Consider the following 72089-nt stretch of genomic DNA (forward strand, 5'->3'; position numbering starts at 1 on the left):
ATATTAATAGGCTTGTGGTCAGCATGTGAAATATCCCATAGTAATAGTGGGAGTCCCATTGGCTGAACACTAAAATCAGATATGGAGAATTTTATCAGTAAGGATATACATAAAAGTTATATTATACGTGGATACACAGCAACCAAGTTAGTATCACACTGAAAAAACACTTTTTGTGAAATATATGCACTGAACCCATGTGTTTCAAAGACCACTACAGGTTCTCTTTGTTCATTTTTAAACCTCTTGGGTAATCTTGCTGATGCCTGGGCACAATACTTTTCTCTGTAACATTGCCACAGGATTCTTACAGAAAAGCTAAATAAAGAAACACTGAATTCTAAGCATCTCAGCGTCCTCTCACATATGCGTGGAATGCATTACAGTATCAAGCAAAAAGGTATTTCAATAAACCAGTAAAAAAACAATTACGCCTGGGGTAAAAGCAGACATCCAACGAATAGAAGAAAACCAATAGTGTGAAGTCGATCGCCAGTAGTTTGTGAAAGCCTGAATGCGAGGGTCTCCTAGCAAACCTGCTGAACTCAGAAGGCATCAAAGTTACTGCAAACACAAAGAATGTTGAACTTATCCCAAGTTTAATTTTTTCACTGATTGTTGTATGTCCTGCAGTATTTATAGTTCAGGTTTTTTTGGTCAACAATACAGACAGATTCATCTGCCAAAAATGCATAGTTAACTTAGAGATGGTCGGGAAAATACAAGTTTTGGAGGACCACGTTAGTAATCTGATAGTGATCAGGCAAACCGATTGTGTTACTTTGTTTAGACAATTCAGCCATTTGTCATTTGGTTTCAGTCTCTCCAGATCCCACTATAGTCAATGGGTAGCCAAAATCAGCAGCACCAATTCAGCTACCCGGGGTATGGGTAATAGTGAGATAGAGGTGTAAGAATTCAAAACCAAATTGTTCGGCACCAAAGTCACCAATTCAGAACAGATTCTTATCATAAAGAATTTGTCCTGCTACAAGTTCTTTCATCTATCCACAAAAAATATCAAACAACTGCATCATTGCTTTTCTGCGTTTTTTCCCTATTTTTATTTGTACGTTAACACTAGAATTACCAGAGCCTACGAAAAAACTCGTAGATCCGGCCCATCTTAAATCCGTTCACACCTCTCTGTCAGTGTCTTTTGTCCTGTAAATGTGCTGATAAAGACAAGCAGCAAGCAGCCTGGTATTCCATCCCCCCACCGCTGCAGAACGTGCACAAAGTTCTCCCAGCTCATGCCTTGATTGATTATCTGGGAGTGAAGTGCTGGAGTTTTAGAGTGGAAACACATTATTTAGAACACATGCATTTCATGTGTGTTCCGTTTCTACAATAATCTGTGTAAACACATTGTTAAAACAGAAATGTTTTTCATATTTTAGTAGTAAATGACAAAATGTTGGCAGAAACTATATGATGTGTGAAGCCAGTCCAGTTCCATTTTATCAAAACACCACTCACATCTACAGTTATTCCCAGTTTCAAATAAAAACTAACAGCGTCAGATCCCTGGGGAGGTGGGGGGCAGTAGTATATATCGTGATCGTGACTGAGAGAACAAAAGTAAAAAAAAAAAGTAACTTTTACAAGTCCTATAAATATACACCGTCTGTTACAGACAAAAACCAAATGTATGTGTGTACTGTATAATATTAACAGAGCAGCTAACTAGTGAAAACGGCAAATATAGGAGGCAGTCAGGATCGAACCAGGGTCTCTTGATTAGAAGTCAGCAAATCTTACCACTACACCACGGAAGCTGTTGTATCATCCTTGAACCTTTTGTGAAAGTGATTATTTGATCTTTGGCCTTCAGGCTTCACACATTATATAGTTTTTGCCAATATTTTGTCATTTAGTACTAAAATATGAAAAATGTTTCTGTTTTAACAATGTGTTTACACAGATTACTGTAGAAACGGAACACACATGAAATGCGTGTGTTCCAAAAACGATCTATTATTTCACTCTAAAACTCCACTTCACTCCCAGATAATCAATTAAGGCATGAGCTGGGAGAAGTTTGTGCACGTTCTAAATTGGTGGGGGGATGGAATAGCCGGCTGCTTGCTGCTCTTAATCTGCACATTAACAGGACAAAATACGCTGGCGGAGAGGTGAGGACAGATTTAAGTAGCGATTTAAGGTGGGACGGATCTACAAGTTTTTTGATAGGCTCTGGTAATTCTAGTGTTAAGTAAGATACTGAAGTTGAGGTAACTGAATCGTTAGCACTGCTTAGGTTTGAAGATCAGATTCAGATGATGTTTGATTTTCATGCTTGGTTTTCACCCAGGAGTGTCCCTTCTGAGTTACAGGAAAGTCATATTTAGATCTTAAGACAGCTTTCCCCATATAATACTACTTTATGTATTCCAAAATGCCGTAATTTTACTTATACAAAAATAAAGCTAGGATACTCTGTTGTTCTCAAATAATTCAAACCTTATATTAGAATGTATTAAAAAGTGCCATTGTTAGGTTTTATAAATTGGCAGTAAAATAACTTAGCTAGACTGAGCTTTCATGAGGAGCAGGTTTAGCAGATGGACTTGTGAAAACAGTGTGATTATTATGGTGTTCTGTGTTACTGAAATGTAAAAGGTCTTTCTAATTACCACTATTGTAATCATTTCTTCTACGTTGCATTTCAGAGTATAAAGTTGCATGCCATTTTGTAAATAACTATATGAAACATTAAGTCATCTGCAATAAATACACTGTATATATATTATGAGGTTTCTGAACTCTTTTGGGACCCCCTCGGGACCCCCCCACCCAACAGGACGACATGCTGAACTGCGATTGCTGCATCTGTGGACGGCTGCTTGTCCATCGCAGAGGCAACTGCAGGTTCGCAGCTCAGCAGCATAGTGCTATTGAAGCAACTACAAGCTGATCGCGGTTGCACTGTAAGTGCCTGTCGTCGATTGGTGAAGTAAGGAACATTATAAATGCAAGGACCAGTATCACTTGGCCACTGACCTGCTGCCGACCCTGCCCATTTGCTGTGTCTATGTATAGAAGAGTGGTAGATCCTGTTGCAATAAATAGCCGTGCTGTTCCAGTTACAAGTAGAATAAAGCTGGTTTTGCTAAAGTACTGGGACTCAGCCTTGTGTTTTGGGGTTTCAGACAGTGACTCGCACGTCACAATATATATTTATTTATATAACATTCGTGTCTTTTCAATTCAAAAAGGATTTCAAATCATAAGGTATATTTTGAGATATTTAATTCTAAAGTAAAATCAATTGTGCTTGTCAGTTACCTGCAGAGAAATTCTGAAGGGAGCAGTAAGACCTTATGTCCAATTTAATTTTAGACACTTTTGGCTCTAGGTTATCTCTCAGCATGCACAGGTGGACCATTATATGAGCAGCTATAGTGAGCAAGTTATTATTGTGTGATTTCAAGTACATGGTTTTATATGAACTCTCAAATTGAGGTTCATTTGATGTAATTGGTTCAATTTTCAAACTTTTTGTTTATACTGTTAATACAGAAGCTTTTATATATATATATATATATATATATATATATATGTATATGTCACATATCAGGTTTAGAGATATAAAAATAAAACTTAGAATAGTCCTTTTAATCACACTTTATTCATGAACTTCATAGAAACAATATTGGAATTCTTTATTTGGAAAATTTCACAGATATTTGACTCATTTTCGGTGTTCCTGGAATTAAAGTAATTCAAAGGTATTGTCTTCAAAGCTGTGGGTGGAAGGACTGGGTGGGATGGTCACATGTTCTGTGAGTTGTCTGTAAGACACAAGAACTCCATCCCAGTGAAATGTATTGGATTTTATTGGATAATCGGTCACCCAAAAAAGTGTCTGTTGCTATGAGATATTAGACTTGTGCATGGCCACAGTTGATTTCTCTGACTTCTGCCCAAGTTAAAGTGTGTTTTCTCTGTAACTGAACCTGCTATAGGAAGCAAGAGCACTGTCCGGTACGTCATTATGTATTCATCTATTGTTTTATTGTGAAAGTGTCCACTAAATGCACTTTAGTCTCCAGTGTTTTTTATTTTATTGGTGAACAGGTTAATCCTAGAAATGTCTAAATAAATGTTCTTGAGCTAACAAACTTGTTTTTTATGTATACCCCTCTGGAATCCTTAATAAAATCCTTACAAAAGATAGACAGCCCTTAACAGTTAAACCTCTGGATACTTAACATTGGCTAAGTCCAATCTGGCTCCCCTTCTGCTAGGGCTGAATCACTCCTAACAAAGACTGGGCACCATGAAAGGATTTTAACACTAGAATTACCAGAGCCTACGAGAAAACTCGTAAATCCGGCACACCTTAAATCCATTCGCACCTCTCCGTCAGCGTCTTTTGTCCTGTAAATGTGCCGATTAAGACAAGCAGCAAGCAACCTGCTATTCCACCCCCCACCATCGCAGAATGTTCACTAAGTTCTCCCAGCTCATGCCTTGTTTGATTATCTGGGAGTGAACTGCTGGAGTTTTAGAGTGGAAATAATAGATCGTTATTTGGGACATATGCATTTCATGTGTATTCCGTTTCTACAGTAATCTGTGTAAACACATTGTTAAACCTGAAACTTTTTCATATTTTAGTAATAAATGTTGCAAAATGTAGGCATAAACTATAGAATGTGTGAAGCCTGAAGTCCAAAGATCAAATAAACACTTTCACAAAAGGTTCAAGAACAATACAACAGCTTCTGTGGTGTAGCAATAAGATTTGCTGACTTGTAATCAAGAGGCCACTGGTTCGATCCCCACTGCCTTCTATATTTACTGTTTTCAGTAGTGAGCTGCTCTTATTGTTAATATTATGCAGTATACACATACATTTGGTTTGTGTCTGTAACAGACCGTGTACATTTTACTGTACTTGTAAAAGTTACCTTTTTTTTTCACTTGTATTCTCTTATTCACGATCACGATACATACTACCACCCTAGGGATCTGACGCTGTTAGTTTTTATTTGAAACTGGGAATAACTGTAGATATGAGTAATGTTTTGAGGCAATGGAACTGGACATTCTCTGATTTGGAGGGATAAAAGCTGATACACAAACGCTGGTGAATCTGCCTTCTTCGTATCTCACCTTCCCTTTATTTTTTTTTTTTATTCATTTTTATTGAGTGTTCCTGTTCACGCAGAATTAGTATGCACCTTATGGTGTATGTCAAAAAAAAAACAGACTTAGGTATATATGATATTTTGAAGAAATCATTTTATGACATGAATAGTATCAATCAGAAAACATCATCACACTAATGCAATATTATTTGAAAACGAACAGCATCAGATCAGGTGTGAATTTACGCTGGCGAAGTTACAGTGGGATGCAAAAGTTTTGGCAACCTTGTTAATAGTCATTATTTTCCTGAATAAATCGTTGGTTGTTACGATAAAAAATGTCAGTTAAATATATCATATAGGAGACACACACAGTGATATTTGAGAAGTGAAATGAAGTTTATTGGATTTACAGAAAGTGTGCAATAATTGTTCAAACAAAATCAGGCAGGTGCATAAATTTGGGCACCACAAAAAAGAAATGAAATCAATATTTAGTAGATCCGCCTTTTGCAGAAATTACAGCCTCTAAACGCTTCCTGTATGTTCCAATGAGAGTCTGGGTTGTGGTTGAAGGTATTTTAGACCATTACAAAACATCTCTAGTTCATTCAGGTTTGATGGCTTCCGAGCATGGACAGCTCTCTTTAACTCACACCACAGATTTTTAATTATATTCAGGTCTGGGGACTGAGATGGCCATTCCAGAACATTGTACTTGTTCCTCTGCATGAATGCCTTAGTGGATTTTGAGCAGTGTTTCGGGTCGTTGTCTTGTTGAAAGATCCAGCCCCGCGCAGCTTCAGCTTTGTCACTGATTCCTGGACATTGGTCTCCAGAATCTGCGGATACTGAGTGGAATCCATGCGTCCCTCAACTTTGACAAGATTCCCAGTCCCTGCACTGGCCACACAGCCCCACAGCATGATGGAACCACCACCATATTTTACTGTAGGTAGCAGGTGTTTTTCTTGGAATGCTGTGTTCTTTTTCCTCCATGCATAATGCCCCTTCTTATGCCCAAATAACTCAATTTGAGTTTCATCAGTCCACAGCACCTTATTCCAAAATGAAGCTGGCTTGTCCAAATGTGCTTGAGCATACCTCAAGCGGCTCTGTTTGTGCTGTGGGCGGAGAAAAGGCTTCCTCTGCATCACTCTCACATACAGCATCTCCTTTTGTAAAGTGTGCCGAATGGTTGAACGATGCACAGTGACTCCATCTGCTGCAAGATGATGTTGTAGGTCTTTGGTGCTGGTCTGTGGGTTGACTCTGACTGTTCTCACCATTCGTCGCTTCTGTCTATCCGAAATTTTTCTTGGTCTGCCACTTCGAGCCTTAACTTCAACTGAGCCTGTGGTCTTCCATTTCCTCAATATGTTCCTAACTGTGGAAACAGACAGCTTAAATCTCTGGGACAGCTTTCTGTATCCTTCCCCTAAACCATGATGGTGAACAATCTTTGTCTTCAGGTCATTTGAGAGTTGTTTTGTGACCCACATGTTGCTACTCTTCAGAGAAAATTAAAGGAGGAGGGAAACTTACAATTGACCCTCTTAAATACTCTTTCTCATTATAGGATTCAACTGTGTATGTAGGTCTGGGGTCACTGAGCTTACCAAGCCAATTTGAGTTCCAATAATTAGTTCTAAACGTTTTGGAATCAATAAAATGACAACGGAGCCGATTTTGTTTGAACAATTATTGCACACTTTCTGTAAATCCAATAAACTTCATTTCACTTCTCAAATATCACTGTGTGTGTCTCCTATATGATATATTTAACTGACATTTTTTATCGTAACAACCAACGATTTATACAGTAAAATAATGACTATTAACAAGGTTGCCCAAACTTTTGCATCCCACTGTACTTAGAGTGAGATCAGGAGAGGCGCGGGGGGGTGGTGTTTGAGAGTGATCTTCATTGAGAAAATAAAATTGAAAAAAGCTAACTTTTACAAGTACCATATATTTATACCCGGTGTCCCATATATTTGTCTCATTCTTTTTTTTTCTCCGTGCTGCAATAACCATCTTTCCTACATTTACGACGTGTGTACCTTTTGCAATGCGCACACTTTTCTCTGTGCTGTGGTTTCTATTACACAACAGGTGCGCACCTTGTAAATGTAGGAAAGATGATTTGAAGAAATAAGAATAAGAAGAAATAAAATGATTTGTTCAAAATATCATATATACCTACGTCTGTGTTTTTTTTTTTTGGACATCATACACCATAAGGTGCATACTAATTCTGCGTGAGCAGGAACACTCAATAAAACTGAATAAAAAAAATAAACTGACGGTGAGATACGAAGAAGGCAGATTTACCAGCATTTGTGTGTCAGCTTTTATCCCTCTAGATCAGAGAATATCCACTGCTGTTCCACTGCCTCAAAACACTACTCACATCTACAGTTATTCCCAGTTTCAAATAAAAACTAACAGCATCAGATCCCTAGGGCAGTAGTATGTATCGTGAATAAGAGAATAAAAGTGAAAAAAATAGGTAACTTTTACAAGTACAGTACTATAAATGTACACAGTCTGTTACAGACGCAAACCAAATGTATATGTGTACTGTATAAAATTAACAATAAGAGCAGCTTACTACTGAAAACAGTAAATATAGGAGGCAGTGGGGATCGAACCAGTGGCCTCTTAATTACAAGTTAGCAAATCTTACCGTTACACCATGGAAGGTGTTGTATCAGCCTTAAACCTTTTGTGAAAGTGTTTATTTGATCTTTGGGCTTCAGGCTTCACACATTATATAGTTTATACAAACATTTTGTAACATTTATTACTAAAATATTAAAAAGTTTCAGTTGTAACAATGTGTTTATACAGATTACTGTAGAAACGGAACACACATGAAATGCATGTGTTCCAAATAACGATCTATTATTTCCACTCTAAAACTGCAGCAATTCACTCCCAGATAATCAAACAAGGTATGAGCTGGGAGAACTTAGAAAACGTTCTGCGACGGTGGGGGATGGAATAGCAGGCTGCTTGTCTTAATCGGCACATTTACAGGACAATAGATGCTGACGGAGAGGTGTGAACGGATTTAAGGTGGGCGGAATTTATGAGTTTTCTCGTAGGCTCTGGCAATTCTAGGGTTAAACAGATATACAGTACCTAACAGGGATCATTTTATTACAGAACTACCTAACCTGGGTTAGGATTCCACAGAACCTAGATAAGTATCTAAACTCATCCTAGAACTTTCCACCCAATCACTAGTGTCATTAAGCAATAAAGCTTAATACAATGAAACTACCTTATTTTAATCTAAACTTGTGATTATTTGCAGAGGAATCAGACACAATAAACACTATAAGTCAAAATAGAAGAAGGTATATGGCCGACAGAGTCCAGGCAGCAACAGAGTCTGCAGTTCTTTCTTAAACCAATGGAGCTGTCAATCCAGGTACATTGTGGGTCTTTTCTTCTTAATTAAGCAAAGATATTTCTTCAATTTGCAAGCCATTTTGCACTCTTTTCCACTTAATACTCTTAGTCATTGTGGTGGAATTTCACTTTGTTACAGAAAACTTATACAGTACTTATGTCCCCAGACAGCATGTTTCCTTTCATCATTAAAACTGCCTGTCATAAATTACTTACTCTCTCTTTGGTACCAAACACTATGTAATGAAGTGCTCTCAAAACCTTTTAATTTTTACAATGCCTTGGTGGCTGATCACAAAAGAGTTACCAACAATTGCATCAGCTGAAATCAGACTACTGATAATTTTTAATGGTCTTGTTACTTGAAAGTAAAGCTACTTTTAGCTAGCGACAGACAGACAGACAGATAAAGCAGAAGTTCTTTAATGAGAAATATGGAGATTCTGTAAAAAGGCTGCTGCTTGCACAATACAATAACATTCTGATCTTTAAATGTTCCAAGCACTTATTTGAAGGATGACACCATGCAGAGTGCAGGGTTAGAAGTGCATGTATAACATGTTTCTTTGCATCATCTATGCTGGCTGCACACAACACATTTGGTAGTTCAGTGGACGCCAGAATGTCCATGTAGAGCTGTTCTGACACTAGTGACAAGTTGGACGCCTTGTAATGAAGAAATGCCTTTAGGGCAGCTATCCGCATCAGTGCCAGAGCCTACAAGTTCATATCATCCAATTGATTGCTACTGTCTTGATCACTGCTATTATCATCAAAATATTAATTTTGCAACAAATCTAGTTGGGTTGAAAAAAAATCAGCAGCTATATACCTTTTTCACAACAACATAATTATGGACTGTCTATTTATAGCTCTATTTTCTGCAAACTGTCAAAAAAAAAAAAAATTCTATGGTTATCCACTAGATGGGAGCACTATAGTAGGTAACTGAGATGGGGCAGTAAATTTCACCAGAAAGCTGGTTGCATCAATAGTGTCTGTGTACTGGGATGCAAGTTGTGTCTGCAGAAGGTGCAGACCTATAAATATCTGGGAGTGCAGTTGGATGACAAATTGGACTGGACTGCCAATACTGATGCTCTATGTAAGAAGGCTCAGAGCAGACTATACTTTCTGAGAAGGTTGGCATCCTTCAACATCTGCAGTAAGATGCTGCAGATGTTCTACCAGACGGTTGTGGCGAGTGCCCTCTTCTACGCGGTGGTGTGCTGGGGTGGCAGCATAAAGATGAAAGACGCCTCACGCCTGGACAAACTTGTTAAGAAGGCAGGCTCCATTGTAGGATTAAAGTTGGACAGTTTAACATCTGTGGCAGAGCGACGGGCACTAAGCAAACTCCTGTCAATCATGAAGAATCCACTGCATCCACTTAACAGGATCATCTCCAGGCAGAGGAGTAGCTTCAGTGACAGACTTTTGTCACTGTCCTGTTCCACTGACAGACTGAGGAGATCGTTCCTCCCCCACACTATGCGACTCTTCAATTCCACCCGGGGGAGTAAATGCGAACATTAATTTTATTTTAATTCTTTTCATTTTTATTACTATTTAATTTAATATTGTTTCTTTGTATCAGTATACTGCTGCTGGATTATGTGAATTTCCCCTTGGGATTAATAAAGTATCTATCTATCTATCTATCTATCTATCTAAGTTACTTTGTAAGACGTATGTTAACATGCTGAATGAGATACGACTTCGTATCTCGCTTTCAAAGTGTTACATCTTATAAAAATCTGATAGTTATGTTAATATTTGTCTTTACATTTGCATATCTTACAATATCCTTCAGTCTATTTGTATACATCATAATATCCTGATCCTCTTGAAAATCACTTATGAGTCATTGTCATGTGCTTGCTGACCCATTCTTCAGTTTGTTAAACTCCTGTTTAAATACACACAATCAAAAGTATAGTCTTGTGTGTTTAGTTTTTTCACTTTAAAGATACACCTTATCTAAATAATTCTATATTTTCAAACAAATTAAATACAAGTCTTACTTAGCAAAATATTTAAAGTGCTCTTCTTTACCTAAATAACAAATTATTGTTACAATTACTATAAAAAAAAAAAAAATATATATATATATATAGAATTGAAATCCAGTAAATACTATATATGAATATTGAGTCTCATTTGTTCTTTTTCATTTTCTCTTTTTAATATCCTACACTGGCACTTGGTGCCACTCTTACCTTGCCAAGCTGTTTACTTCTTACTCCATAAGAAATGACACAGAGATAGTGGTACGCTATAAATGCAAGGATATAGTCTTCTTATCAAACTGTTCATGACATGTATTTATGACATGGCACAGATTTATAATGCAGATTATCCAGGGGTGTGTGGCCAGCAAGGTGGCCTGGGTCACACAGGAACAGTTGACGATGTTGACTGGAGGTTTTTTTTTTCTCTCCAATTGTTAATGGATTTATATTGCCATGATCTCATGTTTTACAGTGTATTTGACATAAGTTGTGTTTTAATGTAGGCAAATAATGTAATGTTTATAGTATTATTACTGGAAACTGTAGTCAATGAAGAGTAGTATATAAAATTAATTGAACTGAACAGAGTGCATTAAATGCAATAAGCTGACAAGAATAGCTCAACTCCACTCATTATTCGTTGGCTTATTGAGGCCTATGCATTACACAGGGGTAGGCAAAAATAGGTTTACAGTTGTCCGTATGGAAAAAGACATGCAGGTTATGATTATTACAATATCAATAATACAATATTAACTCAAAAGAATGTCAGAATGACACAGTGCACTTAAGATACTGGTTGTGTGAAAAAAATAAAATATTACAAATTAATAAATAATAATACAAGAATAAACTTTGTGTTTCATATACTCACAACTACAAACCTACTTTTGCCCACCCCTGTATATATTCAATGTGAGGTTTATGTTTTTGCTAGCAGACACGTTTTTTCTTTAATATTACATTTGTATATTAGATAGTCACATTAATAAAGAGAACATCATAACAACCGATAAAGACAATGTGTAGTGTTTCTAGTTAAAATAATATTTTACTTCATCATTTTCATATCAGATGCAAGGATCATGTATCCTCATTTATTACTTTATTTTTCATATTGTCTTTATTATTCATTAACCTGAACATCAGCCATTGTCACGTTTTAATCCAGTTCTGGTCCAAAGGGAATCACATCTTATCCCAACAGTAAGGTAGCAAACAGCCTGGGATGTGGTCCCAGTCAATCACAAGACATACCTACTTTCACTCACACAACGCTAATTGAAATTCACCAATCAAACAAACACACACAAGTTTGCGTGGGAAGTCAGCTGAAGTACCCAGAGAGAAACTCACCTAGACACAGGGTGAATATGTAAATTCCACCAAGACAGTGCAAACCTCAGGAGTTGTGAGGTAGCTGCACTACAGCATCACTGTCCTGCCATTATTTACTGTACCTGTAAATCAGTGTTTTGTTAAGTATACCTCAAAGCTGTTTTTTTAGTGTTGTATCAGGACCAGCAACTTGTACATGGATCTGAAAATGGTGCCTGAACATAGGTTTGTGTTAGTCAAAGACAAGAAGGAGTTAATAGAAGGAATAAATAGTACTGTAACACAAGTAACCAGGTATTTCTAATTATGTATGGCAACAGCATCCCTCCTTTCTCTTTTAATACTTCCTCAAGAAACCTTGCTTCTTTTTGTCATTATTTTCTGTTGACTAGTTTCCATTTCAGGCTGCAGCTTGGTGACTTGAGAAGATGGGGAAGTGAAAATAAAAAACGCTGAGATGGCAGGGCAATGTACTTATCTCTTTGCTAATGCACTGCAAGAAAAGCTTGATCATCAACTGAGGGAATACCTAACTTTGAACTGCTTCCTCAAGGAAAGCAAAGGCAATTCAGACTTAGGAAAGAAAGCAGTTTGCTCCAAAAGCAAAGTTAATGAATCTCAGCAATACAGGGAAATGTGTGTATCCACAATCACAAAGGTAAAGGACTTACATTTTCCCTCTCAGCTTGCCTATTTACCATGGAATGGAAATATATTTTGGATCATATCCCAGAAAGAGATTACAAATGTGCAGTATAGATGAGTTTATTATGAGTGTACAGTACATAGTCTAGAATAACCATTACATATAAGCCTGGCACCTAAGAGAAATGGCTCTGGACAGCAACAGGGGATAGCTGACACTGAAAGTTTTGCTATTTCTTACAATTTGAAATACAGAATAATCTGCACTAAAATAAAATAACATGTAGTTTTATACAGTGCATATAAAAAGTATGGACCCCCCTTGGACATTTTAATATTTTATTGTCATACATTTAAATACAGTGAATTTATTTTGTCTTTTTGACACTGATCAACAAAGAAGAACTCTTTAATGTTAAAGTGAAAACAGATCTCAGCAAAGTGGTCTAAATGAACTATAAATATAAAACACAATAATGGATAAGTATTCACCCCTTTTCATATGATGTACCTAGGTCATCACTGGTGCCAATTTGTTTTAAAAGTTGCAAAATTAGTTCACTAGATATCACCTCTCTGTAGTCAGTTCAATTGATTGTGGTATGAAACCAACTTATCTGAAGGATTCAGCTTGCGTTTAGTCAATATCATGGCCTAAACTACACAAAGATGACAAAAAGAACACTCCAAGCACCTCCGTGAAAAGATGAATGAAAAGCATAAGTTAGGGGCTGGATAGAAGATAATCAAGTCAATGAATATCCCTTGGAGTCCAGCTCAATCAATCATATTGAGAGAGGCCACCAAGAGATCTATAATAAGTTGAAGAAGTTACAGACTGCAGTGGTTAGGATTGGAAGGACTATGCATACAACAACTGTTGCCCAGGTGCTTCACCAATCACTGCATTATGAAAAAGTGGCAAAGAGAATGCCATTGTTTAAAAAAAAAAAAAGTACATGGCATCTTGGCTAACATTTGTCAGAAAGCACATGGGCAAATCAGAAGCTAGCTGGAAGAATGTTGTATGTTTGAGACCAAAAGCAAGCTTTTTGGCCATTAGACTGATACTGACCACTGCAAATCAAAAAAAAAAAAACCACCATTCACACAGTGAGACATGGCTGTGGCAGCATTATGCTTCTCTGCATGTTTCTCTGCAGCAGGCCTAGAAGGCTTATGAAGGGTAGAGGATACAATTAACGCATCAAAACACAGGGATATCCTGGAGGAAAGCCTGATGCAGCCTGCAAGAAACCAATATCTTGGGACAAGACTTGTTTTCCAGCAAGATGACAACACAAGAATAAAGACAGATCTACAGAGGAATAGCTTAAAAAACAATATTAATGTCCTAAAGTGGCAGACTCAAAGTCCAAAATTCAATCCAGCTCACCCCCATGCAACCTGATTGCATTTGAGGAGTTTTGCAAAGAAGAGTTGGGGTGGAGATTGCTGGGTCCAGATGTGTAAAGTTAAGAGATTTGTCCACAATGACTCATGACTTGAATGGCTGCCAAGGGTACATCTGCTAAATCCTGACCTGAAAGAAGTGAATACTTAAGCTATCATTTATTCTGTGTTTTATATTTATAAATATCTTAGATCACTTTGCATAAGTCTGTTTTGATTTTGACATTAGAGTCTTTTTCTGTTAATCAGTTTAAAAAAGTCAGATTAAATCTACTGTGATTCAATGTGTGATAAAAAAAAATGTGAATACACCTAAGTGGTTGAATACTTTTTATAGATTGTGTACATGTTGAAACAAGATTTATACACAAGGCTACAGTACAAAATATAAACATGAAGATGTCCAATACTCCCAACTTTTGAAAATAATGAACTAGACAAAGAAAGCGTAACCACAGACAACTGCTCTCTCCTTATCTTTCCTGACTGACTCTTTTCTAGTTTTGCGTTTTGCTAGGGTCCTTGTCACTACTGGTAGCATGAGGCGGCACCTGCAGCCGATTCAGGTTGAAAAGGTAGTCCAGCTACTCCAGGATGGCATATCCATACATGCCATTGCAAGATGGTTTGCTGTGTCTCCCAGCACAGGTCTCAAGAGCATGGAGGAGATACCAGGAGACGGGCTATTACATGAGGAGAGCTGGACAGGGTCGTAGAAGAGCATCAGCCCAGCAACAGAACCAATCTCTGCTCCTTTGTGTGAAAAGGAACAGGAGGAGCACTGCCAGAGCCCCACAAAATGCCCTCCAGTTGGCTACTTGTGTACATGTTTCTGACCAAAGTGTCATGAGGATGACATGAGGGCCCGACATCCTTTAGTGGGACCTATGCCCATAGCCCTTCACCGTGCAGCTCATGTATCATTTGCCAGAGAATACCATAATTGGCAGCTCTGCCATTGACTCTCCATTCTCTTCACAGATGAGAGCAGATTCAGATTGAGCACATGTGATAGATGTGATAGAGTCTGGAGACACCATGGTGAACGTTATGCAGCCTGCAACCTATCCAGCATGACCCGTTTGATGGTGGGTCTGTGATGGTCTGGGAAGATATATCCTTGGAGGTTCACACAAACCTCCAAGTGAAAAGCAACGTAACTCTGACTGCTGTTAGGTACCGGGATGAAATCCTCAGAGCCATTGTCAGACCTTACATTGGTGCAGTAGGGCTTGGTGTCTTCCTGGTGCAGGACAATGCCCGGCCTCGTGGCCACAGTGTGCAGGCAGTTCCTGGATGATGAAGGCATTGATGCCATTGACTGGCCCACATATTCCCCAGACCAAAGTACAACTGGAACCTCTGGGACGTTATGTATTGGTGCATCTAACACTGCCAAGTAGTGCCACAGACTGTCTAGAAGCTCACTGATGCCCAGATCCAGGTCTGAGAGGAGATCCCCAAAGGACACTATCCGCCAACTCAGCAGGGCATGCCTAGATGTTGTCGGGAGTGCATACAGGCACGTGGGGGCCATACATGCTACTGAGTTACATTATGAGTTGCCGTGATGAAGTTCACGCAAGTTGAATTCTGTGATTTCAGTTTTTGACTTGGTGTGATGTTGAATCCAGCCCTTAATGGGTTGGTGATTTTGGTTTCCATTGACCATAGTTACATCACCACAAATTACACAATATTACTCAGTAAAGATTTTCCACTTGAATATTTCGTTCATCAAGATCCGATGTGTGTTTTAAGTATTCCCTTAATTTTTGAGCTCTCCAAACGCAACACAAACAGACAATAGTCCAACAACACATAGGCTTTATTTTACTGTGGGAAATGCTCCGCTCGTTTCCCACTTCTCAGCACAGTACAGAGCACAATTAAATACAACGCACAGTACTTTACTTCTCTTTTACTCTCTGTCTCTTTTTGATTCCACTCTTCCTCCAGCAAGCTTTGCCCTCCTCCTCTCGACTCTGGCTGTCTAAGTAGTGGCAGGCAGCTCCTTTTAACTGTTCCCTGGAACTACTTCCGGTGTCCTGAAAGCTTGGCTAGAGGGCACAGGGATAAGGCTGGAGCCCCATGAATCAGGGCTCCCCAATCTCCACAGCACACCCTGGTGGCACCCATAGCATCCAACAGGGCAGTGCCAAACTCCAACTCCCATGAAGCCCAGTGGGAATCCGAGGCACCCCTGCAACCCAGGGGGGCTTCAACCTAGCACTCCCAGGTAGTAATGCCTTGTGGAAGTTCTCTCCCTCAGTCCTTCCAGCATATGGGTGTCCTGGCCGGATAAGGATTCTAGATATATATATATATATATATATATATATACACACACACACACTCACACGCCTAGTTATACAATAACTATTCAAAGAACAGCTGTAGTTGCTAGGGCAGCAATTGAGGTAAAATCTACACATATAATTGTGTTGAAATGAAAAATAGTATGCTGCCTGGTTTTGGTAAAGTTCATGGCATTCACGTATATTTACAGTCATCATAGGAAACAAAGGATTTATTTTCATTAAAGGCATTAATTTTGTAATTTCATTGAATTATTTGCTAAATTAGCTTTTAAAACATGACCTGCACTTTATTTTTTATGAAATTACACAACATAGTTGGTTAAAAAAACAAATTACAGTTTGAAAATGTTTTGCTTTACATATACAGTAGTCTCAAATAAGCCTAATGTCTTTATGTTGGTAGAGCAAGCACACACATATATACAGAGAGCTTCCAATCTGCACAGTAATAGAGCCTTGAGAGTAGCGGGGACTTGAGATCAGGGATTAGGCACCCACTATGCTGCCTGCATGAATACATATAGCTATAAAATTCAGTTGTAATCTAGGCTTTATTCATAAAAAAGCCGTCTTGACTGCTGTTCCCACAATTAAAGGTGCAATATAAAATTAATATCAATGATAATTTAATTAAAAATAATTACATCAGATTTAATTTAAAGTTAATTAAATAAAAGATGGTTTTAAGCTTTCAGATATATACATATTATATATACATATATATATACATATATATATATATATATATATATATATATATATATATATATATATATATATATATATTGTGGAAACCGTACCCCCAACACAGACAGACCGACACCAGGATGTATGAAACAGGCTCCTTTATTTACTACACCACAATGCCTTCTCTCATTAACTCTTTCCTTTCTTCTTCTTTCTCTTCTTCTTTCGCTCTTGCTCTTTCTCTCTCTCTCTTTCTCTTTCTCTTGGACCTCCTCCTCCTCCTCACAAGCTTCGTCTCCTTCCTCCCAACTCTGGCTCTCCGTCTGGAAGGAGGCTCCTTTATCAGGACCGGATGAGTCCCAGGTGCTCCCCTTGGCGTCACTTCCTGGTGTGGCGGAATTGTCAGGAAAGCCCCTGGAAGCACTCCGGGTCGTCTTAGAACTGTTTCCGGGAGCACTTCCTGGTGTGGCGGAAATGTTGCCATCCAGGACTCCCCAACTGACCGGGCGCCCCCTGGCGGTGGCCACGTCCTCTCACGGGCATCCCAGCTCTGTCTCCGTGGCCCCCAAATAGACCCGGGCGGCTGCCCTCGTGGCCGAGGAGAAGTATTGTCCCCATTGGGGACTGTCCAGGCGTCCCGGCCGGGCAGTGTCCCCGTACATCTCTGACACTGCCCCCTCACCAGCTGAAGCCCATCCGGCAAAGCGGCCCGTCCCGCGAGGGTCAACAGTTTCCCATTTCGGGGTCCCGGCGTACCATCTTCCATGGTCTGGACCTGAAAAAGAAGACACAGGTGCGGAGACGTCGTCCCGACGCCGCCTAATGGCATTTCTGCTCGGGGCATATGGACAACGCCTCCACAAATGCCCAGCTCCATGGCACCTGTAACACGGCGCACCCCTTGTAATTCAGGTGTTCTCCGGGCCTGAAAACAGGACGGGAACGCCCGTGCCGGTATCCGTTCAGGTTGGCTCGGGGCAGCCCTCCATTGCCTCGGAGAGATCTCTCTCGCCGCACACGAGCTCTTGCTCACTCTTTTCGCCCTGTCCGGAGACCCCTCCATTTTTCTCCGGGGCCTCCCGTTGCTCTGGGGTGCCGCAACAGCTTGGATCCCCTTATGAATTAAAGCGGGACCCCTTGCCGTTTGCACCCCTCTCGATCGGGCTCCGAGCACCGCCGCTTCTTGGCGCCGGGTGGTCTGGGTGCCGACACATACAAGCCGGCACCGCCCCCCCGACTCTGCTTGTACTGCGGTCTCAGTACTCGTCCCCCGGTCTACTGTCGGAACCCTTGCTACTTGAATCCCTTCCGTTACATCCAGGTTCTTTTCGCTAAGGATTCCATAATCCTGTTCGGTACCGGTGTCACTTACCTGTACCGACGCATCAGACTTACTGGAGAATCCCACGTCGCGCCGCGTTAACCACCCCAGTACGGCTCTCAGGGGCGCGTCCGTAGTCTCCTCCAGCGTCTTGAGTACACTCGTCAGGTTCTGTAATACCTGCAAAAGAGGCTGTACAGGACGAAAGACTTTCTCTAACTCCTGTACAGCCAATAACAAGTCACTTAAGCCAGCCGGCACTGAAGTCGTACGTTTCTCTGACTCACCTGCCGGCTGGGAGCCGTGGAGCTCCTGCGCATGCTCCGTTGGGTCTTCGGGTGTCCCAGGATTGACGTTCGTTGGTCCCACCTTCTTGTACTCACCGGCGGGGACACAACACACACCGTCCAATCCCGTACTTGTTTTGGGGAGGAACTTCCGGTCTTCCAACGCCCCCTCCACCCTATGAGCAGACGTCTTCGGGGAAGAGACTTCCGGGCAGCTTCGCCTGCAGCCATTCTGCAGTCGAGCGGCTCCTCTTCGTCTCCGTCGTCGTCTCGTTGTCAGACCACGGGTCGGCATGCTTCGCCACAGACGCGATTGGGCAGTCCCCTGCTAAAAACATGACCAGGCGACCGCAGGGTAAGTCCCGCCAAGCGTATCACCCTCCGGCGAGACTTACCTCCCGAATCCCGTCTCTCGAATCCGCTGTCGCTGGGCGGCTTCTTCCGCCGCCCGCCGTCCGTGCAGCAACGACGACGCCGGGTAGAGGCGTCGCTACCTTCAGGGCCCGGTTGCCCCTTTTCTTCCCCATAACAGAGACGCCCGTCTGGCGTGGTTTACAGAGGCGTCAGCGCAGGCTTGCGTGTCGCGGCGGTAGTGCGCCTTCGTCTGCTGTGCGGGGTTGGCTCCACAAAATATTTATAAAGACGGGGTCCCCCCCTTTTAGCAGGGGGTTAGTCCCTGTTCGGGCGCCATTGTGGAAACCGTACCCCCAACACAGACAGACCGACACCAGGATGTATGAAACAGGCTCCTTTATTTACTACACCACAATGCCTTCTCTCATTAACTCTTTCCTTTCTTCTTCTTTCTCTTCTTCTTTCGCTCTTGCTCTTTCTCTCTCTCTCTTTCTCTTTCTCTTGGACCTCCTCCTCCTCCTCACAAGCTTCGTCTCCTTCCTCCCAACTCTGGCTCCCCGTCTGGAAGGAGGCTGCTCCTTTTATCAGGACCGGATGAGTCCCAGGTGCTCCCCTTGACGTCACTTCCTGGTGTGGCGGAAGTGTCAGGAAAGCCCCTGGAAGCACTCGGGTCGTCTTAGAACTGTTTCCGGGAGCACTTCCTGGTGTGGCGGAAATGTTGCCATCCAGGACTCCCCAACTGACCGGGCGCCCCCTGGCGGTGGCCACGTCCTCTCACGGGCATCCCAGCTCTGTCTCCGTGGCCCCAAATAGACCCGGGCGGCTGCCCTCGTGGCCGAGGAGAAGTATTGTCCCCATTGGGGACTGTCCAGGCGTCCCGGCCGGGCAGTGTCCCCGTACATCTCTGACAATATATATATATCTACAGTATATATCTATACAGTATATATATATGCTTAATAGGCCTAATAAAGAAAAATAATTTTATACAGAATCAGAAACTCAATTTGATTCACTTTAGATCCGCACAGACCAAAACTGTTGTCTTGACAGATGTTGGAAAGTATTAAGTTATATTTAAAAATAATTATTAAAACAAATGTTGAAAAGGCAATATATTATTTATGTGTTGTACCCCCTTAATTAGTTGTCTTCCGCCTTGATTTATTGGTTGTTGTGGTTGGCCCGTGGTGAGTTGGAACTTGGCCAATCACGGGGCTTCACTTTGAACATTTAGATTAGTTTGGTGGCGTCTGAGCAGTAGAGTAGGAGCTTCGTTTAAATGTGAAAGTTTGCGTAATTGATTATAAAGTAAGTGGAATTCGTTTATCCTTAAAGTATATTGTTTATGTGTTTACATTTGTAATTTGGATATATATATATATTTAGTACTGTTTCTAAATATTAACGTTCGAAGAAGTTAAAGTATAGTTGAACAGACGCTATATGGAGTTTCTCACATTGTTTGTTATGTAATTGCGGTATTATCGTTTCCTCATATATAATATGTATATCTATTAAGAATAATTACTTTTTAAGTTGAGTAAATGCTTTATTGTTTAACGTTCTAGTAATTTCCGATATTGATGTTATCTGGGGTGTAGTACGCCATCTACTGGATAAATGAAGTACCTGTTAAATGACTAATGTTAACATTGACAAACTGAAAGGAAAGAAGTGGGATAGCTAATTTATGTTTATTATTATTTATTTAGACCATATCTTCACATTGTATAAGTTTGGAAGAAATTAATAAATAGAATTTGGACATCTTCATTCATCCCTGACCGGATGTGTGCAGTGGTTGTAATTTAATCCGAACCAACAGAATTCTTCATTACAATTTATGGTCCTTCGAGCCGGATAGACAACTGCTACACTGTAAAGAAGATGTATTCGTCTTTTCCAACAAATACTACAGATGATAATGAAGCCATTGTTAGACCCAGGCGCCAAGTACGTCGCCCTGTGTATTTGGAAGATTTTGATGTGAACTATGTGAGTTGGTGTAACAGTGCACCCATATTACCGAATCAGTTAGTTGTGATTCCACCTCAGACAGCACATCACTCCGATTTGCAGAATTGTACGCTCAGTCAAGAAGGTGTAATTAGAAGGGTGAATCCAGAATCTGAGATTTATCATTCACCTACAAGTTATTGGAAGAGGACCGGTTATGAGGGTGCTGCCAAGATGACACCCCTCCCCTCACCCTCTCACATTCCCGATTCTGACATTGAGCAACAAAGTGAGGTCCGGATTGCTGCTGAGAGAAAAACTCCTAACCCTCCAAACCCAGGAGCTAGTGATGAGGTCCTTGCAGCAATTAGAGAGATGCAAGCTGAAAATAAGTATTTGCGTGAGAATATGATGCATCTTACCAATGCCATAAGCAAGTTGCAGCCTCATGGAGATGTAGTCCCTGCACAGGAGCCTGATAAACGACCTCAAACTCCTTCAGTTACTGAAATGGAAAAGAGGCCAATACTTCAATTGTCTCCCAGAGTAGGCCTGTTTCAGTTTATAGCAGCCCAGTTGCCAACATTGCAGGTGACCGTGGATACCGGTCAGAAGATTTAACATTCTTTGGAGATCCTCCATTAATCCAAAGAGTACAAACCCCTTTAGGCACTGATCTTATAAGACAAAGTAGTCCAGAGAATGTTTCAATACGATTTGTCAGACAGGACACGATGCAGAATAAATTCAATCCATTATGCCCCACTATCTATCCACCTGCACAACAGTATCAAAACGCTCAGAATGAGACATATTCAGTGCCACCAGCTGAAGGCCAGTATCGAAATCCTTATTCTTCACTAATACGTCAATCTCAAGAGAAAAGCTACAGAGGACCAAAACCTACGATACCTTACTTGTCCATGAGGATCCAAGAGAATTCTCTAGAATGAAGATAGCTCTCGAGAATCTCCTCCCAAGTGATGCTACTGAACGTTTTAAGTATCAAATCCTTATGGATCACCTTAAATTGGAGGATGCACTATTAATTGCAGATTCTTATAGCAACTCTCCATATCCTTATAGTGATACTATGGCTTCCTTAACTGCACAATATGGTCAGCCTCATAAACTGGCGTTAAAACGAATAGCTGAACTAATGGATGGTGCAAATATCAGAACTGGTGATACTGTGTCCTTCCGTAGATTTGCCTTGCAGATCCGTGCTTTAGTGGGGATGCTTGACCAACTAGGTGAAAAGGGCAGAATTGAACTGCATTGTGGCTCACACGTAAGTCGACTTTCCTCCAAGCTACCTCACGATTTGAAAGCTAACTTCCGCGCTATATCTTGTCAAGGTACATTAATGTCCCAACACTCTATGATTTCTCAAATTGGCTTGAGTTTGAGGTTCAAGTGCAAGAAGGTGAAATAGAAATAACCAGTACTGGAACCAAGGCACATACCAGTCAACGAAGAGAGCAAAGGGAAGGCGTCCACATAGGCAGCCCCCACCTAAGGCCTCAACTGTTCTCCTTAGTATGGATTCACCTGCTGCCGTTCCCATTCCCCCTGTAGAGGCTCAGAAACCATTTGAATCATCCACATTTACTGAGAGACCTAAAATGTATTGTGCTTATTGCAACAATAATAAGCATTCTCTTAACCAATGCACCAATTTCAGTCAGTTAACAAAGGAGCAAAAGGAGAATTGGATTCGATCTAATAAGAAATGTTGGAAATGTGGAAGAAATCATCAAGCTGCCCAGTGCAGGATGAGAATTACGTGCAAACTTGTAATGGTAAACATTTGGAAGCTCTTCATGAAGTGAATGTTAAGCCACGAATGGAGAATAAAGAGCCAGCCAGCTCCACAAGTGAAGTACTCTATGTTGACAAGCCTACCTCCTCAAAAAGGGTTCTTCTTAAAGTAAGCAAAGTTGTTTTTAAGTGGTGACAAAGCACTAGAAACATACGCTATATTGGATGATGGTTCGAAGAACTATTCTGCTCCAAGCGCAGCAGATTATCTTCAATTGAATGGTGATCCCGAAGATCTTACACTTCGAACAGTAAGACAAGACCTTAAAGTGCTAAAGGGACAATCAGTATCTTTTTCTGTATCTCCCGCTTTCCAGCCAAATAAGAAATTTCAGATTTGTGGAGCCTTTACTGCAAATCACCTGGGATTAGCAGAACATTCATATTCTATTGCCATATTACAAAGTAAATATCCACACTTGCAAGGTCTTCCTCTTCAGTCATTTGAAAATGCACAGCCACTTCTCCTCATAGGATCTGACTACCCTCACCTCATCACCCCAATTGAACCAATTCGCTTAGGTCTCCCTGGAGGACCTGCTGCCGTAAGAACCAGACTTGGATGGACACTTCAGGGACCATGCCGAGCACTGAAGCAGCAGTTGTCTGAACAGGTAATGGTTTGTCATTTCACTTCAGTATTGACCCCTGATGCTTATCTGATTCAACAGATTGAGAGGCTCTGGCAGTTGGATGTTTTACCTTACCGAAGTGAAAAACAGGTGAGCAGATCAAAACAAGACGAAAGGGCAATACATTTATTAGAGGAGAAAACTGTGAGAGTTAATGTGGATGGAGTTATGCGGTATGCTACTCCTCTGCTTCGAGTTGAGAATATGCCTCAGTTGCAGGCACCTAAAGAAGCAGTGATTTCTCTGCTAAGAGGTACAGAAAGGAGATTAGCTAAGAATGTACAGAAAGCAAAGACATACGCTATTGAAATTGAGAAATTGGAAAAGGCAGGCTATGTTACCAGATTAAGAAATGATAGCGTTGAAGAAGCCAAGGAGACCTGGTATATTCCACACCATATGGTAGAACACAATGGAAAAAACAGAATTGTGTTTAACTGTTCCTTTAAATGCCAAGGTCAGAATTTGAATGATTTTCTGCTACCAGGACCCACTCTGGGCCCTACCTTACTGGGAGTGTTACTGCGATTCAGAGAACACACCGTGGCAATTAGCAGTGATATTAAAGGTATGTTCCATCAAGTTCGTCTGCTCCCTGAAGACAGACCACTTCTTAGATTTTTATGGCGAGATTTAAAGGTAGACGAGCCACCCACTGTTTTAGAGTGGCAAGTTTTGCCATTTGGAGCGACATGTAGCCCTTGTTGTGCAATTTATGCTTTACAGCGGCATATCAGAAATCACAGTTCTCCTGAAGAAGACCAAAGTAAATGTGTAGAAAATAATTTTTATGTCGACAACTGCCTATATAGTTCAGCATCATTGGAGAACTCAAAGGAATTGGTTGACAAATTAAGAAGTGTACTGTCACTGGGAGGTTTTGAACTAAGGCAGTGGGCAAGTAATGTGCCTGAAGTTATAGCCCATTTACCCGTTGAAGCTAGAGCTTGTAACAGTGACCTTTGGCTTAATCACAAGCAGTTTGATCAGCAAGAATCAACACTTGGATTAGTATGGGATTGTAAAGGAGACAACATTAGTTACAGGTGTAGAACAATAGAGAGTACAGTACCTACAATGAGACACATTTATAGAGTCCTCGCAAAGCAGTACGACCCAATTGGATATATTGTACCATTTACAACTCGGGCCAAATTAATTGTACAGCGCCTGTGGGATAAACAACGAGATTGGGATGATCCTAATTTACCAGAGGGCCTCCTTCAAGCTTGGTGTATGTGGGAAAGAGAATTACAGTTTCTCCCAGATATAAGCTTTCCACGGTGTTATGTGAGCCCAGGAATGGACACTCCTGTTGCTACTAGGGATATTCACATTTTCTGTGATGCCTCTAGTCAAGCATATGGGTCAGTTGCATATCTGAGGACAGAAAATAATGAAGGTAACGTGGAGATTGCTTTTCTGACAGCAAGATCAAGAGTAGCTCCAAAAAAGCAGCAGTCCATTCCCAGGCTTGAGCTCTGCGCTGCACTCACTGGTGCTCAACTTGCGAAACTGCTGACCAGGGAACTATCATATACAGTACATCATGTTGTAATGTGGACAGACTCAACAACAGTACTGAATTGGATTCAGTCTGAGTCATACAGATACAAGGTATTTGTTGGAACAAGGGTAGCTGAAATCCAGGAACTCACAGATGTGCGAAAATGGCGATATGTGGAGTCTGAAAACAACCCAGCAGACGACATTACACGTGGGAGATCACTTCAGGCACTTGCAGGAAAGAATCGCTGGAATCAGGGTCCCGCATTCCTAGCTCATCCACCTGACAGATGGCCCATTCTGCCTGATACAGCAAGTGTTGCAGATGACACTGAAATGAAGAAAACTGATTTCTGTGGATTCACTTCAACAACTGTTAATTCCATTCCTAAGGCTGAGGAGTGTCATACATTCCAAGAATTAGTTGAAGAGACAACAATATCCCATCATGGGGCGGCGCCTTACGAATGCCCCATCAGCTGACAATTACAGAGATGCCGAGCTGACAATACTACATCAGAGTCAAAGAGACAGCTTCCCAGAGGAATTCGGCCTACTACAGTCGGGTAAACCTGTGCTACCAAGTAGCCGCCTCATAAAATTAGCTCCAGAGTATGATTCTGACATTAAACTTATTCGAGTGGGTGGGCGTCTGCGCCAGAGTGAGCAATTGAATATTGAAGCTATACACCCTATAATATTAGATTCTAAACATCCAGTTACCAAATTAATAATAGCTGAATTTGATGAAAAATTAAAACACCCTGGTCAAGAAAGAGTATTCTCAGAATTGCGTAGGCATTACTGGATAATCAGGGGCAGAGAGGCTGTAAAACAACACCAGCGTAAATGTATAGAATGTCAGAAATGGAGAGCAAAACCACAACCCCCTCAGATGGCAGATCTTCCTCCTTGTAGATTACGACTTTTCAAACCACCATTTTTCTCTACAGGTGTTGACTGTTTTGGACCATTTTTAGTTAAGATAGGTCGTAGAAATGAGAAAAGGTGGGGTATTTTATTCAAATGTTTAACAACAAGAGCAGTTCATATTGACGTTCTATCTACTATGGAGAAAGATTCATTTTTAATGGCATTAAGAAGATTTATATCACGGAAGGGAAAACCTTCTGAGCTGATTTCAGACTGTGGAACCAATTTCCGTGGAGGAGAGTCAGAGCTAAGTGATACATTTAAAGAAATGTGCCCTGATCTTCAAGATCTTTTGGCAAAACAAAGAATTAAATTCAATTTCAACCCTCCTGGAGCTCCACACTTCGGAGGTGTGTGGGGCGAGAAATCAGATCTATTAAAGCAGCGCTAAGAGTAACACTTGGGACTCAAACAGTTACTGAAGAAGTGTTCAGGACTGTATTAATTGAAATTGAGGGAATTATAAACTCAAAACCACTTGGCTATACTTCATCAGATATTACTGATTTGGATCCCGTAACACCAAATTATCTCCTAATGGGGCGGCCGGACTCAGCACTACCTCAGGTTGTTTACCCAGAATCTGAACTTTTAACTCGTAAGCGATGGAGGCACAGCCAAATCCTTGCGGATCAGTTTTGGTCTCACTTCATTAAAAATTACTTGCCCAACTTACAATCACGAGAGAAATGGCAAAGTAAAAGGGAAAATTTACCATTAGGTTCGGTTGTTATGATTTGGGATAAACAATTTCCCAGGGCCTTTTGGCCTGTTGGCAAAGTGGTCCGTATAATACCAGGAACTGATGGGACAGTCAGGACTGCTGAAGTGCAAGTAAACAATAAATCATATATCAGACCAGTCACTCGTCTTATTCAAATTCCAACCGTTCCAAAGGAGTGATTCAGTAACGGATGGATGGTGTTTCACTATAGCCTTTTCCTATGTAACAAATTTGAATAACAAATTTGGGGGCGGCTGTTGAAAAGGCAATATATTATTTATGTGTTGTACCCCCTTAATTAGTTGTCTTCCGCCTTGATTTATTGGTTGTTGTGGTTGGCCCGTGGTGAGTTGGAACTTGGCCAATCACGGGGCTTCACTTTGAACATTTAGATTAGTTTGGTGGCGTCTGAGCAGTAGAGTAGGAGCTTCGTTTAAATGTGAAAGTTTGCGTAATTGATTATAAGTAAGTGGAATTCGTTTATCCTTAAAGTATATTGTTTATGTGTTTACATTTGTAATTTGGATATATATATATATTTAGTACTGTTTCTAAATATTAACGTTCGAAGAAGTTAAAGTATAGTTGAACAGACGCTATATGGAGTTTCTCACATTGTTTGTTATGTAATTGCGGTATTATCGTTTCCTCATATATAATATGTATATCTATTAAGAATAATTACTTTTTAAGTTGAGTAAATGCTTTATTGTTTAACGTTCTAGTAATTTCCGATATTGATGTTATCTGGGGTGTAGTACGCCATCTACTGGATAAATGAAGTACCTGTTAAATGACTAATGTTAACATTGACAAACTGAAAGGAAAGAAGTGGGATAGCTAATTTATGTTTATTATTATTTATTTAGACCATATCTTCACATTGTATAAGTTTGGAAGAAATTAATAAATAGAATTTGGACATCTTCATTCATCCCTGACCGGATGTGTGCAGTGGTTGTAATTTAATCCGAACCAACAGAATTCTTCATTACAACAAAAAAATGTAAAATTGTAGAATTAAAAAGGGTGCTAAGATGAATTAGCTGACAAGTATATCATGGCAAAATAAGATTTTTATTATTATGATTTTTTTTTTTTTTAAGGTTGATAATTCTTTTTTTTTTTTTTTTTGAACAAATGAGCAGAAACTTTTAAGACAGCAAACTTACAAAAAGACTTGACCAGGAGATAGTAACATATGCCAAGGTAATCCACCAGAAACTATGCATGTTTGGGTTTAGCGAGTGCATCAATGGGAGACCAACCAGGCAAATTTAATTTTCTGCTGGAATAGGTGTTGGAAAGGCCCATGTGGTTGGGGCGGAGTGGAATGGGGGGATTTAGGAATTTATCCTGTGGCCTGTGTGGATCCCAATGTTCCAGTGCAGTGACGTGAACACTATGCTGTAAAAATTGTCTCCATCCTTTGGATGAGATATAAAACCAATGTCCTGGATGTCTGTGGGCATAAAACATAAAAGGGCATCTTTGTGAATAGAGTAGGATGTTACCTGATATCCCGACTAAACTGTCCACCATGGCCTGGTTATTATAGCCCCCTAATTATCCTCTATCTTTTATTTACTAACGGTCTTTCTCACAACTTCATCAATGGCTAATGGCTAAAGTGCTGATGCATAAATGGCTGCTATTGCATCATCCAGGTTGTAATTACACATTGGTGGTGGTTGATGTAGTTCCCCACTGTCTATGTAAAGTACTTTGAGCATGTTATAAAAATGTAAATAATTAATTAATTAATTAAATAGTAATATCCATCTACTTGGGATAAGAGTTCAGTAAATCAACAGAAAAATAAAATGGGAAAGTCAGTGCCGGAGAGGGTGCCTATGTTCCTTATCTAGCAAATGTGCCAATCGTTATCACAAGAATAGATCTATGCTCTTCTTTTCTGTGTCCAGTTGTGTTGGATGGCATAATATCTGCAGAAATCTGGTAATCCCTAATGGTCTTGAATTTCAAACTCAGGAATTAGCATTATTAATTACAGATTCAGTGTCAGACATGTATTAATAATTATGAAAATAACACATTTTATTTACTGTGCATAGCACCCTTCCCATGCTCAAGGCCCTTATTTAAACTGCAGGGTTTATGTAACATTGGGTACAAATATTTTTGCATAGAACACTAAACAGACACATACAGGAGATACAAAGCATTAAATAGAATAAAAGACAACAAAACAAATGACATTGTTATAGATAAAAAATGTTTTTTTTTTTTTTAAATTGCTCATTTAAAGAACAGGAAAAATCACGTGAAAACTAAAGTGGTATGCAATGTGTCATCATAACTCGACCAGCTAACTAAATCACCTAAATACAAATATTGGTGAAAGAAAGTTTACTCAATCAAAAATAAAAAACATGCTTTTCTTGATATTAAAAACCACACTTTCTTCATATTCTAGTTAATAATTTTAAAACAGAATAAGAATCTAAATAACTAACAACATCACATTAAAGTTTGATAAATTCTGAAAAGAATGATACCAAACATATATTTGTAGGTTTTAAAATAAGCCCGATTTAAAACGTGACATAAAACCGTCACATAAAATCGTTGCACAAAATCGTTGAACTTTTAGACTTAGGAATTTATATATTGAGAGTAGATTGCTAGCAGCATTGACAGTGTTATTTACTTAGAATTTTTAACATTTTCTTTATGCTGAAAATACACACCAGTTCTGCATTCCAGTTATGCATCTCTAACCATACAAAACACTGGCTGCATTTCTGTCCCAAAATTCTGCCAGTCATATTGTACTTTAAAAAGCAGTGTCTTCTGTATAATTAAATACTGTATGTTATGAAAGCCCTTTGACATTATATGATTAGGTTTCCACTAGAGAATAATGTGCATCATCATAAGTGCAAAGATGCAAAAGAAGGCGTAATTTAGAAGATATTTTTTGTACAAGCAGGAGTAAAGGAAAAGTAAAGCACAGGAAACTATAAACCAGTTTCCTATTCCTTTCTTTGTATATTGTACAAGGTTATTCTAACAAATTTTGTTTGCAACTGTAAAGCAGAAAAAATGATCTTACAGTTTTAAAAGAGAATCCAGCATAGAGAAGACTTAAATAAGCATTTTGTTTTGTGGAATTAAATCATTGACAAAACCAATATGGATATTTTTCTTTTTTTTTTTTTTTTTTTGGCTGAGTAGACTGAAAGGTTACACCTGTTTTGATAATTTTGACATTATGTACTTTACTGATCTTTTTTTCTCGTTTTTGTTAACTGCACAGTAATTATAAAAGCTGTTCACTCAGCTTGCTTTAATTTACTTCACTGTATACAGTAAATGGTATTGGCTTCATTGTCTCCAGTGTTTGGAATGAAGTAGCTTAGAGAGCTTGTTCAGTCAAGCCCAAGTACTTTGAGTGGTTGTTTTGTTCAAATAATGTAATTATTGTCTATTTTTAATTTACTAAGAAAAGTAACAGCCTTTTCAAACAAATTTTAAAATAATAATTTTTTAGGATCATGTTCATAATAAATTCTGTCAAAAAAAATAGCAGAGTAAAAGGGATTTCCTAAACAACAAAGTAAGCAAGTTAGAAAGGAAACTTTTCAGAAAAAAGAAAAATTAGTAAACCTTTGTATGAAAAAAGAGAAACTACACACCATTTTAATGATGCACTTCTTAATCTTGGGTGTTTACCAACGTGTTGCTAGTTCAACAAAGCAAAAAAATTGATTTTGCTAGGTAATAATTGAATTATTATTATTATTATTATTATTATTCATACAGAGTTACCATCTGAACTCAAAATTACCTGATGATAAAATGCATATAAACTTCAAAATAGCCCTGGCACAGAACATGACACTTTGTTCTTTCTCCTCATTGATGTTTTTATTTAAAATCTAAATAAAACACAAATTGTGACGTCAATGTTTCAGTGCTGATGAGGGGTGCTGTGTAGAAGTCTAGTTGCAAGTGTGTCCATTGATCTATGATTATAGAATTCAGAATCATTACCTCAGGAGCAGCATGTGCAAGACAGGAATCAAATTCCAATGATATGCCTTCCTTGACAGGGTACACACAGACACAGTGCAGTGTGAACAGGTCAGCTTCAAGTCTCCTAATAATATATCTTTGAACTGTGGGATAAAAGCTGCAGATCCCAGACAAGTAGATGCAAAATTTACACATGAGCTGTCTTTTTTCTCAGAAATTAACCTGAGCATCGGAATGTGAAGTATCAATTGTACCATGCTTCTTGCAAACCTCCAAAGAAAAATAATTATATAAAAAAACTAAAGCTACATACAGTATTATGGGAAAAAGCAACCGATTACCTGCTGTGTCTTAAATGATAGTGTAATCAGTATGACATTCAAAGGAAAGGCAGCTTTGACTTTAATAGTCGGATTATAACTATAAATTATTAATATGTCAATAAGGCAAAGCCACCATGCTTGGTCAGAATGTAACAGCTGTACAACAGTAGAGTTTGAGTCCATATCACACGCATCTAAATGGTGAGCATATGCATTTGTGGCAGTATATCCAAACTTTTGCTTGTTGGGTCATATTTCTTAATTATCATATATCACAGATATTCTAAATTGCAAAACAATACTTTTTTTTTCAAATTCTTGGAGTGAAAGATAAAATGCTAGATATGCTCAAGAATGAATTGAACTCCTGTCTATCCAAAAACTTCCAAGGGGTGAACAATAATAAACAATAACTTATAAATATTCAGATATAGAGCTTATAAATATGTGCATGTGTAGCAGTTCTTGTTTTATAAGAAAATCACACAGTACATATAAGCATTAACACTAGAATCCTTGAAGCCTACGAAAATATTCGTAATTCCGGGCCAGCTTAAATTCCCTCGCACGTCCTCATCAGCATCTTTGTTTTGCAAATCTGTCAATCAGCACAAGCAGCAAGCAGCCTGCTCACTCATCCCCCACCGAGGTAGCTTAAGTCAGACAAAATTCTCACAGGTTAAAGTCTCTTTATCTGGGAGTTAGGTGTCTGGAATTGTATAGGGTAAATAATATATCATTATTTGGAATAAATACATTTATTTTACAGTAAGTGACAAAACGCGGCTTCACTGATAAGGGCTAAGATGTGGATAGTCTTGACTAGATCAGTGTGGTGCTTTCAGAGAGTTTGGAAGAAAGTAAAAATACAAGCTTTTAACAGTTACTGTTATAAAGCTTAAAATTAGGTTGTTTAATCCATTTTGCAGTAACTTCATTATTATAATGATTGATAAAGAAGCATTAACATATAAACTTAAATGCTGTGTAAAATATATATGCATGCTAATGTGAAAACCCAAAATCACAGACAGCCATGCTATTAGGCAGTGACACATAGCCACACAATATCTCTGACTTGCCAGAACTGGGGCTGAGCTGCTGGAAATATAAGCAGGCGGCCTTAGGTTCACAGACATTTTAAGAAAGAAAAAGGCACTATCTTTTAAAAATCATCTCTTAAACTCTTACATAGCTCAAGCTATCTAAAACAATGCATTTTGTTTTAACTAAGTTATTGATAAGCCTTAATATATAAATTTAAATGCCATCTAAATGCCGTTTATATGTTTATGAGAGCTTGCTTAGTTTCTTAAAAATGAAAGTTAGGAGAACGCTTGTAAAAGTTTATTTAATCTTTTGTTCAGTCTTCTCTCAGTCGGAAGACTCAGCAGCCATGTTCCCAAAGCAAAAAGTCTGCTTGCTCAGTTCCTTCAGAGAACTCAACGGCCTTGACTCACAGACGTTCAAAAAAAAGCAAGTGAAAAGACAGGCTGGCCGCAAAAGACAGCAGCCCTTATCCTAAAATAAATGGAGGTGCTTCAATTATATGGTTTTAACACGCTATTAGCAAGGCACATTGGTCCTTAATCTAAATTCTCAATGCGTCCCATTTTCACTTCAGTGTAAATAAATGTAAACTATGACGTAATAAAGGCAAATTTATGTCATGCTAAATATTATAATCAAACAGCACATTCATTGCTGCAGAACTACAATTATGAGTGGTCTTCAAGCTTTGTGAGATAGCATCGCTGTGTGGCTCACAGGTTAAAGGATCAAAATCACGTGAATTAAACACAGTCAAAGCGAGAAGTATTCAATCGATCAAAATAGCTATAAAGGACAAAAAATTGTGGGAAACTGAGGTGCAAAGCCTCACCAAATGACTTGCGCTGTTTGCATGTTGAGAACTTGATAATGAAAATGCAAAGTGGAAAATGAAAATTTAGTGAGCAGCAGGTGGCACCAGAGCTTATTTGTGTTTTACTTTTTTTTTGCAGCTTCATTGCTGTTTAGGATGAAAATGAAATTACAAATTTGAATATTAAATTGCAAAAGAGAGATTGCATTTTCATTTTATAATTTTAATTTTCTGTTTTGCAGAAAATACCTCTCAAAGGAAACCTTTTTTTTCATTCAAATCAATTCTCATATGCACTGATGGGAGTCAGCTGTGTTTATTAATAACACAGTCTTATTTTAATCATATACACTAGAGTTCAAAACTTTGGAATCAAACTTTATAAGGTAATCATTATTTTTTTTAAATACTGTGTAAGAGCCAATCTTAGAAAGTTAAAGTTTTGAGTTAAACTCATATTGATGTTTGCTTAATTTAAATAGAATATTAATGTCTTTCATAGTCATAGCTTATGGTATAGTCTTTTCCCCCTATAGTTAACAAGAGATAGAACCTTCTTACTATAACTGAATAACAGTGTGATAATAAGCTCAGTTTGTTTGGAACAAGTCCCAGTAAAGAAGGACTTGAAAGACCCATTTAAGCTTAGAAATGGGATAAGCATACAGTTTTCTGACCGTTTTGAAATGGTTCAGAAATATTAAGTAAATAGTAACGATTTGAGATGTAACAAGATTAATCTATAATTGAACTTTTCTTAACATTAATTTTTCTCTTTTTTTTGCTATTTTAATTTCATTTTTTTTGTGTAAACTGTTTTACTTTAAAACTTAACTAAACTTTAAAAAACGAAGATACTTTGTCTGTGGAATCATTTCTGCGTCAGGCTTTTGTTGAATCCCATTTTTGAGTTGAAGCTGCAGAACTTTGATAATTTTGGGAAAAGAAAACGCAGCTACATCTTCGTCAGAAAACTGCTATCTAAGGCCTGAACTGGAATCTACCATTCGAGAACAGAAGACACTTCTGCTACAGAACTCGTCAACGAAAGAAAAGAACTGAATCATTCACAAGGTACTGTGATATTATCTACTATCTTCGCATGATCATTAATGAAAGCAAGGTCGCCGTACCTTGAGAAGATTTGAGAGACTGTGATATTATTAAATGACGTCTTGGAAAAGACATTTTGGATGATTGGAACCTTGTTTCAAGAAAGTAATCTGCCTTTGGAACGTCCCTATTGTGACGAAACTGCTGTCAGGAAACGTCCTGTCATTTTATTGAACAGTTGTCATGGCAATGTCTAAACAGAGCTCAAGTGAGATCGGCAGTGATCTGAGTTCAGACTCGAAGTCAGAAAATATTATTAGAGATCTTAAAGATCACATAAGTCAGAGGGAAGATAAGCTTCATGTGTTCATAGCTGAGATCGAAAGTCTTAAAAACATTCCAGAAAACCGCTTAATGGTGGCAAAAAGATTTGGAGATTTTCGTTCGACACACAGAGAGCTAGAAGAACTACATGAAAAGCTACTTTGTATATTAAATAAGGAGGGAGCGATTCAGAAACAGAAAGCGACATTCACGAACGCTATAAGAAATGGAATGAATTCACTGTCGCTACTACGGCTTGGTTAGAAGACGCAAATAGACTGTTAGCACATAAAGTTGATGAACAGTTAGTAAATCAGTTCAAGAGATGCAATTTCAAGAACGGGTCGCATAAAGCCAAAAAAAAGAAAGACGTCACCTCAATTAAAACATACTTTTGATGTTAAACTTGACTCTTTAGCTCAGAAAACCACATCATTACCTTCTACGTCGGTGCTGATTGAACAATCGACACTCGATAGTATCTTAGAAACGCTTACGTCAACTTAAAGTTAAAGTAGAAGATCTGGAAAAACCGACACTCAGAGCTCTGGAAATGATATACTAAATGTGCTAGCGGAACCAAGTCGAATATCAGAAGGGCCAACTCGAATGTAGTAAAGCAATCAATGAAACGTTAAAATCGTTAACTGATCAAAAGACAACGCCTGCTCCAGCACCCCCTGCTCCAGCACCCCCAGCTCCGCGTGGTGAAGTACCTCATAGGCAGGTCCCTTTATTTTCAGGCGACCCATTGGCTTATGCAGATTTTATTAGGGCCTTTGATAATGCAGTTGGGGATGTGCTACAAAACCCTCAAGATAAATTGGATTATCTGATTCAGTACACCAGAGGTCCTCCTCAAGAAATGATTAAAGGCTGCTCACGAATGTTACCAGATGCAGGTTATTTAGAAGCCAGAAGGTTGATTGAAAGATATTATGGCAATGAGTTATTAGTAGCAGACGATATCTCAATAAAGCATTAAAATGGCGCAGATTAAGCAAAACGATGGAGAGGCTCTGAGAGATTATTCTAACTTCCTCTCAATTTGCATGAATACTATGAATGATTCAGGGAACGGTGGAGAATTCAATAACAGTCATAATGTGCGTACAGTACTTGGGAAACTTCCATTTTCTCTAAGAAACGAATGGATGAGATATGCTTTCAGGCTTCGAGAAAATAAAACAAGACCTGGCATACCTGAACTAATTGTTTTCTTGCGTAACGAAGCTGAAATGCTTTTAGACCCTGTACATAGTGCCGTTTCACAAGACTATACTAATATAGAGAAAAGAGAAAAAACTGACAAAAGTAGGTCTCCTCAGAAGTACGGACAAAGATCAGGAAGTATTTTCACCACCAATATTTCTGATGAAGCCCAAAAAGATACTCAAGGAATCTCTGTCAAAAATACATGTGCATTTAAAAAACCTTGTGCATTTTGCAGTGATTTGCATATACTTGCCGAATGTAAAAAAATCAAAGAATTGCCACATAAAGAAAGAATAGACTTTTTAAAATCTAAAGGTTTATGTTTTCGCTGTCTCAAACAGGGTCATCTAAGTAAGAATTGTAAAGAGAGAATGAAATGTCAGACATGTTCCTTACAGCACCCAGATATCCTGCACATTCAAGGGGACAGTGGAGCAGTACTAAAAGCTACGGCTAGTGTGGCAACATCTACGAAACCGAAACTGGAACTTGTACCTTTACAGGGGCTGGAGAAGAATGTGCACTGCAAGTAGTTCCTGTTAAGGTAAAATCCAAGAAAAGTGAAAGGTATGTAGAAACATACGCCTTTATAGACCTCGGCAGTACAGTAACAATTTGCACTGAAAAGCTCCAGAGACAACTGAGCCTTCAAGGGAAAAGGACGCAAGTATTCCTCAAAACTATGAGTAATTACGATGATGATTCAAAAATGCTAACCCAATGTTCTGTTTTATCAGATTTACAAGTCTGTGGTCTCAATGATGTTAAATATATTGATTTGCCAAAGGTCTTCACACAGGTCTCCATTCCAGTGAACAGAGAAAGCATTCCACTACAAGAAGATATCGATAAGTGGGCATATCTTAAAGAGGTACGTCCTAACTCGTATTGACTCTGAAGTTGATCTTTTAATAGGAATCAACTATCCAGAAATCTTCAAGCAGTCACGAATCATACCTAGCCAAAGAGGTGGACCTCACGCTATGAAGACTGCACTTGGATGGGTGGTTGGTGGACCATACAAAGAGATAGACGACCTCACAAAACAAAGTGGTAAGACACATAAACATTCAATCAATCGTGTCTCAATAACAGAAATTGAAGATATGCTGCTGCAACAGTATAACACAGATTTTCCAGAGCGCAACTGTGAGGAAAAGAGGAAATGTCACAGGAAGACATCAAGTTCATGCGCATAGCTTCAGAATCTGCAAGACTGGTAGGTGGCCACTATTGTTTAAATTTGCCTTTGAAGGATGAATCACTTAAAATGCCGAATAACCGCTGCATTGCTGAACAGCGTGCTATTGGACTCAAAAGAAAATTGAGCAAAATTCAGGTTTCCATGAAGACTATAAAGCCTTCATGAAAGACATTATAGACAATGGCTATGCTGTTAAAGTACACAAAAAAAACCTGAATTGTAATGAAGGCAGAGTGTGGTACATCCCACATCATGGTGTGTATCATCCAAAGAAAAATAAGATTCGAGTAGTCTTTGACTGCACAGCCACCTACCAGGGGATTTCACTTAATGAACAATTACTTAAAGGCCCTGACCTAACTAACACACTCATTGGTGTCCTTACAAGATTCAGAAAGGAGCCAGTAGCTTTAATGGCAGACATTAAGTCAATGTTCTACCAAGTTAAGATACCAGATAAAGACACAGATCTTTTACGTTTTCTATGGTGGCCTGAAGGTAATCTAAGTAAAGACCTAGAAGAATTCAAAATGACAGTACATCTCTTTGGTGCTACTTCTTCACCCAGTTGTGCTTCTTATGCTTTGCAGAACAGCCGAAGATGCCAGAGATACATTTCCTGAGGAAGCTGTTAACACCGTTCTCAAAAACTTCTATGTGGATGACTGTTTAAGGTCAGTGACTACAGAAAAACAAGCAATAAAGCTGGCAAAGGACCTCCAAGCTCTATGTCTCAAAGGGGGATTCCATTTGACTAAGTGGGTGAGTAACAACAGAGCAGTTTTATTGTCCATACCAGAAGAAGACAGAGCTCATGAACAAAAGGACTTAGATTTGAGCCACAGTCTCCTTCCCACAGAGCGTGCCCTGGGCATCCAGTGGTGCACAGAAACTGACAGTTTCAAATTTCAAATTAAGTTACAAAACAAGCCCGCTACAAGGCGTGGTATCTTGTCTGTTGTTAGCTCAGTTTATGATCCACTTGGTTTTCTAGCACCTGCTTTATTGCCAGCGAAGCTTATTTTAAGAGACTTATGTAAAGAGAAATGTGGGTGGGATGAAGAAGTAGAAGTTAAACACATTCAGAAATGGAAAAATGGATGGATGATTTGAAGTTACTTACAGACTATAAAGTGAACAGATGCTTCAAACCTACGGGTTTGGAACCATAAAGACAGCACAAATGCACCATTTTGCAGATGCTAGTGAAAATGGGTATGGCACTGTCACCTACCTTGTCTTAACCAATGAAGAGGGCAAAAAGCATTGTTCATTTCTGATGGGCAAGTCAAGAGTTGCACCATTGAAGCAGGTCACGATTCCAAGAATGGAGCTGACAGCAGCCATTGTGGCAGTTAAAATGGACAAAATGCTTAAAGGTGAGCTTCAAATGCCTTTACAAGAATCTACATTTTGGACTGACAGCACCACGGTGCTAAAATACATCTCAAATGAAAGCACTCGATTCAAGACCTTTGTTGCCAACAGAATCTCCGTGATCAGAGATCATTCACAACCTTCACAGTGGAGGTATGTCACATCTGCCCTTAATCCGCTGATCAAGCCTCTAGAGGGCTGAACATAGAAAACTTTCTCAAGAACACCACATGGTCACATGGGCCAAATTTCTTATTGAAGTCAGAACGTGAGTGGCCAAAAAGACCAGATCAACTGAATGATTCACTTTTTGAAGATGATCCAGAAATTAAAATTTGTGCAGTTAACATGACAAGAGTAGAAGAGGCGACCGAATCCATCAACAAACTAATCACTTACTTTTCAGATTGGCATCGCTTGAAGAAAGCAGTAGCTTGGTTTCTCAAGTTTAAAGACTTACTGCTGAACTTAAGAAATGAAAGAAAAACATTTCAACTAGAAACCAGTCAGACTAAAGGTAATCCAAAAGAACAAGAATCACTCATCACAAAACACATGAAAAAATATAAATGGTCTTTAAAACCAAGTACAATTTCTCTAGATGATTTAGTCAAAGCTGAAACAGAGCTTATCCGTCTAAGTCAACAGCAAGAATTCCCAGAAGAATTAAAAGCTCTAAAGAAAAGACTTGTGTTAAAAAGAACAGTCAAATCTATAAACTCGACCCGATCATACAAGATGGAATATTAAGAGTTGGAGGAAGACTCTGTAAAGCTGCAATGCCCGAAGAAGCTAAACATCCTGCAATTTTACACAAGCATTCACATATTGCAACTCTCATATTGCAACACATTCATAAACGCTCGGACATTGTTGGCGCAATTATGTGCTCGCACAATTACGCCAGAAATACTGGATACCTCAAGCAAATTCAGCTATCAGAAAAATAATTGCAAAGTGCACAACATGCAGAAGATACAATGCGAAAGCAGGTGAGCAAAAAATGGCAGATTTGCCAGAAGATCGCCTAGCATCAAACCAACCACCGTTCACTAATGTTGGAGTTGATTATTTTGGTCCCTTCCAAGTCAAAAGAGGAAGAAGTCTAGTCAAGAGGTACGGAGTAATCTTCACATGTCTAACAACCAGAGCTGCGCACATAGAGATCGCACATAGCTTAGACACTGATTCTTGTATCCAAGCAATACTCCGATTTATGGATAGAAGAGGACAAGTTAAAATCATGCGCTCAGACAATGGAACAAATTTTTGGAGCAGAAAGAGAGCTACGAGAAGCTATTAAAAACTAGAACACAAAAATCAGTGACGCCATGATGCAAGAACAAATCAAATGGATTTTTAATCCGCCATCAGCCTCTCACCAAGGTGGAGTGTGGGAAAGACAAATCAGAAGCATAAGAAAGATCTTAAATTCAACACTAAACCAACAAACACTCGATGATGAAAACCTTCCTACTATGATGTGTAGAGTGGAATCAATACTCAATAACAGACCCCTTACGAAGACATCAGATGATCCAAATGATTTGGAACCACTCACACCCAATCACTTGTTATTATTGAAGACAAAACCTGAAATACCACCTAAGCTCATTTCAGAAAATGAACCATACCCAAGAAGACGCTGGAAACAAATTCAATACATGGCGATTTGTTTTGGAAAAGATGGTCAAAAGAGTATTTGCCAATACTTCAAAAACGTCAAAAGTGGCTTGCACCAAGAAGAAATTTTGAACCAGGGGACGTTGTTCTAATTGTAGATAAAGCTACACCTCGCAATTCCTGGGTAATGGGTCGAGTCATCAAGACAATGCCAGATGCCAAAGGAGCAGTCAGAAGAGTTTGTGTGCAGACCAAAACCAGCACACTGGACAGACCCGTGAATAAACTGTGCCTACTTCAAGAAACAGCCAATGTTTGAAATATGAAATTTTTAAAAATGTTTGTTTGCAGTGTTATTGCTAATGATTTGAAATGAATAGTTAATGTAAAAGTAATTGGCTCATATTGAAGTAAAGTAAAATAATTGTCTCCGCTCCTGCATAGCCAATTAGGGGCCGGAAATGTAAGAGCCAATCTTAGAAAGTTAAAGTTTTGAGTTAAACTCATATTGATGTTTGCTTAATTTAAATAGAATATTAATGTCTTTCATAGTCATAGCTTATGGTATAGTCTTTTCCCCCTATAGTTAACAAGAGATAGAACCTTCTTACTATAACTGAATAACAGTGTGATAATAAGCTCAGTTTGTTTGGAACAAGTCCCAGTAAAGAGGACTTGAAAGACCCATTTAAGCTTAGAAATGGGATAAGCATACAGTTTTCTGACCGTTTTGAAATGGTTCAGAAATATTAAGTAAATAGTAACGATTTGAGATGTAACAAGATTAATCTATAATTGAACTTTTCTTAACATTAATTTTTCTCTTTTTTTTGCTATTTTAATTTCTTTTTTTTGTGTAAACTGTTTTACTTTAAAACTTAACTAAACTTTAAAAAACGAAGATACTTTGTCTGTGGAATCATTTCTGCGCGTCAGGCTTTTGTTGAATCCCATTTTTGAGTTGAAGCTGCAGAACTTTGATAATTTTGGGAAAAAGAAAACGCAGCTACATACTGTATAGGCAAGATAATGTTGTAAATGGCAATTATTTCTTGAAATGACTGATTATAATCATGACTGTAAAGCAACCATTAATCCAGTGTCTTAATGGTAAACTCTTTTAGCTCATCCTTAGTTAATCAAGTTTATTTTCTGGTACAAAAACTGGACAAAATAAAATTGATTTTTCAAGAATTGAATATAAAATTCTATTAATATCCTACAAAGCCTTAAACGACCTTGCATCAAACTAGATCAGTGACCTTCTCCATCTCTATGTTCCTGTCCACCTACTAAGATTCTGGCAATCTTGTTGTACCCCACACTAATCTACACTCCATGAGCGACAGGGCCCTCAACTGTGTAGCGCCCAGACTCTGGAATGACCTACCAAAATTAATTTGATCAGCTGACTCCATGAATTCTTTTAAAAAACAACTTAAAACTCATCTGTTCGGGAAGGTTTTTAGCTCTACCTGACTTTATTACCCTTCTTTCCGTTTACCTCTTTGTCAAGATGCTCATGTAACCTGTGTGTGTGTGCTAGACCATCAACTATGTTGTCTGTTAGGCTTTTTTTTCTCTGAATTTACTATCTTACTTTTTTTATTTTACTTATTTATTTATCTTGTTTAGTACAATGCTATATACTGTATACCCTGCCATTCTTTCTTAAACTCTGTGAGGTGCGTTGAGCACGGGAAAGGCACTATATAAATAAAATGTATTATTATTATTAAGAAACACACCAGTCTACTGTATTGCTTTGCAAAATGAAGGAGATTTTAAGGAGACAGAAACTGAAGATTTTTTTCATACAAAGGTGTCCACTACTGTCTTGAGCCAAAAAGACAAACTGAAACTAACCGTATAAAGAAGGTTATTGCCCAGATGAACAACTTCATAAGAGGATAAGGACATCAGAGACTGTAATGTGAGAAACAAATGCCTTACATATCCTCAGTTGACAACTTTCTTAAATATACGGCAAATACCAGCATCATCTGCAATAGTGAAAAGATGACTCCACCTATCATTGCTCCATCAGGAATTAAAAAAGAATGACTCTGGTATTAAAAAGATGATTCTGAGATGCAACCAAATTAAAAGAAAAGGTTAAAATGGGGAGAAAAAGTTTTGAATCCCTCAGAAACCCAACGTCCAATGTCTGTGTTCTTTTGCCCATTTTAACCTTTTCTTTTTTTGCTGTTGCCACTGAGCAAGATACAAATTTAATGTTTTAAGACTAGATATTCAAGATCCTGTTTTGTCTGGTAGGATCATATTCTAGAAAACATCAATATTAAAAATCTGTATAAAGAGCCTCCCATTGAAGAGCAAGCAACACTTACAGCAGAAATTTCTTAAGAATACATATGTAAAACTTTAAAGCGAATATTAGATCAGTGAGATTAGTAAAATAATTATACTAATGACACTTTACAAAAAAGTCTAGAGATGTTAGGAGGATTCAAATCAATAAAAGGCAGTAGTGAATGAAAAGAGACCAGAGGAGAAAGAACAAACTGGGGAGATAAAGAAGTGACAAAAGAACTCAGTAAGGAAAGGCAGTACAAGGAGCTGATGTTAATAGGGCATTCAGAGAGGACTTTGGGCAAGATGTTCTTATAATGGCTAATGGAACAGGTGTGATTTTGTCAACTAAAACCTCCTTTCAAGGTCTTAAGTCTTAATGTGTATATATGTGCAGCCAGGGGACAGTAAAGCCACCTTCTGCTTTAGATCTCTGTAGAGTCATTCTATTAATATGTATATGGGGGTTGTGAATTTCAGATAAACAAAGTTAAACTTGACTCCCACTCAAAAAGAATCTGTTTTACATTATATGTGTGTGTGTGTGTGTATCTATTTCTGTATAGGGATACACTGAAAAAGATATAGAAGCTCTGACAGGATATTCCACTTATTCATGAAAAAGTGACTAATTCAACAAAGCTGCTCAGCAGTTCAGATAACCTCTCTATATCTTGACCTATATGTGCCTCATTGAAACAAAACAGATAAAAATGGAAACTCAGCATCTAATGCTGTCGTAAAAGTTGGTGCACCTGTGTGCAATTTAACAAAGGGTATTTATCATGAAAACATTTCTTTGAATGTCATACAGTCTATTTAATTTAAAAATAGTATGAATGCTATACATTCATTAATATTCTGCGGGATATCTGCATTACTTAAAATTATGTCTAAAGAGTTAACGTACACTGGACCTGAATGCAGACAGTTAGGTCTCAGTGTCAGTGTAATCATTTTATTGGTGATTTCTACTGTGCATTTGCTAAAATTCTAAATATGGTTTTATACTTGAGTTAAATAGATTAGAATGATTATAATTTGTTAATTATAATTTGCATTGTTAACTTTGTTATAACATTGCTCCCAGTTTGTTTAAATTAGATTTTTATTTGTTAATGCTCAACATGTCAATTGATGTGTTGAATAGTTTTTTTTTTTTTTTGTCTATAGAGATAGATATATATATTTTTTTTTTGCAAGATTGAGTATGAAAGATCTATGGTTTTATTATGTAGAACCTGAGAAAGAACCCAGGATTAAAGAAAAAAAAATGAACACATTTTTAGTAATTGAATCTTAGTCCACATAGCGTCCTTACTACTAGGTGGCGTAGTTGGTCAAACTGTCATTTTTATTTGGCACTAACATTTGGTCACACATGCCCCTTATAAATATTTCAGTATGTTACTAGAGAAAAGAATGTCCTGTTTATGAGAAAATGTTTATTGAGAATAAACTGGTGACCAGGAGGAATTAGGTTTAGACCAAGGTAACAGCTAACAAATATGGTCCAATGATAAAACTCCCTGATGGAGATGAAGAAAAAATCATGTCAAGAGTCAGCTGATGTAGTGTGAAAAAATCATTTTAATGTGTTTTGCTGTAAGCACAAGATATGCCAATGAGACTTCCCCAAGAAAAAATAATGAGATACAAAAAAAAACTGCTTATGGTCTTTAATTCATTTCAGCTTTGAACACTAACCACAAAAGAAGCTAATGCTGAAGCCTTATTGTCAAGATAGCAAGATAAAAGTACCACAGGAGTTTTCTTTAGGTAAAAATATTGCCTTAATTTTGCTAAAGCTAAGTGAAAATGAAGACATCAGGAATTCTGGCTCACAGATCTGTTTCAACAATGCAGAGAAAAATTCTGGAAAAATCCTGTCAAGACAAGAAGGTTTGACTTGATTCCTGAAGATAATATTTTCTGAAGAAAATGAAGACATCAAATAGAATTGCCTCTTTTGCCATTTAAAGCAAGCCATAATTAAATCGGAGCAGGAAGATGAATGATAACTTTATTTTAGGTGAATTAAGTTTAAATGCTTGAAATGTGTAACCCACAAAATTATTTAGATAAAAATGTAAAATAAGGATTTGTTTTTTAGGGAGAGATGGATTGCCTTTTTAGTTTATCTATAGATTTATAACAGTTGCTACTTATCTGAAACTTCATTTTCTATAAACATTTTCTCAGAATTTAAGTCTTGTGTGCCGAGCTACATTAATTTAAAAACCAATAAAATATAATCTTAAAACATCTCAATAGGGTAGGACTTTTGTTACCTGACAGCATAGGGTACAAGGCAGAAATCAGCCCTGTAGAGGGTCTCTACAATTTCTTGTGTTTCTGTGCAAATCTGTGACCCAAGTGTGACAAGTGGTCCCAGGAGTGGTTGCACAGATGGACCTCAAGATGATGTGAATGTTCTAGGTCTGGCTAAGGTCTCTGCATTTTGCCAATGAAAACTGGACCTGGATTGTCCTGTTCATGCTCAGTTGCAGGATTTAATTAATCTTGTTAACAGCTGGTTTGAGGGGGACTCGATCAAGCAGATAGTGGAGAAAGTAGCCAGTGATGTGGTACTGGCAGAGATTCCTGAAGTTCTCCTGGACGAGTTTTTTCGTCATGATGTTGACTCGTTCTCCACCTTCGACAAATGATTGGAAGGCTCCCAGACTGCCTGGAGACAGGGTGGCACATTTGCTTTGCCAGGGGCACACTCTCAACCTGCCTGAGATCATCACAATGAACAGCAGGCTCAGGGCCCTGAACATCCAATTTCTTCAGAAAGGCCATCCCGGGCTCCCGTTGTTATTAATGTGACCACATCTGGAGAGGCACCTGGTCGTACACGCCGCCATGCGCATTTCCACAGTGGTGCCAAGCGCAAATGTTTCCGATGTGATCAGGTCGGCCACCTCGCCAGAGAATGCTCGGTTCCTGGAAGTAGGCTTCGTTGAGGTGTGTTGCTCCCATGTTCCTTCTACTTCACTGAAAAAGAACTGCTTAATGTTACCAGGCCGCAAGATCCCTGCCTTGTTGGACTCAGGTAGTGAGTGGCCTATTCCTAGGCTCTTAGCCGAGTTTTGGGGCACCAGCCCTAGAGCCCCCTGTCATCATGAACGAAGGGGAGGAACTGGTGGCTGTCGGAGAAGACTTCGAGCCCCGATTGGACATTGAACCCAATCTCTCCAGTGAGACCATGAGTGACTCCTCCAATTTCCTAGAGCAGCTGGCTGGCCCATTTACAACTTCTCAACTTGCAAATGCCTCTGAATACAAACCTAGCACTATCAAGCAGATGGATTCCTGCACTTGCAGCATGCTGATAGCTCATTAGAATATGCGTTTAAACAGGCTTGCTCCGCTAGTGACTCCTACTACCAACAGCATACGACTGGAGGCTTGAAAATCCTGCACTTTCTCAAGAAAGGCAGCTGCCTTTTTAGTTCGATTTCAGATGATTTAGTGGGTGAATTTATTGAACGGTTAGTTGTACCTAAAGTACATAGGGACATTCTTTTGCAGTTGGCCCATTCTCACATCTTGGGTGGTCACCTGGGGGCTGATAAGACTAGAGATCGTTTATCAAAATGATTTTATTGGCTGAATATGGGCAAAGATGTTGAATGATACTATAGTTCGTATCATGACTGCCAGATTGTCTCTGCTTATAAACCTCCTCAGGCTTCCCTTTCTCCTATGCCTATTTTGGACATTCCTTTTCAACGGGTAGGACTAGATATTGTTGGCCCTCTTCCTAAGAGTAAAAATGGGTATCAATATATTCTTGTGTTAGTTGACTATGCAACGCAATATCCAGAAGTGGCTGCTTTGAGAAAAGCCAATTCCTTCGCTGTTGCCAAAGCTGTGTGTGGGATTTTTACTCGTTTTGGCATCCCTAGCGAAATTTTAACTGATCAGGGCACACCATTTACTTCTTGCATGATGAAACAACTGTGTGACAACCTTGCTATTAAGAAATTAAGTATGACTGTTTACCATCCACAGACGAATGGACTGACTAAATGATTTAACAAAACTTTACAACAGATGATCAGGCGAGTTGCTCATGATGACCCAACGTCTTGGGACTCTGTCCTGCCTTTCATTATGTTTGTGGTGCGGGAATTGCCGCAGGTGTCCACTGGCTTGAGTCCATTCGAGTTGTTGTTTGGTAGGCACCTGCCAGGTGTCTTAGATGTTGTCCGTGAGGAATGGACCGGAATCCAGACAAAAGCTCACGGGCCGAGTTTTGCGGATTGGGTAATTTCATTGCAAGACAGATTTTCTAAACTTTCTTCTATCGCTGTGGACCATCAGCAACGTGAAATCCAGAAATGCCTATACGATAGACGATGTAAGCTCAGTGAATTCAAACCTGGTGATCATGGTTATTATACTTTTCCAGGACAGAACTAAAATGAAGTGCTGGAGGAGACACTTTGCCTTACAGTTAAGTTTACGATTTTGGAGGGTGGTACCCAAGCAATGATACTGTAGATGTATTATAATACACCTTGTTTGTCCTTATGCAGATATTGGGAACGTTACAGGAGTTTGAAAACCCTAACTACACTAGTTGTGTATTTTAGGAAAGGGCTTATAAGGGCTCGTTTATACTTCACGCTCAGAACGCGTACATGCCCATATCATGGCTGTCACGTGTTCCCAGCGTTCATTTCACGCATCCTCTGAGCAGGTCCTCAGAAATTAACGTGACGCGTGCGGGAGTTTCAGTACCAGCAAAAATTTGGGGGGCGCAGTGTGCTAAAAGTTGGTATGTGACAGCAGAGTCTCCGTTTACTATCTACATGTGACAGAAAGCCACTTTGTGGATCCTACGAAATCGGTGTGCGCGCTTCGATGTTTGATGAACGGTTCGATGTGGTGAAGCAAAATGCCGACATACAGATGCATTCATGGTGCTTTTTTATTAAAGCATCGCATATTCCCAATCATAATGACGCGATACATTTTAAAAGTCTCACATACCATCTTTGTGCCGTCTTTTTTTTTTTTTGTGCAACTTTAAAACAGCAACATAATTCACAGTGCTGTATTTGAGCCTCTGAGAAAAAAAATTAAGGACATGGTGAAAACGTGTATTTTGTGATTAAAGTGGAAATGTTGCCTTTAATCTCAAAATGTCCACTTTAACCTCGTAGTTTACTGTATCATTAAAGCAGACCGTCGTAAACGTCATCCCAGTTTTTAATCGCTACGACAAGCAGCAATAGATCACCACACAGAACACATTAAACGTATGATATTCCAACTCTCTGCGCATTTAGAATCTTTAGATTTATACTTGATATCACTTTCATGATGAAATGCATTAAAGTGTGTATGTTACATTTTACAGATAAATCGTTAATTACGATGAATACTGTTAATAATTACACACATTGGGGGGGGACACGGTGGTGGAGCGGTAGCACTGCTGTCTCACAGGGAGTCATGTCGCTGGTATTCCCTGCTTGGATTCCACACTGTGCTCCAGTTTTCTTCCAAAGATATGCAGATTTGGGGATTTGGTGCTGCTAAAATGATGCTATTGTATGTGTATGCTTGTATTTACCTTGCGATGAGCTGAGGCCTCGTCCAGGGATTGTTTCTCACTCGTGTCCAATGCTTGCTGGAATGAACACATCACTGGATTGATGGATTTAATCAGTAAACATAAATTTCAGCGATATTGTGGTAAGGTGTCATCGAAATTTAATGGGTGTTCTAAGCAATTCACAACACAGAGAAGCCGAACATGCTCTCACCGTGATAAATATGCACGCAAGTATAAACACTACAACGCTTGCGTAGCAGGAGCATCCGCTGCAGCATTCGTCACATGAAGTATAAACCCGGCCTAAGACTGTACTATGCAGTATTCTCTGAACGGTTTTGGCAAAATAGTTGGCGTAAGATTTGCTGTTTTGTGCCATTTGGTCTTTATGCTTTCTGAATGACTGATAGGGTGCTATGCATGCATACTTCTGCATTGCATGTCCTAGGAGGAGTATTTTTTTTTTTTAGCTGCATACAGTTTTTAACAGCACATTGAATTTGTTTATTAGTTTTGTAATAGCTCCTATATACCAACTAAAGTAAGGTAATTCAGTTTTTAAATCCCTTTATGTTATGATTTTCTTTTACTTATTTGACAGCCAGAACAACATTCTTCATATATTTCCTCAATATAAAGTTGATATTCCTGCAAAAAACATAATTGGAAAATGGAACAATAATGTCTGGCTACAGTATGTGAACAAATCATTCTTGTTTTATTTACCATATCAGTGAAGTTCAAGTATCACAAACAGTTCAAGTATCACAGGTTTCAGCTGAAACCTGCCTAAATGTACTTGTAAAAAACATCAGTAAACAAAAAAATGCATCAAATATTTATGTAATGAATGCAAGTACAAATGTTGAAAAGGCTGTTTATACAAAAATAATGAAAAAACCCTAGAAATGTGACTGCAACCAAGAAGTAAATACTGCAAACTTATTTTTAAAAGTTCATATATTACAATAAGGGACTTAAGAAGGTAGAGTGGTTGCTCTGTGGCTAAGGATCAGTACTGGTATTTAGAATGCTGCCGGTTCAAATCTCATTACTGCCAGAAGGGATCCTACTTCACTAGGCCCTTCAGCAAGGCCATTGACCTGAAAAATTGCTTCATAGCCTCCGTACAGTGGCTGACCCTGTGCTCTAATCCCCAAAGTTCAAGTTAAACCACAGGGACAAAAAGAGAAATTATATCAAAAAAATAAAAAAATAAAAAATAATGCCATATATTAGATTATGTATCTTGTGAAGATAAGCAGCCTGAAAGCTGCCACACATTTAGTAATTATGTATGCAGTACTTGCTATTATTGTGTGTCCCTTAAGAATATTCTATTTTATGGCAGTGTTTTAAAACCTCTTTTTTATATTTTATCAGTTTAAGATATAAATTATACAATTGCAGATTTGTGAGGGATGGATTATTACTTCAGTGTTACTACTTCATGTCTGAAAACTTTATTTTAGTTGAAGAGTCCCTTTAAAATATTTTAGGAATGCTACACATGATTTTTATATATTCATATGATACTGAGCAAAGAGAATTTTTATGCACCTGTAAGGGCTGGTGGGAACCTTAATTAGCATAAGCTAGGTGAAGCTGAGATGAGTGACAAGTATTCAGAGTGTTGCATTTTCTGTTGTCATTGAGGTGCTGACTTCTATGCTTCAGAACAGGTAAAAGACAAAAGTATATTTTTATCTTTGTACTGTAAAACAGAAAAAAAAGTAGGCGACCACAACCTGTCACCAAGAAATCTCATGGCACCCATTTTTTGTCAGCTCACATCACAGGCGTTATAAGTGTAGTGTTCAGTAGGACAAGCTTAAGTCCCAAGTAACAGAGGTATTAATTATTTGTGACCAACAGAGATTTTAAAGGTCTTTCGATAAGGGCAGAGCAGGAGAATAGTCAAATACATAGCAGGATTCAATACACAGAAGTCATTCTCTCTTTCAACACATTAACAGACGTAAAAAACAGCATTCTAGCAAAAGGGAAAGAAATTCTAAGTCTCTTGCACAAGTCTCCACTTTGTAAGTTTGGATGTTTTAGATAGATAGATAGATAGATAGATAGATAGATAGATAGATAGATAGATACTTTATTAATCCCAAGGGAAAATTTACATAATCCAGCAGCAGTATATTGATACAATAAAAACAAAAAAACACAATATTAAATTAAATAGTAATAAAAATGAAAAAATGAAAATAAAAAAAGCAGACAATATTTTGTATAATAATGTTGTTCTGTACGCAACCATCTCTTATAGCTGAGATGAGCTGCTATCACTTTCTTTGCTCATTTACATTTTGTTGCACTGCACTTTATGTCTCAAAATGAAAATAATGATGAATAATGACAAGAAAAATTAAAATTACATCAGAACAACATCAGCATAAGTCAGCATTTAAATGTCATTGTGCACGTAACCACGATATAATAAATAACCACAGCATATATTTATAAACCATTAAAATAACACAGTCTTGACAAGGCAAAGTCATAAGAGCAAATGCAAAACTTTAAAGTCGGAGAAGATCAGGCATCCACCCAGTTCTCTGCCCATGTTTCACAACCTAATCGAAGGAACAGGGTGGGAGCAGGGGGAGATTTTGCCTTTTAAATGAAACTAAATAAAAAGTGAAAAATTTCTGTGACATGTTTAACATTTAATTTATTACGCATGGAAAAATTGTCCAAAATGGGTATGCTACTTCCATATTTTTGCTAATGCTATGAAAGGCCAGTGGCATAGCTAGGGGCAGGCGGAGAGGGTGGTCTGCCCCGGTCGGCACATTTTTGGGGTTGGCATTATTGGCCAAAAGGCTCAGTGCAATTCGTGTTTAAGCAGCAGGGTTCAGAAAAATATCATTCATGAATGAAAAAAGTAAAATTCTCAGATTTTTATCCACAAATGCTTCAAAAATAATTTTCAGACTGTCCTTCTGTGACAGCATCAGACACAGCAGTTGAAATTCATGAGGCAATAACAAAAATATACATTACATAGATAATTTCTAGGAAGATAAACAACTAATTTACAATTTATAATTTTATTTCGGTATCAATCCGAATGCGTTCTTGTTCTGTGCAGAAAACATCCCCACCTATCACTACACTGTTTCTGGTTTTCACAGCATAATTATATTAAACTATTAATTACAGCATGGCTTATCAGTGCATCTATACTATATTCCGGTCTAGTTAATGCTTATAGATAATAATATGTGAAAAATTACTGCTGTTTCTCTCTATATAAATACATCTATGCAAAATTTACCTTAATTTTTCTCTATACGTCATTTTAATTTTCTGTTTAAATAGGTTAACATATTCAGATATGTTGGAGGACGGCAAATTGAAGCACTGCTCTGCCCTGAGTGGCACAAACTCAAGCTACACTAATGAGAAAGGCAGAGAACTGACCAATGAGAATACAGTTGTTGACCAAGAGTTGTATTGTACTATATAAAACTGAATATGAGTTTGTCCAGTATGCAGATCCCCAACACTGAAAATATCGCTGACAAATGTTGCACAGAGTCCCCATTTGTACAAGGAATGACCACAGGTTATGATTTGTTCAGTTAAGCAAGTTCCTGTAGGAAGCGTTTTTAGGACTTGGCGCACGTATGTGACGTTGTTCTCCATGGTGGGGATAATCAGAGAAAGTTTTGGAGTGGGGGCAAACTTTTCCCTCTGGGCAATTTATTTACTGACAGTACCTGCACTTTGTTCCACCCCTGGTAGCTCTGGATACTTCTACTAGTATATAGTAGGAATAAGAACCAGATCTTTTCTAACTTATCTTGCCTGAAGAAGGGGCCTGAGTTGCCTTGAAAGCTTGCATATTGTAAGATTTTTAGTTAGCCAATAAAAGGTATCTTTATGCTTGACTTCTCACTTCTTTTTATAAGGCTAATTATTTTCACTGTGGCAGCTTTGGTTCCTATTATTCTTTTAATAATACAAACTTGTGTTCATAGATAGAATTTTTAACTTTTTTCTTTGCTGAATTTAAGCCATAATTAGTCATTTTTACAATTAGTAAAAAAAACATGCACATTGCACATTAGTTCACAGCTTGTTTGGTGTCCACAAGAGACACATAAAATTACACTTACAGTATTTTAAACGTTGATGTTTGGGGTTCCCTACCCTGGATCATCACATTGCTGTAATGGTGGAACTAATGCATGTTAGGGATTCGCAGGGCTAGGTCATCTGGAACTTCTTTATTACTTAGCAAACAGAGTTGAGCCAAGAGATCAGGCAAAGAACAGTTCAAAACGACCCTCATGATGGTACAAATTGGAAATCTTTATACCCTGCCTTGGTGAAACAGGAATGTAGTCTAAAGACAAAGCTCTTAGTTTACCAGCTGATCTGCATACTATATTGGACCTCACCTATGGCCATGACCTAAGGGTAATGACCAAAAGAATGTGATCACAAGAACAAGATGCAGAAATGAGGCTTATTCTAGGTTTGTGCTGCTGGGCTGGGGAGCAGCCCAGAAATCATCCACTCTTTGGAGTTGCTCTGGGCACATGACACTGGAAGGAGATCCAGCAGGAGACCAAGGGCACGCTGGAAAGATTATATCTCTTGGCTAGCATAGGAAGACATGGAAATTGCCCACAAATAACTGATATCAGCAGCTGGGAACAAGGACGTCTGTGGTGCGACCAGGTCTGGGTTTGAGGAGATGAAATGAAATGAAATGATGTTTGGGGTTATGGGCTGCATTATGGTGTAGAGCTCGGTGTTTCTATCTTACAACTGGAGGAGCTACACTGTCTGTGTGTAGTTTAGACATTCTGTCTGCATGTTTTTTCTTCAGGATATCTGGTTTGACTTACACATACTAAATGCTGACTGGTGACTCTAAATTACAGATTGTCCAAGGTTGGATTTTTCCCTGTATTTGAAGCTGTGGACGAAAACTCAGACCCAACAGCAGGTGCAGTTATAAATTAGCTTTATTTTCAGAGTCACGGTGAGAAGAGTTTCAGAAAAGCAGACAATCAAATGTACATGACAGCGTCAGGGCTCTTCTGAACCCCGTCTGTTGGGTGGGGTCCAGTTTTTATACCCCTAGAATGCGTGATTTAATATCATTATAAAATGTAACAGTCAACACATTTATTATACACAAACCTTGAGCCCCTTTAACGTCCCTTGTAAAACTTGATTTCTTGGCTCCTTTTGTTATGGCGTTCAGATGTAAGCTAAGGGAAAACGTGATAAGGCAGTCTCATGTGTGGAATGCTCAGACCTTGAGTCCTTTGCACAAATATTTTTCTGTTTGCTAAAACAAAGCATGCTGTTACAAGGTTTTGTAAAGCTTACTTCTCAGACATGAATTAGTACAAGGGAACGAACAGAACATTCAGTTTCCACAAAGCTGGTCAGATGAGAAACTTGGTGAATATACAGATATCTGGCATTGTCTTTTTTACTTTTATTTTCCCCAAAGTAAATTTTCCATTGGAAGGATTTCAGAATTCGCAGTTTTTAGGGCAAGACTCCTATGGTTGAATAACAGTGTGTTTTTAAACTCAAACTTTTGGACACCACTTCTATAGATGTTTTGTTATAACTCACTCTATTTTTGTACCTTTATATAGGCCACAGACGTCTGGTGTATTGACCAACATTTCAGTTATAATTCACTCAAACTTGTGGAAGAAAAAAAAATGTAATACCTTATTGGGAAAGTAAAATAAAAGTAAGACACCCATATGCATTAGAATTCCTAGCACATATGTTGAATAACATTTTTTCACTTGATTAAACCTGTAACATGGGATAATTACATTATAATTGTGGGAGTAACTGTTTAGCATTTGCAACATAAGTATTCATATATAGTATGTAAAAAGGTCTCATCATTATAACAAGGCTTTGTTTAATGTTTTTAAGGCTTCTTAAAATGTAAAAAATACTACAACCCCCAAAAAAAAAATCATAAAATGAAATACGGATGTAAACAGTACCTATGTAAACAGAACAATAGGTACTGAATAATGGTTTGAACAGATTTTATATTAGTCACGTTTTATTATATTAGGTTAAAAATCCAGCTAGAATTCCAGCTTTGTGTATAAGATACACATTACAGCACAATCTACACAACCCAAAATGCATGTCAAAGAAGTAGATACGTGCAAAAAAAATTAGATAAGAGTAATAATGAATAGACAGTATACAGATAAACAAATAATGCACGCTTACATTAGAAAGAGTTTTTTTCCTTTTCTAAATAACAGTTCAATGATAAAGTCACATGACCAGGATGGACAAAAAAGAAGAAATAAAAATAAAAACCAGTGATCTACAGTGTCATCTTTTCAATATTTAGTAACTTCTGTTTCCAGCAATTTTGCTACTTTGCGCATTTATTTGTTGTTTTGTGGTCAGTACTTATGTTTATGTGGCCCAGTTCCCTTGTGTCATTCTTCTGTGTGTGTGTGTGTTGTTTTATTGGTTCCTCATGTTGGTGTTTTTTTCTTAGAAGATAGTTCGACTGAGGAATAATTATAACTTAGAAGAGTTAGGTTAGCAAAGAAAGGAATAGTGTTCCTGTGATGTTTTTTGTATAACGAGATTAAAATGTAGATGTAAGAATGCATATTTTAATATACAGTACATGTGTATTAAAATATCAGTAAAGTTAAAAGTGTTCTTATATAAAAGGAACATTCAAAATAATTCAGAAATAAAGATAATTTGGAAAATGTTCGAGTCAGTTATTTGGAAATGAAAGGTAAGCAGTATGAACCAAACACTGCCTGTGTCAATCACTGTGAGGGCAAAGGTAGTCCTGTAGTGTTCAAAGGATAGAGCAGAAGAACTGTCAATAAATGATCAAAATTCTAGTAACTCCAGAGGTCTTGCTTCTGAAATGGGAGGGTGGTAGGGAGTGGATAAAAATCTACCCATCCGATAATATAAGTTTAAAAGAGCAAATGTTACATTTCTTTCTAGATGCTAAACATTACATCAGGTTCATCAACAAGCACAATTCCTATTATCATTCATTACAGTTGATAGTACTATGGACATGCTACTAACCAACAGAAACTAGAAAAGCTCAAGGAAAAATAGATTGAGCAACATAAAAGCAAATTTTAAATGACACATAGCACAGTGTGAAGAAAGTCCAAAAATGAGGGGAAGGAAATGCTTCTTTCAACAAAAAAAGGATTTGAACCACAAACATACATCAGAGTGCTTACAATATAAAAAGTCAAAGAGTTTGAATGGATATTGTACAAAATTTATCTTTGAACAACTGCTCTTATTACACATTTTCAAATATCAAAAGTGAATAATGAAGAACTGGTGTATAAAAAAAAAAAATCACAATTTTGGCATGCCAAGAAGCAAGAAAAATATTTCCACATACCAATTAAGTACATGAATCAAAGAGGCATCCATAAAAATATTGATACAGTGGATGTGGATGCATACTGCATTCCTGTCTGAATTTATGAAAGAATTTAGCCTGAATATTAAAATTTCCTGTTTAACCATAACCCTATTTTTTCATACAGTTTCTCAAAATTAAGGAATATTAAAAAGGGCTGTAAAACAGTTTACAAACAAAACACTTGTTTTTAAGGTCATTATGATCATACTGTACTTTCAAATTAACTCTAAGAAAAGCTTAATCCCTTTTTATATATTTGTATTATCATTATGCTTTCCATCCTAATGAACGGCACAGTTTAACATTCATTTGGCTTGTGATGTTAGCCAAATATCAGGTCCCTGGGCAGCTGGTCTTCTTTTGAGTTTTCAAACCACAGACAAACACATCTAGAATTTTATATTCAACTAGGAGCACTTTTACAGAGCAAATCTAGACAGAATTGTTGAACCCAGGAGATGCACAGTAAAACAAGACTTATAACGTTTTTTTTTTAATTAAGCACTGGACAACCATTGTGTAAACAAATAATAAAATAAGCAGGTTGCTGGCCAAGTTTACATATTTTCTTTTCTTTTTAAACTCTCTAAAATAGCCCAAATATAGAGGACCAGTACATTTTCACATGATATACTATACTAAGAATCTGGCCACTGTCGCTTTCTATAAAGAACCATTTGTGAACAAAGCTATCCTTGTCAAACGAAATCTCTATAATGCAGAAAACAAAGTGAAACAATAAAATACATTTAAAACACTTCATTAGAACATGAACTGTTAAAATCACATAATAAAATAGTATTTTATAATGTGCATTATTTTGCCATAGATCAGCCACCTACACATTTGCACAGTAAATTTTCAACACATAAACGGAAAGCTTTCTTATCCATGAACAATTAACCCAGTGGATGAAATGTATTTTGTTAAGCAGCTAGGATAAATACCAGATGGTTGGGCTCGAAAGGATGCAAGATGCCACTGTAAGAGAAGATTATGAACACAGCTGTGAATTGTAATATTTGCTTCCCTACATGAATTTTAGCAAATAGAGTTGTACAAGGTTATTATATCTAACCCAGTCAATGCTATCACACAGATGTTGCTTATAAATGCCTCATCTTAGTAGCAGCAGAATAATAGCATTGGCACAGATCAAAAAGCAAAGTTCTTTTTGTGAAAATGTTGTCAGCTACCTAAAGCTACAAACATTGCTCTAATTACAACTTTCTGGCATAACAAAAAACAAAGTCATCATTTGTAATAGGTTTTATGGTATTTAAACAAAATTTTAAAAATTAGTTTACTCAAAATACTTAATTTGTCTGAAAGTAAATAGAATTATTGACAGAAATACATAACCATCTTTGAACAGGAACAACAGTTTCTTGTCTTCTTGTATGAAATAACATCACTGAGGTAAACATTATTGATATTTGTCAATAAGACTTTTGAGATATGGTTGTGTAGTTTTTTTCTTGTCTTCTTGGAGAGTCAAGGCTTGGGGGACTGTCATAAAAACAAGGCCTGATAAAGCCAATTGAGACATTCTTTGTGCGATTTTGGGCTATACAAGAAATAAAGTGCTGTTGTTGTTGCTATATACAGTAACTACATGGAGCACACGTACATACAGATAGATTCTCAAACCATTTTAATCCAATTTAGGGTGTGCAGTGGACCAGGGTGTAACCTGGTAGAATCAAATGCAAAGCCATATGAAAGCCTACAGCTCCTGTGCATAATACATTTTATCTTAAGGTATATCCAACCATTTTTAAACCTGCTTATCCTGCCAAGGGTAATGGGTGTTTGGTGCTTATCTCAGGAGTATAGGGTACATGGCTGAAGCTAACCCTGGACAAGGACTCAATACATTGCAGGTCATACTCTATTATCGAGGACTCAAATAAAGATGAAAGTAGACAAAGGAAGAATGTGTAAACTCCATAGAGGGAGCACTTCAGTCCAGAATTTGAACCCAGGAGTTGGCAACCATTGCTTCAGATTGGTAACTACTTTAAGAAAGTATCCACTACCCAAATATAATAATGTATTGTCTTTGTGCATTGTAATATTCCCGTGTTCCACTTTTATTCACTGGAGATTCATGATGTTATTAAAGCCAGTGTTGTGATCACTCTGTCATAGCAACTTGTCTTCAATATTAGCTGAACATACAACATCATTAAAAACTAAAAATGTATGCTTTCTCCTTCACGATTGCAAATCTTTATTGTACGTTTATGATGTGTACAACAAAATTCTTATTTTACAAGCAGTACATCAACACTCCTTAACATTATTACTTTAGTTAAAAGAGCTTACCTTGAATACTTTGGATTCTTCCTTTCACAGTACTGATTTCCTCAAAAAAGTAACCCTACACAGTTTTTTCAAAATCCTATAGTAATTTGGATAGACAAATGTAAGAGAGTATCGTAACTTCTAAATTGATGCAGGGGTTTATTTTAAATGTTAAAACATCACTTTGCACAAATTTAAAGTTTGATGCAAATTTATAAAGTTATACCACAATAATACTTTTTATTACAAAGTATATATGAAAGCAGGTTTTTCTTTTTTATTTTAATAGATTTTATTTCTACCAGTGACTTGACATATCTCAGTGCCTACACCATTCAGAGTGTAAAGGTACATTATTTTAATTGCCAAACACCAGATATGGACAACAAAAGACCTTTCCACCTTTTATGCATACACTGTTTATTAATTACCATATACTGAAGTTTTGAACATTTCTTCTTCAAATGTAGTACATTCTGACACAGAAACCATCCTTTGTGTATTTATTCTTGCTCCACTTTTTAAATATATAAAATAACAGTAACATGCTGATAGTCACTGTACATTGCTTTATTAGACTATTTTCTTGTAAGAAAAAGTACAAAGCACATCACTTATTCATGCATTTCATTGAAATATGGCTTATTCAGAAAATATGTCAATAGAATTTCTGAATGTTTTCTTTTGTTCACAGCAAGCATGGCTTTTGTGTCATGGAAGGGCAGTCAGTGGATGCTGCATATTTAAAAATGGCATTCAAATTTGAACTCAAGTATAGGAGCAATAAAAGATAAAAACCTCTTGGTTTAATGAAAACCTTAAAATATATGCTGGTGGCTACATTGAATTGTTTTAATTTCTTTAAATCAATTCTGCAAACTGAAAGAGATGTGTAGTGATGAATCATGTCTTTTTCACAGATTTCAATACATTTGTGCCATTCAGGAGGACCCACAGCTACCATATACTGTACATGCTGGCACCAATGTTATCATTCTATTGGCATTTTTTGAATATTTTTTTTAAATGTTATTCAATTTTTCCACCTGCTTAAAGTTTGTTTATATTTAATGGTAGCAGGTGGTGTGCTTGATCAGTCTGATTAAAACTTATGTTTATTGCGCAACCTACAGCAAAATGATTTTAAAATGTATATCTGAACATTTCACACTTGATGTTGCACTTTTTGAATTTGAAAAAGCAAAATAGACTAATAATGGCTTTTGTCATTTCTCACACTTTTATTGAATATGCACATTTAGACAAATAGCCATTATCAAACTGATTGCAGCAGTGGTTTAGTCTGTTTCTGTTTTTTTTTTTGCCCTTTTATTTTTGCCAATTTTAGTTTCAGCTAAACCCCTGAAAAAGCAAATGAAGTTGGCATGGATCATAAGAGCATAATAAAAAAAACACATAATTAACTATTTTAGCAACAGAAGGCCATTGTTAGGAATTTGAGAGAGCTGGATTTGTACGAGTCAATCCCACAGGGTTTTTGGTGATGTATTATCATAATTTTGTTGAAACCATAGTGATATTTTGCTGTGCCATGTGCCTCATGGCCATACTCATATTTACCATAAGCACAGCAAAACAGAGATTGTTTATTTCAATTTGGTGCATGTTTCATATTCTTTGTTTTTGTGTAAAAGTCCTGCACATGTGATATGATCAAGGCCTGCAGAAAATAATTAGAACATCCATATTTTATTTCCATCCCACGTTTATGTCTCTGAGCAAGGATGGCCCATCTACCATAAGCAGTTGTGTCATCTTTTTTGTTTTAAGGTGGCCATTTGTAGAAATTCCTTCACCCTGCATTACATTTTGGTATGTGTGTGCATAAAAGTCACTGAGGGGACCTCAAATTTTGTGTGGGCAGACAACCCTAAGAATCAGGAAGCTGGCAAGTAGGCGGGGACCACTGCTGCCGAGTTTTGCAAACATGCAAAGCAGCGCCTACAAAGACAACAATCGACCAAGAGGGACGGGTTGTGGCTGAAGGGTCTGCCGGTGAAAAGAAAAGGCAGATCTCAGCCGGCTTGTAGTAGCCAGCCGTCCTCTGAGGACTATACGGGGCTCGAGGAATACCTCGCACCCCTACGGTGTTTCTTACAGGACTTACTTGGGAGCGGCGGCTGCAGCCCGTTAAAGGGTCTACAGGACTACGTGCAGCGGCTGGGCGGAAGCTCGGAGATGATCGATGCGGGAGTACAGGTGAGTCCCTCCGTGTCGTAGAGTGTAAGGGGACACAGTGCGTCGGGCACGCTGAGAATGAGTAGCGCGTGTCAAAGCACTGTGTGCCCGACAAGGGACTGGGGCATGATGACCGAATGGTGGGGACTGGAGCAAGCGGCCCGGGGCATGCGGCGTGGCGTGGCTTTCTGGAGCAGTACGGCTCTCGAGGACCCGACCGGTCTTAAGCGCGGGTGGCGCCCGGTGATAGGAGTGCGGGGAAGCGCCGCTCGTGCGTGCAGCTGGGTGGTGCTGTACATCGGGCGAGTCGGTACTAATGGCGCGGAACCTAATAAGCGTGGGACAACGGGTGTGCAGACAGCAAAGAGGCTCTCTCCTTTCCATAGAGAGCCTCAGGCTGAGCGCAAGCCCCAGATCAAGCGGAGATCCCCAAAAGGAAGGTGGGTCTCCGACATAATGGAGAGAAGGCTTGAGGGCAGCCAAGTGGCGTAATGCCCTCCCTGGCAGGTGAAGGGCGAGCGGCGCTGACGGAGTTCCCGAGGTGTTTTGGTCCCGCAGAGGGAAGCAACCAGGAGGGCCGTGGTGCTATAATTGCGGCAACCGGGCCCGCGAGGCGCCATTGTCCCGGGGAGACAGGAGGTACACGTCCCCCAAGGTTCGCTCGAGGACAGGGGCAACGCACTCAAGGCCGGACGGCGCGTCCTCCTGGAGGAGGACGTCCCTCTGGCGGACGCTCCGCCCCAGAAGTCGTCGCTAAGGGGAATTGTGGAAGACTGCCGGCTTCCCAGGCGGTCCGCACCCCAGGCCGACAGGAGGAGCTCTCCCGACAGCACGATCATGCCCGAGGTCCAGCAGGGCCTTATGGACTCTGTATATATATATATATATATATATATATATATGTATATATATATATATATATATATATATATACTGTATATATGAGGAAAAGGGGTTATGTTCCTACAGCACACAATGTATATATATATATATACTGTATATATGGGGGTTATGTTCCTACAGCACCTGCGAATTGTGAAAAACCTTTTGGATGTGGTCAAAAAAACGCCTACTTTTATAATTTAAACCCTAAATATGCCCCCAAAACACTTTAATTTGATGTCAAACTCAGCTTAATACATTACCCTAAAAAAAAGAATGTAAAGGTAAACCCGTGTACTGATCAGTACTGTACTGCTATGTCTCCCACAGTGCTGAATGTAAAATACCGATGTTACCCCTATATGTACTGTAATTCATGCAAGCACGTTTTCTTTGGTATGCGCTGTCGTTTTCTTTGGTATAAGTAGGGTAAATATGTAATAATTTAATTTAATAGCCGCCTTTTCCTCTACGGTTGCTTTCTGTTCTCTCTACAGTACAGTATTACCACAAAAAAAGCCATAAAAAAATTGCAGAGGATATTTTCAGTTTCCGCTAACAATTATTAGTTGGGGTCTAAGGAAAAATCTGCAAACTCTGAACCGCAACTTTGCGGGGGTCTACTGTATGTATATGTGTGTGTTTTTAACATTTTTGACACTGGCTAGTCCCTTTTGATACAATTCTTGTTTCTCCTCTGTTATTGAAAACCTCTTACCTTTCTGTATTCCTGTTTTGACACTGACATCAAGGTCTGGCTCTTCTCTTAAAACCTGGTCATTTCAAAGTACACACATGCTGTTGTCTGGTCCTTTCCCCTTTATCATTTACTCCAATTTAACATCTTGTAATTTCTAAAATATCATCAACTTAAGATATGAAGGTTCACCATATTATACCTTCATCTGCAGTAACTGATAACTAATCATGCATATCAACAATTCTTTGCATAAAGTAATACTTTTCTAACATTTATACAAAATGTATCCTTAGCCATTAATGTCCATCTGCTTTTCTGAAAGACTTTCTTTAAGTCCTTCTTTAAATTAAGAGTTCATATTTACCCTACTGTCAACACTTAAACTCATTTGGCTTAAGAAGAAAGGACTCAGAATATTTAGTCTTTCCACTTAGCTCTTGACTTGCACTCCTGGGAATAAATACAGTAGTTCTGCCTTATACATACTGTAAATGGTTGTCAAGTTAACCTTCTAATTCGAATAACAAACTTGCACAGAGTAATACAGAAGTACTGCAGTCCAACAAGTATATTACTCAGTTTATGCATAACCATCAGTGTTCCGTTTTGTGTTGGAGGTAGAATTTTGTAAATGAGTCAAGTGCCAATCCCAAATCTACCTGCATCATCTAAGGCCAGTCCAGAGTTGCTGAAGCTCATTCACAAGTACTCCCATACCAAATCCATACTCATACTCCCAAAATTACTTTTGCTTTGTTATACCAATTTGTGGTAAAGATAGTTGTTTACATCATTGTTATATTTTATTTCATTTGTTCACACACTCATTTGCTTTATCCAATAATTTCCAATCAGAATAGACAAGCAGTAGCCCTGGATGTAGAACATTTCAATCACATGGCCTAGTCATTCACTTATACACACATAACTTAAAGCCACCAGCCACCATGACATGCATATGTTTAATATGTGCAGAGAAAACCCATATGGAAAATGTACAAATATATGGGAACTTGATGAGAATTTGATAACTCCACAGAGGCAACTAGGATTCAATCTTAAGATGTAAGATAAGCAGTGTTATCATGATACCCCATAATATTTGATAGTAAAGTATTTTTTACCAATGGTTTTGTATAAAACAAGGCCAAAAATATAGAAGGTTATGTTGTTGTATGTACTTAAAAAAAGTAGTCAACAGATAATGGTATGGCTTCACATTCATTCTAGATTGCACACCATCCCATCAGAGGAAATAATTAAATACATAGTCACATAAAGGTGGCTCTACATTTGCCAGTTTCCTCTTATAACCATTGTGACAGATAAACAATAATAAAATAACTTTCATACAGTGACAGCATTAAATATAGAAAAATTGCAAAGTGAATAGAAAAGGTAACCTATTACATTCAGCCTAAAAACTGGATTCTGTATTGCATACACATTGCTTGACTCCTAGGGTCTGACACATGTCCTCATACTGAATCTTCTAGGCATTTGTAACATTTCAGAATTTCCCTTTCAACATTTCTGCATGTTAAAAACTATAATTCAGTTTTTACTATTATAAAATACATGGATGTTACATTCTTCTGAAGTATTTATCATTCATTAGAAATTCATCCATCCGTCCATTGTCTAACCTGCTGAATCCGAATACAGGGTCACGGGGGTCTGCTGGAGCCAATCCCAGCCAACACAGGGCACAAGGCAGGAACCAATCCTGGGCAGGGTGCCAACCCACCGCAGGACACACACAAACACACCCACACACCAAGCACACACTAGGGCCAATTCACCTAACCTGCATGTCTTTGGATTGTGGGAGGAAACCGGAGTGCCTGGAGGAAACCCACGCAGACACGGGAGAACATGCAAACTCCACGCAGGGAGGACCCGGGAAGCGAACCCGGGTCTCCTAACTGCGAGGCAGCTGCGCTACCACTGCGCCACCGTGCCACCCTCATTAGAAATCTTTAAATTAAAAAGTCACTAGGGAGGGAAATTAAAAACCAAAACAAGCTTTTTAATAGAGCAGATGAAAGCCCGGTGTTAAATGTTCTAACATTGTACAACAAGCATGTTACATGGTAAACCTGATCCTGCAGAGGACAACCAATTATTTTGCCCTTGGTTTACTGTTTACCAGACGCAACAGAGCAGCTATGAAGCTATCGTTACACCACTGCCATTAGAGATGACGAATTGTCCCAGTCACAACAATATATGTATTTTCCCCATATTCTTTATAATGAAATTTCTGTTGTAACAAACTAATTTTATGGTCCTATTAATTTCATTACAATTGGATTCCACCTGTATATAGTGCATGTTTATATAGACACATACATGTGCACATATATATGTACATAAACCAGGCCGATTAAATAACAAGACTGACACAGTAACTCACTTTTATTTATATAACAATTCTAATGTTTGTTCCCTTCAGTATACTCTCTATTTGTAATTACACACCAATGCAGTCTTGGTTTCCAGTGATAAAAGGAGTAGAGTAGATCAGTTTCTGTCAGCTCTTTGAAGACATCTGACGTTTTCTTCTTTTCTTCTTTACTTCATCCATTGACTCAAAATGTGTTTCTTTAACCATTGATTACAATTTAGGAAAAACACGTACGCAGGAGACATGCAGTCTTCCCTATAAGCCCCAGTAATCATTTGAAAAGTTTCTATTGGTATTTTGTTCAATTTTGCAACAAATTTCAAATTGACACCTTGCTCAACTTTTAAACTTAGCATGATTCTGGCACACAAGGGGAAACACACCTGCATTAAACAGTGACTGACAATTAACTAAACAGAATAGAGTGTTGTCGTTTGTCATGCAGGTTTGGACAGATTTAATCCTGCATGGCAAGTGCTCATAATCAGTTCTCACTGCTTTGTTTAAGAGATAGAAACACAGTCTTGTTATTTAATAGACAGACCTTGCATATTAGATAGGCTACTTAATTGTTCAATGCATCAAATAGTGTTGCATAAACTGTTAATACTGTAAGACACTCCATACTTCATTGCAATTATTTCTAATTTGAACAGACTATCCTAGGCAGATATTATACTATATTTAAGAAAAATGTAAAATTTAAGCAGCCAACAATGTACTGCATGTATAAGAATCAACTAAGCTTAAACCAAGTTTAACAATCTAAACACAAATTTAAATTGTATGTTGTATGTGTGCATCTTCTATTTAACATGGGTATTTTAATAAACTTATTTTTAAAAGAAGCTGAAGGAAAAAATAGCAACTAAAGACAAAAAGAAAGAATATTTACGCTTCATTTTATTTAATAATAATTTAGAAAATCAAACTTAACACCTCAGAATTTGCAGTAGTTGGCAACGTATGCAAGTTTGTGTGCATCTATGTGTGCATGTGTGTGTGTGTATGTGTACCGAGTGTGTTTGTGATAATCATGAGGATTTTTCTGTTGTGCTGGCACTCTCAAGTTGAGCTAGTTTACTGCCCTCAATCAGCAGGGAAATCCAATTTATTATTATATGAATAATTTAATAAAAGGAAATTAAATTCATATTTTTAAAGGGGCTGGTGATTTGTTTTAGCTCGTGCTTTGTCACTTTTGAGCTAGTGTGATTTATACAATGTCTTGACAGCACTCACTCACAGGAATGGCTGTTTATTTATTAATTTCTTTTTTCCTAAAAAGCAAGGTATGGCAAAAAGATTTGATAATTTATTATTACAAAAGCATTTAGAAAACAGCAGATTCATACATTTAATTTAAATGTGGTAATAAAGTATGCTAGTATGTCATATTTGGTCAAAAGAAAAAGTGGATAAATGTGGAAATTTAAAGTACTTGTTTATTAAACATGTTACAAGTCTATAAATTAAATTAAGATATGGTAGTTAGGATAACATAACAACGTGTAATCGAATGAATGTATGCACATTTAAGGAAAATGTTTTGTGGCCAGATATTTTTCATACAGAAATAGATGAAAGATAGATGTTCCATTATCTGTGTACAGAATGTGACTTCAAAAAGGGAGTTGTTCATCAGCGAACATATGCACTGTCTCTGATAAGCTTGACAGAGCAAAACATTTATTTTTTTGTTGAAAATGTGAACCTGGTTTTTAATAGAAGTTAAGTTCAAAATATATATCACCATCAGGATCCCTGGGTATCTGAGGAAGTTCCTGCCTTTTGAAACTTTTAAGTGTTTATTTTTATCCTTTTTTGTTTAACTTGTATTTGGTTGTTTGTAGTATTGTTGATATTGCTGCAATACTGCTGGTGGCTTCCCCACTCTCTTGTACCCATACATATCAAAGCTGGCGTCTACTATAAAACACTTATCAAATACAGTATTTATCATAGTTGGGTAGGGAAAAAATTAGCTACATAGACCATAAAGTAAAAAGTAGTACAGTAATCCCTCCTCGATCGCGGGGGTTGCGTTCCAGAACCCCCCGCGATAGACGAAAATCCGCGAAGTAGAAACCATATGTTTGTGTAGTTATTTTTATATATTTTAAGCCCTTATAAACTCTCCCACACTGTTAACATTATTAGAGCCCTCTAGACATGAAATAACACCCTTTAGGCAAAAGTTTAAACTGTTCTCTATGACAAGACAGAGATGACAGTTCTTTCTCACAATTAAAAGAATGCAAACATATCTTCCTCTTCAAAGAAGTAAACGTCAGGGGCAGAGAATATCAGAGAGAGAGAGAGCGAGCGAGAGTAAAGCAAACAATCAAAAAATCAATACATGCTTTTCTGCTTTTAAGTATGCCAAAGCACCGCAATAAAGTGGCATTTTGTAGAGGAGCATCCGTATCCTCTAGGCAAACAGCCTCTGTGCAAACAGCCCCTCTGCTCACACCCCCTCCGTCAGGAAGAGAGAGTGAGAGAGATAGAGAAAAGCAAACAATCAAGCACCGTACGGGAAGCATATCGTATATCAATGAGGAGTTTAATACGTAATACATGCTCTGATTGGGTAGCTTCTAAGCCATCCGCCAATAGCGTCCCTTGTATGAAAATCAACTGGGCAAACAAACTGAGGAAGCATGTACCATAAATTAAAAGACACATTGTCCGCAGAAATCCGCGAACCAGCGAAAAATCTGTGATATATATTTAGATATGCTTACATTTAAAATCCGGATGGAGTGAAGCCGCGAAAGTCGAAGCGCAATATAGCGAGGGATCACTGTACTGGCAATTAAAAAAAAGTTACAATGTGGCAGTTTCCACGACAGTGACATGGATGAATAAATAAAACTTATCTGTCAGAACGCGCCTGGCGGTGGACGGCTCAGCGCTGGAGTCCAGATAGGAGGGCTGGGAGAGGGCGACACGGGGCGCACTTCTATGGGATAGATCGGCGTGTTTGTATTTATTTCTTTTCAATATCAATAAAATAACTCTCACACAAATGATAACAATTTGTAAAGATGACATAAAAATGGTGTCCACAAACGAAGTGATTAGTTCCTGTATTATAATATGTTCTGTGGTCATACGTAATTTCCATTTTGCGTGGTCATACGTAATTTCTGTTTTAAATGCGAAAAGAATTTTATATATATAGATTAATAAATTGTTTTATTAATTGTTGTATTAACCATAAATTTAAATGTTGTATGTCTGCATGTTTTGTGATCAGAAACTTAATAATTCATCTACAACAAACATTAAAAACCTTTGAAAACAACACAACAATTAATGGATCCACCCGAGTTGTAGTGAAACAGGACAGTGAGGAGGGCCCTGCCCCAGCTACCACTCCTGACGTCACGCTTCCCTCTCCCTTCAACCCGCAGCCTTTGTCGTGGATTAGTGCAAATATATCTTTCCTGCAAGCGAACTATGATTCTTAGCATGATGAGAGAAGTCACACAGTCAACTGGAATGTTCAAGAAATTTATAGAAAAAAACCTGATCTAAATCCATTAAGTAGTTCTCTCGTTTGCTAGCTAAGCGGAGATAAGGAACGCCCCGAGGCTGGTACGTGAGTGAGGAGGGCCCTGCCCCCTCTATTCGGATTCGTACAAATAAATCGGTACCATAAGCAAACTATGATACACAGTGCAATGAGAGAGGTCGCAAAATCAACCAGAAGGTTCAAGCAAATTATACAGGGTGGTCCAGATCTAATTATACAATAATGAAGAGGCGAACACATCGCACCCGCTGTTAGACTGACAACCGACTCCCTGCCATTTTGGAATGCAGGGCAGGTGCTGCCATCTATCGGCAACAAAAAGAATTTTTTGTGAATTCTCTATGTAATAAACAAGTTATAGCGTAATGAAAATTGCATAATTAGATCTGGACCACCCTGTAGTAAAAAACCACATCTAAATCCATTAAGTAGTTCTCTCGTGAAAAGAGGACAGACACACAGGCATATTTTATATGTTATATATGTTTATATTTTATATATAGAGAGATTACATAATGCTGACATTTGTTCAAAATGGCGTGAGCTAACATTAAATAAATTTTAAAAAAAAAATCAGGTTACCTGAAACTGTAAGCATACTGGCAAAGAAAAATAAAATTACAAAAAGAATTTATCCACTGAAGTTTTACAGTCTTTGTCCAGTTTTGATGCTTTTGATATACAATGATTTTCAACTATACTTCTTTTGTTGCAAAAATACATTATCGCAAGTGGAAGTAGAGAAGCAGAATATATGCCATCTATTGCTGGCAAACTAACAGGAAGAAGATTTACCCATCAATGCGTCACTGCTGAATTTTGCGAAAAGGGCTAATTACGGTTGATGATGCACATAGAACACATGCTTTAGGCTTGGGCTCATTTTATACTTACAAAAAGCTGCTGGGGGCATTATTCAAGAAATTGCAAAAATTTGCTGAGAAAGAAAATGTAATTGTGTGTGAAATGTTTTGCCAGAGAAATGGATTGACTGATGCTTATTAAATCAACCAATTAACTATTATTTGCAAAGACTATCATTTTGTTTTCCATGTCTCTGTACATTTGTACGGGTTCCTGCCATTAGACTTGCATCAAGGTGACTGGACCACACTGTTCTCAAAAACAGAACATTACATTTTATTTCTCAAGGCTTGGGTAGAGTAAAAGTACACTTTATGAGAAGGATTTAGAAGCTCATAATGGACTCATCACCATCAACTGCCAGTGTTCAGAAGCCATAAAGAAGGCTAACAGAATATTAAGTTATATAGCACAATGTATAAGCTACAATTCCAAGTCACCGGTGAGGCCTCATCTGTTGTCATGTGTACAGTTTTGTTCTCCAGGATGCAAAAATGCCATCACAGTGCTAGAAAAAGTCCAGAGAAGAGTGACTAGTCTAATTCCAGGGCTGCAGTGTTGAGCCCTTTCAGTTTAAGCAAAAGAAGATTAAGTGGAGACATGAATGAAGTGTTTAAAATAATGAAGAGAATTACTACTATAGATTGAGACTGTTATTTTAAAATGAGGTTATCAAGAACATGGGGACATAGTTGAAAACTTGTTAATTTTGCAAAAACAAATTTTTCTTCATGCAGAGAACCACAGACACATGGAATAAGTTACGAATTAGTGTGGTAGACAGTAAGACTTTAGGGACCTTCAAAACTCGACTTGATGTTATTTGGGATGAATGGCCTGTTCTCGTCTAAATTGTTCTCATATTATAATTTTATAAAAAGATTACATTACTGAAATCTTTGCATATGGTGTATGTATATATAACAGAAATGACAGGACATGAGACAGACATATATATAGCATAGACAGCAGCTGTTCTTATTTTGTTTAGAGGTTGGAATTTGTTGATTTTACACACTCTTTTCTTTAACATTTTTCTTTTGAAACCTTTAGCGGCCATCACAGTCAGTTCACCCTTGTAGAGCCATGGCGGAATGAGTGCTTAAAATGTGCCACAGCTGAAACTCATTTCCTGCTTAGCCAAAACATTTTAAAACCCAGAACTTTATTTAACATAGCTATTTTTGAACATGCTATATAATAAAAAAATAAACATGAGAAAGCAGATCTTACAGCTGTTTGTTTAGTAGCTATCTGAGTTCTAACTCATCTTGAAACAGATAAAGCATTTTCATGATACCTTTAAGAAGCTGTTGTTCGAGTCAAGTTGTTGTCACTCTAAATGCACATGGCAAACTTTGCTTCGGGTATATTGCACTTCTTGTCTTTGCCAAATACTTTTGGTCTGTGTCTGTCGTGTAGTGATGTCTTCATCAACTTACTGTAGTTTGAGCGTTAGGCTCTTTGCTATGTCCTTTTCAGTTTCATTTCAAGAATGCTTGACACTTTCTGACGTGAGAGACAACTTCTCCCAGATTGGGCTAATTCGTTGCCATAGGGGTTGGCTTAGAAAAACTGATTTTAAAGCTAATGAGCCTCCCATGATGTTCAGAGATATTAAGGGATGTGCAGTTACAGGAGTTAAAAGAGAAGATTACACTTTCAGGTGCCAAGACAGGGTGAATAGTACAACTCAAAATTAGTGAAGAGTTTTTAAAGTAAAGGTGTAGTTTTACTAGTTGGATCAGAGTACCTTTCAAGTATTGGTCAATTTATGTTTATAGTTGCAGGAGCAAAGTAACCAAAAGTTCAGTAACAGTAAAACTTCTCAGCCACTCATCGTCCTGGAATGTGGTTTGGTAAGGGGCAGCTGACATATTTGTCAAGTCTGTTCTTATAACAAATGGGCCAATAAAAGGCTAGCGAAATGGGGCAAAACCAACTTTGTTCTACACTAGACACAACAAAATGTGTGTAATTTATTAAGTTAGACATCAAACATAAGGAAAAATTTGAATATAATTGTGATTCCAAATTCAAAAAATAATTATTAGTATGTATTTTGCTTTATTAAAAGAGACATACAAAGTTAAATATTTTACAACTGAAACACAATTGAATTAAATGATTTGCTCAATGTCAAGGTAAAAAGAAGGGGATTGTTTTGTATTTAGTCAGAAAGTATTTACTCAGATACAAACTAAGGAAAACTGTGACTGCTTGCTTACCTATTCCAGAGGTTTTCTTATCTTTGTAATTCATTGAGTGTATTTCAGGGAGGTTGATATTTATTGTGATACTTCTTGAGCTTCTCTAAAAAGATAAAATTTCCCCATGGGTCTAATAAACTACTTTCTAAAAGACCAAGGATTTGTTCAATATGACCAATTTGTTGTGAAGTTCTATTAATTTGTATTTTTAAAATTGAGTTTTATTGCAAGTTCATAATTTCACACATCTTCACACATCATAAAATCAACATGTACACACTGTATTGTACATAAGGGATCACATGTGACATAAGAGGTACACAATTATAAAAGCGACATGTCGATGAGCTACTGTCACATCTCCTCTGTAGGACTGCATTCCATTATCTCCAGTCATTTAAAATTCCCAGCATTGACCTCAGTTTTTCTGATGCTTTGGTGTTTCTTTATAAACACTTTATACAGTATATAAAGTGTGTGTTTATTCAGCAAAATCCTGACCCTAAGATGCAATGTGCTGCCTAACAGGGAGACTCAAATATACATATACAGTCTGGGAGGGGACGCTGGCACACGCATGCTGTTGCCGCTCCTCCCTGTTAACAACACTTTTTGCAAAATTCTCCTTAATCCTACACTTTCTTATGCTTCTTTTACTTCCTTTATTGTATGTATAGTACAATCATATGGATACAGCTGACTCGAATTGTATGGATTTGGTTTGATTTTTACAGATTTTATGGACTCCACTTTGACTGGGAACAACTGACTCTGTGGATCACTGGACAAGACCTACGAACATTTCTTTGTACCTGGCGATCTAGGAGCCTGGGATGTTTGTCTCCTTGATTATATTTGCTATGCTGGTCTGCTCCCGATTCATTTTATTGTACTCTATGACTAAGAACTGATCTGATGTTCATACCAACCTGGCTTGTGGCTCCAGGGTGATCACGTCTGTAATACCCAGCGTTATTTTTTATGGCTGTATGTTGGAACCTCCATATCCTGCTGCCTCCTCCTGCTATGCTTTCTGCTACTTTGCTATCACCGCTCATCTACTCTACCGCACCCGCCTTTCCTACCGGCTCCGCTGTGCTGCTTCTTCACTGCTATTAGATAAGTATTGCTCAGTATCATACCAAAATACTCTCATGACAAACTCCTTCATATTAAGCAGTTTGTCCAGAGCAAATGGTCTGACTGGAATATCCTAAAAGACACCAGTATTTTGCGGCACCCAAAATATGTACATCGCGGGTCAGGTTGCTGCCACCACCGGGCTGCAAATGAAAAGATCACCGGCAGCATTTGCTCAGGAATACGCCGTCCTACTTATGGCCCTGGAAACAGAAGTGTCAGTGTGCCAAATTTACATTATGTGAAAATAAACTCCGATCACGGCTCTGTGCAAAAAGAAGCCTAATTAACTAATATTGCATTGTTTAATTCGAGATCTCTTAATGGGAAAGCATTGGTGCTGTCAGAATTCATCATTGATACCAAACTTGATATACTGTGCTGAACGGAGACTTGGCAAAAATGCAGCTCAAGACAAGACAGTGGTCTTGCAGTAATTGTTAGAATAGATTTAAACATCAAACGAATCCCAATTGACTGTCTATTGTCTTTTGAGTGCCTGGCTCTTAAACCATTAATGGAATCAGGTCCTGTCTCACACATTGCTCTTTATCGTCCTCCAAAATACAACGCATCCTTCTTTTCTGATCTGATTGAACTTTTAACCTACTTAAGCTTTTACTCCCAGAGAATTATCCTTTTTGGTGATTTCAACATCCATACTGACATTACTACATTTAAACTAAGAAATGAAATTCCTATCCTTATTGGACTGTTTTGACTTGACACAACATGTTGATTTTCCCACCCACTCTGGTGGTCATATATTGAATCTGATCTGTACTTCTGGACTATCTGTTGCCAACATTTACAGCACTGATTTGGGACTCTCTGACCGTAAAGCAGTACTTTTCACTATCTCATTGCCTCTCCGTCCTCTTACCTGTAAACAAGAAATTTCTTACAGAAACCTTAAAAATATCTGTCCCTCTTTCCTTTCTGGATCCATTTCTGATTTTTTTTACTATCTTCACCTATTCTATCAACACTAGATAGTGTTGTTGACCACTATAGCTCAGCCCTTCATTCAGCATTAGATAAAACAGCTCCTTTAAAACA

This window comes from Polypterus senegalus, chromosome 13 (assembly GCF_016835505.1).
Source record: "Polypterus senegalus isolate Bchr_013 chromosome 13, ASM1683550v1, whole genome shotgun sequence".
Classification (NCBI taxonomy): domain Eukaryota; kingdom Metazoa; phylum Chordata; class Cladistia; order Polypteriformes; family Polypteridae; genus Polypterus; species Polypterus senegalus.